The following is a 72,089-nucleotide window of genomic DNA, read 5'->3' on the forward strand; positions in this document are numbered from 1 at the left end:
TTTAGGTGTGGAGGGACTAGATGGCTGCGACGGCCTCATGGACCACTCACGTCCCGTTGCATCCCGAAACGGCCGCCTTGTTCTGGAGCTCCGGAGCGACCTGCGCCAGGATCGCGCGGCTGACGGCCTCCGGCTCGGCATCTGCAACCCTATGACGCGTGACAGCATCGTTGTTGTCCCTCGTTTGGTCTTAGGAGGCAATAACAAAACGAAGATACTGGACTACAGCTGCGCGTTGCTCACCGGCGATGACCTCAGCCCGCCGCACTGCCACGCCTTCTTTCGTGTTCTGCTCGTCTACAACCACAACCGTGGTGGCGGGCAGTCCACGGTGCTCCGGTGCTACTCCTCGGACACGGGGCACCGGGGACCGGAGACTGAATCCAATGTCAAGATCCCCAGCTCCAAGATGCGCAACATCGGTCCGGCGGTGGTACGCCACGGGGTGGCATTCTGGGCTCTCGAACAGAGTGTGTTCGGGGTGCGCCTCTATCGGAACGACCACACCATGGACATGCACCTGATGCCCTTCGATACCTCAAAATTGGGCCCAAACAACCGCCTCATGGGCATCTCGCCGGACAACCGACTCTTCTTAATATATTGCGGCTACATGAGAGTATCAGACGTGTTGGGAAGGCTTGTGTTGAAGCTGACCTGTCTTGAGTTTCCCAATGAAGATGACATCCATACAGGTAAGATATGTACGGGTCGTGAAACCGTGCTGGTGGAGCAAATGCTGAATGTTCCACGAGCTTTTCCCCAAAACCCTAAAACCCTCTGGCGGCAATTAGGGCTCGGTGGCTTTGACGGCGCACGCCGATCCAATCGGCGAGGCACACCGGCGATCCACGGGGCGATGTCTTCTGCCCCCGGTGGTAAGGGACGGAACGACGACGGCGCCCTCTCCCCTCGCTCGGCTCGGGCTCGGATGGAAGAGGCGCGTGGAAAACTGGAATTCTCTGAGGAGGAAGCGACACCTCTGGTGATCGATGACTCCGATGATGGATCTCCGCCGAAGTGGCTCCTCGCAGGCAAGGTGTTGTTCAAGAATCTTTTCCACATACAAACAATCATGAACGCACTACGCCCTGCTTGGGGAAACCCTAGAGGCTTGTCCTTCTGACCTCTTGGAGAGAACATGTTTGCCGCGGAATTTGCATCAAAACATGATAGGGATCGTGTCTGGGACGGATCCCCTTGGCACATCAGCAAACATGCTGTGATCTTGGAGGAATTTGAGGACCATATGCAACCTTTAGAACTCAAGTTTGATAAGCTTTCAGTTTGGATTCGGGTAGTTAATCTGCCCTACAATCTGAGGAATGAAATGCGTGGTTTGGCGATTGCGCAGCAGGTTGATAAATCTGCTTCTGTTGTCCAAATTGATCCAGTAGGGGGGGTTCTTGCGAGCCAGGGTCACTATTGATGTGCAGAAACCCCTGCGGAGATGGATTCTGATCAATTCGGCTAAGAGAAAGAGCATCGGTCGATATGATATCGAGTATGAACAAATACCCCACTTCTGCTTCTCTTGTGGTCGGCTTGGTCACTCCGACCTATACTGTCCCACGCCCAGGACTAGAGATGAAAACGGTGATCTCCTGTTCAAGGCCTCGTTGAGAGCGTCGGAGGATCGCAGGAAAGCTAATTCGGGAGAGAGCTCAGCACGGGATAAGCATGAGAAACAGCAAAGTACAAGAGAATCCCGATCATCAAACTCTCAGCCGAAGGGAGGGCCGGAAGTGAGATCACCTGTCAAAAATCTGGTGATGCAAAAGCATAAGGGGGCCCCGCAAGCGACTCAGGTCTATCGTCAGGTGGTGAAGCAAGCACTGGCGATCACAGAACATGGCGAGGCTGCTGTTGGCAATATAGATGGAGAAGGCACTTCTGAACAAACTGCTCTAGATGCTGGAAACCTGAACGAGTCTCCCCTTGAGAGGGAATCAAAGAAGAAGAAGCCTACTCCACCATCATTTGAATCCTCGGCAGCGGCTGCTAGTCAGCCTTGCCCGAGCCAATGAATGCAATGAGTTGGAACTGTCAAGGGCTTGGGAACCCTGCGACAGTTCATGAGCTTCCCAAGCTTGTGAAGCAAGAAGGCCCCACCCTGTTATTCGTCATGGAAACAAATATCAGGGGGCAACGAGTGGAAGATCTGAAAACTACGTTAGGATTTCATGGTTGTTTTGCCGTCAATAGTGATGCGCTTAGTGGAGGCATCGGTCTCTTTTGGTCAAAAGATGTTGATGTTAGTTTGGAAAACTTTAGTAAATCTCATATTGATGTGAAGGTCACCCAGAATAATAAAAGTTGGCGTTTCACTGGCTTCTACGGTGAGCCCCGTGTGGAGAATCGTCACCACAGCTGGCGGTTCCTCCGTACTCTTTTTGCTATCCAGCATGAGGCGTGGCTGTGCATGGGGGATTTTAACGAAACCCTGCATGTGGATGAGCACTTTGGCGTGAATGCAAGACCGGAAAGAAAAATGCGTGCTTTCCGTGAAGCAATTTCAGATTGCGCGCTCTAGGACCTGGGGTGGCGCGGAGTACCCTTCACATGGGATAACACTCAGCAAGGCAGTTCTAATGTTAAAGCGCGAATTGATAGAGCTTTCGCTAACGCTGATTTCCTCCAGCTATTTGAACTCACTAGTGTTAAACATGTGAGTAGCGTGGAGTCGGATCACTGCTTTGTGCTGGCTGAATGTCGTCCTCAAACGACGATGGGACGGACTCAAGCACCACGCACGTTCCGTTATGAAAATGTCTGGCAAACTCATGCAGATTATGACGAGAAGGTCCGGAACATGTGGCAAGTGGGCGCGGGTCAGCAAGGATTACAAGGTATCGTTGACGCCCTTTCCAATGTTCAGCAGCAGCTGGGCTCGTGGGAGCGGCAAGAGTTTGGAAATCTGGAACGGAAAGTCCGAAAGCTTCAGCAGCGGCTTGACCGCCTGCGATCTGCGTCGGTCCGACGCGGCCCAAATGACGAAGAGAAAGCGGTTGCAAAGCAGCTCCGCGAAGCTTTGTGGCAGGAGGAAATTTGGCTAAAACAAAGATCTCGTGTGTTGTGGCTCCGTGCAGGGGACAGAAACACATGCTACTTTCAAGCACAAGCACGGCAATGCACAAGGACCAATAGAATTATCTCATTGGAGAGCACAAACGGCCACGTCATCAGTGACCCAATGGAGGTAAAGGAGGAGATCACTTCTTTCTATCAAGCTCTATACCAGTCTCAAGGTTACAGACCTATGGAAGAACTTTTGCATTGTGTAGAGCCGCGAGTGTCCGCTGATATGAATCATTTTCTCGAGAAGGAGTACACCGCAACAGAGGTAAAAACCGCACTGTTTGATATGGCGCCGTCTAAAGCGCCAGGTGTGGATGGCTTCACAGAAGGTTTCTACCAATGACACTGGGATGTCGTTGGGAATGATATTACATTGGCTATATTGAGTTATTTGAATGGGGGATAGCTCCCTGCGGGGCTCAACGATACGGCTATCACCTTAATCCCAAAGGTCAGGTACCCTCAGAAAATTTCTCAATACCGTCCTATTGCCTTATGCCCAGTTTTGTACTCCCTCCGTTCGGAAATACTTGTCCTAGAAATGGTTGTATCTAGACTTGTTTTAGTTCTAGATACAACCATTTCTAAGACAAGTATTTCCGAACGGAGGGAGTATAAGATTGCAGTCAAGACTGTGGCAAACAGGCTTCGCCTCATCTTGGATGATGTTATAGGTGATGAGCAGAGCGCGTTTGTGCCGGGACACTTGATCATGGACAATGTCTTAGTGGCCTATGAGTGTATTCATGCTATCAGAAGAAGGAAGAAAGGCAAGAATTATACATGTGCTGTTAAATTGGATATGCTCAAGGCATATGACCGCGTGGAGTGGCATTACCTAGAAGCCATGTTGGTGCAGCTAGGCTTCGGGGATCGATTCATCAGGCTTATTATGAAATGTGTCACATCCGTCAGATTCTCATTTAAGGTTAACGGTGAGCTGCTGCCTTATTTCAACCCCTCTAGGGGTCTTCGCCAAGGTTGTCCAGTCTCACCTTATCTGTTCCTAGTCTGCGCTCAAGGACTAACATCGTTACTCAACAATTATGGTGGTGTGCACATTGACAGAGGCATCCGTGTGAGTATCTATGCACCACGGGTTAGTCATCTTTTGTTCGCTGACGATAGTCTCATTTTCCTTGCTGCCAAGACCCAAAGTGCAGAACGGCTCGTGGAAATATTACAAATCTATGCGGACTACTCGGGCCAGGTGGTCAACAAAGAGAAAAGCTCTATTTTCTTCAGTGGCAACTCGGGGCAGCCCCTCCGGACACAAATCAAACATATACTCGGGGTTGCAGTAGAAGCGTTTTCTAAGCGCTATCTAGGCTTACCCACTGCCATTGGAAAATCACTAGTGGTACTTTCCGTCATATTAGTGAACGTATCCGCAGCAGAATTAGTGGATGGTCTGAGAGGAATTTAGCCTGTGCAGGGAGGGAGGTCCTTTTGAAATCTATTGCACAAGCTATCCCAACATACACCATGAGTTGTTTCCTACTGACCATAAAAGTTTGCAAGGAAATCACCTCGCCCATGGCCAAATATTGGTGGGGGAGTTCCATTGACAAAAGATCCCTGCATTGGCTGGCATGGGATAAATTGACAGACCAAACATCAAAGGAGGTCTAGGCTTTCGGGATCCCCAAATGTTCAATCTAGCAATGCTTGGAAAGCAAGGCTGGCGCATTCTGACCAAACCAGATTCTTTGTGCTCTAGAGTGTTGAAGGGAAAGTACTTCCCACACTCAAATTTTCTCCAAGCCTCGGTACCTAAGGGAGCATCCTCTACCTGGAAGGCTATCATCGCAGGCAGAAAGGCGCCGGAGAGGGGACTGATCCACCGAATAGGAGATGGATCATCTATATCCATTTGGAATGATCCTTGGATCCCAAACATAGTCACTATGAAACCGACTGGCAGGTTAGGGGCGGCGCCCCTACACACTGTCTCAGAGCTGATAGATGACTACACTGGGAGTTGGAATGTCAGTTTAGTCTGCCAAAATTTTCTTCACCCCGATGCTGAGGCCATTCTTAATATACCCTTGAACAGATCAGGTGGGGAAGATAGTTTGGCATGGTCGTTGGAAAAGTCAGGTAACTACACTGTAAAATTGAAGGAAATATGCCCTAGAGGCAATAATAATGTTATTATTTTATTTCCTTATATCATGATAAATGTTTATTATTCATGCTAGAATTGTATTATCCGGAAACATAATACTTGTGTGAATACATAGACAAACTAAACGTCACTAGTATGCCTCTACTTGACTAGCTCATTAATCAAAGATGGTTATGTTTCCTAACCATAGACATGTGTTGTCATTTGATTAACGAGATCACATTATTAGGAGAATGATGTGATTGACATGACCCATTCCATTAGCTTAGCACCCGATCGTTTAGTATGTTGCTATTGCTTTCTTCATGACTTATACATGTTCCTATGACTATGAGATTATGCAACTCCCGTTTGCCAGAGGAACACTTTGTGTGCTACCAAACGTCACAACGTAACTGGGTGATTATAAAGGAGCTCTACAGGTGTCTCCAAAGGTAAATGTTGGGTTGGCGTATTTCGAGATTAGGATTTGTCACTCCGATTGTCGGAGAGGTACCTCTGGGCCCTCTCGGTAATGCACATCGCATAAGCCTTGCAAGCATTGCAACTAATGAGTTAGTTGCGAGATGATGTATTACGAAACGAGTAAAGAGACTTGCCGATAACGAGATTGAACTAGGTATTGAGATACCGATGATCGAATCTCGGGCAAGTAACATACCGATGACAAAGGGAACAACGTATGTTGTTATGCGACCTGACCGATAAAGATCTTCGTAGAATATGTAGGAGCCAATATGAGCATCCAGGTTCCGCTATTGGTTATTGACCGGAGATATGTCTCGGTCATGTCTACATTGTTCTCGAACCCGTAGGGTCCGCACGCTTAAGGTTTCGATGACAGATATATTATGAGTTTTGATGTACCGAAGTTAGTTCGGAGTCCCGGATGTGATCATGGACATAACGAGGAGTCTCGAAATGGTCGAGACATAAAGATTGATATATTGGACGCCTATATTCAGACACCGGAAGTGTTCCGGGTGATTTTGGAGAAAACCGGAGTACCGGGGGGTTACCGGAACCCCCCCCCCCCGGAGAAGTAATGGGCCATATGGGCCTTAGTGGAGAAAGAGAAGGGTAGCCAGGGTGGGCCGCGCGCCTCCTCCCCCCTGGTCCGAATTGGACTAGGAGAGGGGGGCGGGGCCCCCCTTTCCTTCTCCTTCCCCACTTCCTTCCCCTCCTAGTAGGAGCTTCTCCTACTAGGAGGAGGACTCCTCCTTGGCGCGCCTATAGGGCCGGCCGGCCTCCTCCCCTTGCTCCTTTATATACGGGGGCAGGGGGCACCCCTAGACACAAGTTGATCCACGTGATCGTTTTCTTAGCCGTGTGCGGTGCCCCCTTCCACCATAATCCTCGATAATATTGTAGCGGTGCTTAGGCGAAGCCCTGTGACGGTAGAACATCAAGATCGTCACCACGCCGTCGTGCTGACGGAACTCTTCCCCGACACTTTGCTGGATCGGAGTCCGGGGATCGTCATCGAGCTGAACGTGTGCTAAAACTCGGAGGTGCCGTAGTTTCGGTGCTTGATCGGTCAGGCCGTGAAGACGTACGACTACATCAATCGCGTTGTGCTAACGCTTCCGCTGTCGGTCTACAAGGGTACGTAGATCACACTCTCCCCTCTCGTTGCTATGCATCACCATGATCTTGCGTGTGCGTAGGAATTTTTTTTGAAATTACTACGTTCCCCAACAAAAATTAGCGTATCGCTCGGTCATGACTCGGAACGAGCTTAGTTCTCTAGAGGAAGGGACGATGACATACACTTCGTCAGCAAGTAAACAGCTGTGGACCGCGCTTTGGAAATTGCGGGTGGTGCCGAAGGTTAGGGTTTTCTGGTGGAGGGTTTTACGTGGCATCCTGCCAGACTACATGACTTTACAGCACCATCACATCAAGCCACTTGGCCGCTGCGATCTATGCAAGGCCATGAATGAAGACTTAATGCATGCACTTATCTCATGCTCACATGCCAAGCAGTTCTGGGTTGCGACGAAGGATCGGTTCGATCTCCATTTACCGAGGCTGCATCCGCTAACATGGACACGGGATATTGTGCTCGACGACATGTTTACTGACGAAGCTTGTTGTCAGATTATCATGATCATGCATGCAATATGGACTTCCAGGAACAAATGGACCCACGATCAGGAGGGCTTCTCCCCGGTGCAAGCACTCAAGTGGATCCATGAAACCCTGGCCATACTCGATCTACCTAACCGCCGCCCAGGGGTGCAGACAGGTCGGAGTTGGAACACCCCCCCCCTGATGTGGGGTGGATTACCATCAACACTGATGGCTCAGTACTCCCAGATGCGTTGTCAGGAGGAGCAGGCGGCGTTGCCCGGTCTCACATTTCTTTTGTGGGGGCTTGGTGCAAGCCGCTAGAGGGGGTCTCCGATCCTTTCATTGCTGAGCTCCTAGCATTTCGGGAGGGTGTGATCTTTGCTCATCTACGTGGAATGTCACATGTGATAATGCAGGTCGACTGCATGGAGCTGGTCACCCAATGGAGTTCGCGCGGCAACTCACAATCTATTGCAGCGCCTATCTTTAGTGAACTTGAAGCTTTAGTCCTTAATTTTGTTTCTTTCTCGGTTCAGCATATCAATAGGGAACTTAATTTCCCGGACCACTTATGTGCACAGCGTGCTTGTGCAATAGAGGGTACGGACTGCTGGCTCGATGCGAGTCCAGATTTCCTTTTCAATAGCCTACGGGCAGACTGTAACCGCATGATCATTCGTTAAATAAAGTCAGAGTTCGATGCAAAAAAAAAGAGCAAATGCTGAATCGGATGATGGTGGTGGCTTTCTACATCCCTGTGATCAAGTTGCGGTGGTTTGGGGAGAAGAGCGGCACCTTGTTGTTCACCATGGGAGAGCAGACCGGGAACCCTGGCACCTACATGTTAAACCTTCGGAACAAAGTGGTTGTCAAGGTTGCGGATGATGTGCACTCAAGAAAGCACTCAAGGAAGAAGTACGTACTTGCTCAAAGTGGTTGACAAGGTGACGGACAATGGACACTCATGGAAGAACTTGCTAGGGTATGAGATGGACATGGCGGCATACCTTGCCTCGGTCTCCCAGACATCCTTCTCTAGTTAAATGCAACTGAATATGTTTAAGATACAAGTATTAACGAGGGTACACTCCAAACTGGTGCTTGGAGAATTCAGAAGGATGGCCTATAAAAACCAACCTTGTCACGTGATGGTTGATGGCTATTCAATTGGCCAACGACTAGATCTATTGCCCCATCCCAATTAGCCTGATTATATCTCCCACATGGCATCGCTTCCCTACAAGCTTTGGCTCTCGCAGAGAAGAGTTGAAGAAGGGAAAGGATCCCAAAGTTTCGGTAAGAAAATTTTGACCTTGAAGTTCGTCAGTGTAAGATGGAGTTATTTGAAGCAAGCGACCAAAGTAACCAAGAAGAAGTCCGGCGAATCAAAGGCATGTTAGATTTTTTATGGCAATAGTAGCTCAGACGACATTTTCTCCAGTTGGTGAGACGCCGATGGTAGACATGTGTATAGTATGCCAATGTTTAAGGCGATTACAATCAGAGGCGGAGCCAGAATTTCTTGAAGCCTAGGGCTAAAACTAACTGACTATAAATAAAATACCAAGGACACAAGTGTGTGTTAGAAGTACTAGATGACCTGGTTGCACCAATGGCGCAAGAAGCGAGCTAGAAGCGATGTTCGTAGTGAATAAGTAGGAAACATAACTGGAAAGATGACGCAATGTGGAATGTGGATTGTATTACAGATAGTAGAATGGCTTAAACCAGTTAACGTAAGATGCTAATTAAAACTAAGAATTATTGTATCGATAACCATTTTATATGCACAAAGATCATTTCATTATTGGACAAAGAGAAAACAAATATGTTCATGCCATATTGTTCGAAGCCACTCTCAATAAAATAGCGTCCATTATGACATGAACCATTTTTAATAATCTGGAATCATAGATATCTAAACAAGCAACATCCATCTTCAGGACCTGCTGCATAAGAAATGGCCTCTCAGGAACCATATCCATTCAAGTAGGCTATAAAGGGAAAGAAAGATAAAGATAAACTATTAACAATATTGATAGCATGAAGCAAGACATATGGAAACTGAAGCAAATGTGTCACAGATTGCAGAAAAGTATTTCAACCATGAAGATGGGTACAAAAGCTAATATCGCGCTTATTGTTATACAACCGATTAAGTATAAATAAGTGAAGCATTCATTGGTGTACAATATTAGCATGTAGGCCTAGGATATGTTTCCTTCCTTAGTCCATCTGGAGCAGCTCGTATAGTTATTGTCTCTGGCATATCTTGGTTTTCAGACCATCTGCAGATGCCCATATAGTTCAAAGGCCAAATGGCACAAAATACAAATTCAGTTGAGGAGATATTAGCAAATAAATGCTTAGCATTACAGATAGTACAATGACAATTAATTTTTTGCTACTGAAGTGCATGTCCTTTTCTCTTCTCAGACCAAGACGACACAATGAGGTATCATTTGTTTCCTAATTACACTGTAACCTGAAATCTGTGTGCATATGTGCATGGGCACATCCATTTATTCCTAATAGGAAAATATGCCAAAACATCGGTCACTTTCTCTTTTGAGCTGGAAATACCAATCACTTGGCTAATAGGCATGCAGACACCTCTAATCTAAATAATAGAGGAATTGAAAAATCAGTCACTATGATTTTATTAACTATATACATATACATTCCAGTCAAGCGCCTTTCTAGAAAGTGAAATGCTATACATCGGTTTAGAAGTGAATTTCACGGATAATTGTTCATGTCGCTTGAATCATAATTGAATCGATAATATGATTTTACGTGTCACATTATTAGGCTAACTGGGATTGTAGTAGAAAAGGCAGGATAACAGTACTATACTCCACTCTTTTTCCTGTTGGGAAGAACCACCTCTCCTATCCTATTCTCTGAATTCTCATACAGATAACCATCAATTTTCTCTTTGTTCTTTCCATTTTATTTCAGTAGCTACTTCAATTCATATGATTGGCTTTGTTTCATTGATGGACCCTAAGGTTAATGCATGAACTTGCTAAAATGTTCAGATTGACACGGTTACTACGTTTATTTCAATAGTGGTGCTTCTGCATTAACATACGTACCTAAGGTATGGATGACTGTTTACAAACCTGAGTCATAATACATGGGTGCTCCTATTGTCAGAAAACATGGACCGCTATAACTCTAAGTTGAACTCACCATATTTTCCAAGAACTTAAATGCAGAGAAAACACATAATTAAACTTTTAAGCAAAAAAAAAAAGAATTTCTCATATATATCTGAAACTCCTTGACCGTCAAGAAAGCGTGTGTATATTTTTCTCAAAAACCAACTAACCATATGAATTAATGATCACAACCTGAATCATATATTAGCTTATAATACATGGGCGCTCCTATTGTCAGCAAACATGGACTGCTACAACTCTAAGTTGAACTCACCATTTTTTCAGGAACTTAGCTGCAGGAAAAGACACATAATTAAACTTTTAAGCAAAAAAAGAATTTCTCAGATCTATTGATAATCAATAAACACCGCAAGAGCATCATGCATGAACATAAACGTGTCCAACTAAGAAGCCACATGTTAGAGGGCATCTTCACCCGAAGCAGATCAAACTAATTACCTCTAGATAGTTGGGTGAGGCAGAGGCGTTGGAGGAGAGGACTCCCAGGGTGTGCTGATTGGCATGACGCAATTTAATGCGTATATGGCACAAAAACAATTATTAAGCAACATCAGTAAGAAAAGTGAGCATCTAAACAAATCTCACTATTGCAAAATTATTGTAAGCAGATCCACATCATGTGCATGTCTATAGTCTCATACACAGCCAACCCGCAGTCTATTGTTTGGGTCATCCTAGAGAAATCTAGGATTGTAGGAAACACAAAATAATGTACCTGTAGTTTGAAATCTTTGTCGAGTTTTGCAGATTTGGCCTGCCCGAGCCTTATAACTGAAGCAACACATAAATGATGTTTATAATGAAACAATATTAGTTATAGGACTATAGGCAACACAAAGTAATCTACCTGTACTTTGAAATCTTCACTGAACTTTGCAGGTTTGATCTGCCCAAGCCTAATAACTGAATGAAGACATAGAGGTCATTGCTCCAGGGTCTTCTCAGATTCAATTCGAATAGAGAAGAAGCTTAACTGATGAATTCATAGTAATAATCTTATTTTCAGAGGTAAAGCACAAAGAAATCTGGACGTTGCCGACCAACACCATCTTCAATGAAGACATAGAGGTCAGATGAAATCATGCAAAGGGATCCAATCAAACGATCATTAAAGGATCAACCAAATGTGAGCACCTCTCCGTCAGGTAAACAGGGCCAAAAGAAATCTGGACGTTGCCGATCAACACCATCTTCAATCGCATGAGTTAAAACTGCAGTTGTAGTTATAGCCACTGAAAACAGTAGGGGCAGGCGAAGTCGGGCCTGGCCGCGCTCTCGTCGCCGTCCATGTCCAACTTGTCCATCCCCGCCCAATCTACGCACGCAAGAACCGGCAAATTAATCAATCAGCCACGAAAACCGACGCAGAGCGATTCTATCCAATCGATGGATCCCGGGAGGGAGGGAGGGTACCGGCGTGGCCGAGCTCCGAGTCCATTTAGATATATAGGTAGGGCAGCCTCTCGCGTGCGCCGCTCGTCCCTCCTCAGCCTCTGGCCCTCTCCTTCGCTTCTCGGCTTGTCCCGGTGGATGAGAGGAGACAGGGAGGGTGAGGAGGGGAGGCCGGAGCTTCTCTCGGTGGCGGCCGCTTCCATCCCACGCCGGTGCCGGCTCTTGCGGTCGAGAGGGCACGCCGGTGCCTGTGCTTGCAGTTTAAGAGGGGCGAACAGATGGGAGGAGGGGGATGAGAAGAGACGAGGGATTCGAGCTACGGTTTGCAGGCCGCCAGTCTAATATGGTGGCACACCGTCTAGCTAGGCATTCGTTACAACTTTCTGTTTCTATGATTATGTATGATACAATCCCTGGGTGGCTGACTGATTGTTTGCAGTCAGACATGCTGGCGCCTAATGAATAAAGAGCTGGAGGGCGTTTAGCTTCAAAAAAGAGAGAGAGATGGGCTGGCGAGAGAGATATTTGTGTGCTCGCTCGCTTCACGCGCGGGACGCAAAGGGCCACACGACCGGGCCCAGGCGTCATCGACATAAACTAGGGAGGGAGTGACGTGAAAATGAACAAGATTTGCAAAGGGTGGACGCGTGGATGGCCTGAGAATGCCTACCACCCTTTCATCATCTATATGTTCAATGCCACAAATTCACATTGAAGACGAAATATAAATTCATTATTACCAAGAGAGGAAATTTGATAAAACACACAGTTTAACAATGTGCATCATTGCAAACATTGTTTGGTAGGAAATTAATGAAGACTTGCTTAATCGGAGGCCATCGTTTCTGCAATAGAAGAAGGACCTGGAGATGCAAACATAAAATCGAGTATTTAAAATTAAGACACCGGACATATACTAAATCAATTGTTTCGTATGAAATTTTACAAAATACATAATATACAATTATCACAAAGTGCACGAGGTAGTAGCCCCTTGTGTTTCCTCAATTTTTTATAGCACTGTATAATCTTAATATTACCAATGCTTGCAAATACATCATGCACAATATAGCACACCAAATGATGATTCGTCCATTCATCATTCACTCATTTTGCAGCTCAGTTTTGACAGTGCTCATAGCTGAGAAAGCCCTGGGAGACAGGTACTCCAACATTCTTTACATGACTAATGGCGGATCTTCCATAGGGACGAGCAGAAGTAGTTGTCACAGGTCCACCAACGGCAAAGCAGGGTACTCCTATTCCCCGCACATGAACATGTAGTGTCATGAGCTCTAGGTCACCACGATCGTTGAATTTTTGCCCATAGATGTTGGACGAAGGGATACAAGAGGCAACAAGAAAGAACGAGAATTAGAAGGGCTAGGCTGGATTGGTTCATGTTTGAACTAATTTTCCCACCGAGAGGAGGCTACATATGTAATCGTTGCACGTTGCCATACACAAGTCTCTACTAAAAAAGCCACATGCAAGTTAGAATCCTCATTGTCCTACGCGGAAGAGGATTTGTAGCACGCAACGGCCCGCTCATGCATTTTGTCGGCCATGATTGCGACGTAAGTTGGAAATTTGCTGGGCCGCAACATGCGTGTCTTTGGTTACTGTAGGATGGTCCCATGCATGCTTTGGTCAGATGCTGCGGAGTCATGAGACACATGCAACTGTTGTCCAAGTGCATACTAGGGCCAATGTGCTGTTTTGAATTTCTCCAGTTAATCCTTAGCAAGCTCCCGAGAAGAAGAAAAAAGTCTTAACAATACTTTTGTTAGTTTATTTTTTCAAATAAAACTCTTTGTTAGTAGCTGATTTTCATGAATTTTAGTTTTTTTTTGTGAATTTCATGAATTTTAGTTGAGTATACTTGCATCTCAATCCTAAAATTTCTAGACATTAAACGCTCATCCTAGTAAACTTCAACTTCTGAATCTGACAGTTGTTGCCTATGCCAAAAGGCTTAGGGCATTTCAAATCGGTCCTCTAATTTTTTTTCCGCGGATACACGAAGGTTGTGTATCATTGCATTGATAGAAGGAGTAGAAAAAGTACATATAGGGATACAATACACATGACACGAACGCACGCAGGCGTGAACATGATGCCCGGAGAAGAGAGACAAGGGATGCTCGGCCGGAACAGAGGATACAACATAGCTAAACCTACCAAATCCGAACCAAGAGCGGCAAATCCGAACCAACAAGAACACCAACATCGACAGAGCCAAAACCGGGGATACCACGAGCGAGAAAGATAGCGTCTTCAAGAAGGAAGGCGACACCGAGACGCCGTTGCCATCAGGTCCAGAGGAACCAGACCTAGGATTTCCCTTAAGCTCGAAGAGGGGCACAACCAAGGGCCTTGATAGCGCCTCCAAGAAGGAACTGACATCCACAGACGCCGCCACTGTCAGCACCGGCAACCCGAGTAGGGATTTCTCCCTGGCCTGAGGCTGAGCAATCCCATAGTTGCCATAATTAGAAATGAAGGTGAGGAGCCAAATGCTGGTGAGAGCCACCATGTTGGAAGGGGGTTGGTAGGGCTGCACCTACCATCGAAGGGTGGCACCACCTCTGAACACAGGAGCATAAGATCTGGCAAAAAGAGACGACTTTAGATGTCCAATATAGGACAGGTAGTGAAGCAAACCACGATGGGGTGGGAGACGGCGAACGACAATGCCGACATGCTAGGACGGGAGCAATGTAGACCCTAGATGTCGTGGCCATAGCCGTCAGGACGTCAGGGAGCCAGGCAAGCTTGAAGGGGCGCATCTGCTGGTCCCCGAGGTCGGAGCTGCCCCGACAGAGGATGCCGACAGCCATGGACACTGGAGAGACGCGGGTCCAAGGTCGTCGGGGTCAGACTGTTGGAAATATGCCCTAGAGGCAATAATAAAATGATTATTATATTTCCTTGTTCATGATAATTGTCTATTATTCATGCTATAATTGTATTATCCGGAAATTGTAATACATGTGTGAATACATAGACCACAATGTGTCCCTAGTGAGCCTCTAGTTGACTAGCTCGTTGATCAACAGATAGTCATGGTTTCCTAGCTATGGACATGGGGATGTCATTGATAACGGGATCACATCATTAGGAGAATGATGTGATGGACAAGACCCAATCCTAAGCTTAGCTCAAAGATTGTGTAGTTCGTTTGCTGTAGCTTTTGTGAATGTCAAGTATCATTTCCTTAGACCATGAGATTGTGAAACTCCCGGATACCGTAGGAGTGCTTTGGGTGTGCCAAACGTCACAACGTAACTGGGTGACTATAAAGGTACATTACAGGTGTCTCCGAAAGTGTCTGTTGGGTTGGCACGAATCGAGACTAGGATTGGTCACTCCGTATGACGGAGAGGTATCTTTGGGCCCACTCAGTAATGCATCATCATAATGAGCTCAAAGTGATTAGGTGGTTGATCACGGGATCATGCACTACGGTACGAGTAAAGTGACTTGCCGGTAACGAGACTGAACAAGGTATTGGGATACCGACGATCGAGTCTCGGGCAAGTAACGTACCGATTGACAAAGGGAATTGTATACGGGGTTGCTTGAATCCTCGACATCATGGTTCATCCGATGAGATCATCGAGGAGCATGTGGGAGCCAACATGGGTATCCAGATCCCGTTGTTGGCTATTGGCCAGAGAGCCGTCTCGGTCATGTCTACGTGTCTCCCGAACCCGTAGGATCTACACACTTAAGGTTCGGTGACGCTAGGGTTGTAGAGATATGAGTATGCAGTAATCCGAAAGTTGTTCGGAGTCCCGGATGAGATCCTGGACGTCACGAGGAGTTCCGGAATGGTCCGGAGGTGAAGAATTATATATAGGAAGTGTAGTTTCGGCCATCGAGAAAGATTCGGGGTCACCGGTATTGTACCGGGACCACCGGATGGGTCCCAGGGGTCTACTGGGTGGGGCCACCCATCCCGGAGGGCCCATGGGCTGAAGTGGGGAGGGGAACCAGCCCATAGTGGGCTGGTGCGCCCCCCCTTGGCCCCCCTGCGCCTAGGGTTGGAAACCCTAGGGTGGGGGCGCCTCCACTTGCCTTGGGGGGCACTCCACCCCCCTTGGCCACCGCCCCCCCTTTGGGAGATCCCATCTCCAGGGCCGGCGCCCCCCAGGGGGCCTATATAAAGGGGGGAGGGAGGGGCAGCCGCACCTCAAGTCTTGGCGCCTCCCTCTCCCCTGCTACACCTCTCCCACTCGCAGAAGCTCGGTGAAGCCCTGCTGCGATCATTGCTGCATCCACCACCATACCGTCGTGCTGCTGGATCTTCATCAACCTCTCCTTCCCCCTTGCTGGATCAAGAAGGAGGAGACGTCATCCGCTCCGTACGTGTGTTGAACGCGGAGGTGCCGTCCGTTCAGCACTTGGTCATCAGTGATTTGGATCACGGCGAGTACGACTCCATCATCCCCGTTCTCTTGAACGCTTCCGCTCGCGATCTACAAGGGTATGTAGATGCACTCTCCTCTTGTTGCTAGTTGACTCCATAGATCGATCTTGGTGAAACGTAGGAAATTTTTTTGTTTTCTGCAACGTTCCCAACAGTGGCATCATGAGCTAGGTCTATGCGTAGTTCTCTTTGCACGAGTAGAACACAATTTGTTGTGGGCGTAGATGTTGTCAACTTTCTTGCCGCTACTAGTCTTATTTTGCTTCAGAGGTATCGTGGGATGAAGCGGCCCGGACCGACCTTACACGTACGTTTACGTGAGACAGGTTCCACCGACTGACATGCACTAGTTGCATAAGGTGGCTAGCGGGTGTCTGTCTCTCCCACTTTAGTTGGAGCGGATTCGACGAAAAGGGTCCTTATGAAGGGTAAATAGAAGTTGACAAATCACGTTGTGGCTTTTACGTAGGTAAGAAAACGTTCTTGCTAGAACCCTATTGCAGCCACGTAAAACTTGCAACAACAATTAGAGGACGTCTAACTTGTTTTTGTAGCAAGTGTCATGTGATGTGATATGGCCAAAGTTGTGATGAATGATGAATGATATATGTGTGACGTATGAGATCATGTTCTTGTAATAGGAATCATGACTTGCATGTCGATGAGTATGACAACCGGCAGGAGCCATAGGAGTTGTCTTTATTTTTTGTATGACCTGCGTGTCATTGAGAAACGCCATGTAAATTACTTTACTTTATTGCTAAACGTGTTAGCCATAGTAGTAGAAGTAATAGTTGGCGAGCAACTTCATGGAGACACGATGATGGAGATCATGATGATGGAGATCATGGTGTCATGCTGGTGACAAGATGATCATGGAGCCCCAAGATGGAGATCAAAGGAGCTATATGATATTGGCCATATCATGTCACTATTATTTGATTGCATGTGATGTTTATCATGTTTTTGCATCTTGTTTACTTAGAACGACGGTAGTAAATAAGATGATCCCTCATAATAATTTCAAGAAAGTGTTCCCCCTAACTGTGCGCCGTTGCGACAGTTCGTTGTTTCGAAGCACCACGTGATGATCGGGTGTGATAGATTCCAACGTTCACATACAACGGGTGTAAGACAGATTTACACATGCAAACACTTAGGTTGACTTGACGAGCCTAGCATGTACAGACATGGCCTCGGAACACAGAAGACCGAAAGGTCAAACATGAGTCATATAGAAGATACGATCAACATGAAGATGTTCACCGATGTTGACTAGTCCGTCTCACGTGATGATCGAACACGGCCTAGTTAACTCGGATCATGTTATACTTAGATGACTGGAGGGATGTCTATCTGAGTGGGAGTTCATTGAATAATTTGATTAGATGAACTTAATTATCATGAACTTAGTCTAAAATCTTTACAATATGTCTTGTAGATCAAATGGCCAACGTTGTCCTCAACTTCAACGCGTTCCTAGAGAAAACCAAGCTGAAAGACAATGACAGCAACTATACGGACTGGGTCCGGAACCTGAGGATCATCCTCATAGCTGCCAAGAAAGATTATGTCCTAGAAGCACCGCTAGGTGACGCACCCGTCCCACAGAACCAAGACGTTATGAACGCTTGGCAGACACGTGCTAATGATTACTCCCTCGTTCAGTGTGGCATGCTTTACAGGTTAGAACTGGGGCTCCAAAAGCGTTTTGAGCGACACGAAGCATATGAGATGTTCGAAGAGCTGAAAATGGTTTTCCAAGCTCATGCCCGGGTCGAGAGATATGAAGTCTCCGACAAGTTCTTCAGCTGTAAGATGGAGGAAAATAGTTCTGTTAGTGAGCACATACTCACAATGTCTGGGTTGCATAACCGCTTGACTCAGCTGGGAGTTACTCTCCCGGATGACGCGGTCATTGACAGAATCCTTCAGTCGCTTCCACTAAGCTACAAGAGCTTTGTGATGAACTTCAATATGCAGGGGATGGAAAAAACCATTCCTGAGGTATATTCAATGCTGAAATCTGCAGAGGTAGAAGTCAAAAAGGAACATCAAGTGTTGATGGTGAATAAAACCACTAAGTTCAAGAAAGGCAAGGGTAAGAAGGACGGCAAGGGAGTTGCCGCGCCCGATAAGCAAGCTGCCGGGAAGAAGCCAAAGAATGGACCCAAGCCCGAGACTGAGTGCTTTTATTGCAAGGGAAGTGGTCACTGGAAGCGGAACTGCCCCAAATACTTAGCGGACAAGAAGGCTGGCATCACGAAAGGTATATGTGATATACATGTAATTGATGTGTACCTTACCAGTACTCGTAGTAGCTCCTGGGTATTTGATACCGGTGCGGTTGCTCACATTTGTAACTCAAAACAGGAGCTGCGGAATAAGCGGAGCCTGGCGAAGGACGAGGTGACGATGCGCGTCGGGAATGGTTCCAAGGTCGATGTGATCGCCGTCGGCACGCTACCTCTACATTTACCTACGGGATTAGTTTTAAACCTCAATAATTGTTATTTAGTGCCAGCTTTGAGCATGAACATTGTATCAGGATCTCGTTTAATACGAGATGACTACTCATTTAAATCCGAGAATAATGGTTGTTCTATTTATATGAGAGATATGTTTTATGGTCATGCTCCAATGGTGAATGGTTTATTCTTAATGAATCTCGAGCGTAATGCTACACATATTCATAGTGTGAATACCAAAAGATGTAAGGTTGATAATGATAGTCCCACATACTTGTGGCACTGCCGCCTTGGTCACATAGGTGTCAAACGCATAAAGAAGCTCCATGCAGATGGACTTTTAGAGTCTCTTGATTACGAATCATTTGACACGTGCGAACCATGCCTCATGGGTAAAATGACCAAGACTCCGTTCTCAGGAACAATGGAGCGAGCAACCAACTTATTGGAAATCATACATACTGATGTGTGCGGTCCAATGAGTGTTGAGGCTCGCGGTGGCTATCGTTATGTTCTCACCCTCACTGATGACTTGAGTAGATATGGGTATGTCTACTTAATGAAACACAAGTCTGAGACCTTTCTTTGAAAAGTTCAAGGAATTTCAGAGTGAGGTTGAAATCAACGTGACAGGAAAATCAAGTTCTGCGATCAGATCGTGGGAGAATACTTGAGTCACGAATTTGGCACACACTTAAGAAAATGTGGAATAGTTTCACAACTCACGCCGCCTGGAACACCTCAGCGTAATGGTGTGTCCGACGTCGTAATCGCACTCTATTGGATATGGTGCGATCTATGATGTCTCTTACCGATTTACCGCTATCATATCATTTTGGGGCTATGCTTTAGAGACTGCCGCATTCACTTTAAATAGGGCTCCGTCGAAATCCGTTGAGACGACACCGTATGAATTATGGTTTGGGAAGAAACCTAAGCTGTCGTTTCTAAAAGTTTGGGGATGCGATGCTTATGTCAAGAAACTTCAACCTGAAAAGCTCGAACCCAAATCGGAAAAATGCGTCTTCATAGGATACCCTAAAGAAACTATTGGGTATACCTTCTACCTCAGATCCGAGGGCAAGATCTTTGTTGCCAAACATGGGTCCTTTCTAGAGAAAGAGTTTCTCTCGAAAGAAATAAGTGGGAGGAAGGTAGAACTTGATGAAGTATTACCTCTTGAACCGGTAAGTGGCGCAGCTCAAGAAAATGTTCCTGAGGTGCCTGCACCGACTAGAGAGGAAGTTGATGATGATGATCATGAAACTTCAGATCAAGTTGCTACTGAACTTCGTAGGTCCACAAGGACACGTTCCGCACCAGAGTGGTACGGTAACCCTGTCTTGGAAATCATGTTGTTAGACAACGGTGAACCTTCGAACTATGAAGAAGCGATGGCGGGCCCAGATTCCGACAAATGGATGGAAGCCATGAAATCCGAGATAGGATCCATGTATGAAAACGAAGTATGGACTTTGACTGACTTGCCCGTTGATCGGCGAGCCATAGAAAATAAATGGATCTTTAAGAAGAAGACAGACGCGCATGGTAATGTGACCATCTATAAAGCTCGGCTTGTCGCTAAGGGTTATCGACAAGTTCAAGGGGTTGACTACGATGAGACTTTCTCACCCGTAGCGAAGCTGAAGTCCGTCCGAATCATGTTAGCAATTGCCGCATTCTATGATTATGAGATATGTCAAATGGACGTCAAAACGGCATTCCTTAATGGTTTCCTTAAGGAAGAATTGTATATGATGCAGCCGAAAGGTTTTGTCGATCCTAAGAATGCTGACAAGGTGTGCAAGCTCCAACGCTCGATTTATGGGCTGGTGCAAGCATCTCGGAGTTGGAACATTCGCTTTGATGAGATGATCAAACCGTTTGGGTTTATGCAGACTTATGGAGAAGCCTGCGTTTACAAGAAAGTGAGTGGGAGCTCTGTAGCATTTCTCATATTATATGTAGATGACATACTTATGATGGGAAATGATATAGAACTTTTGGACAGCATTAAGGCCTACTTGAATAAGAGTTTTTCAATGAAGGACCTTGGAGAAGCTGCTTATATATTAGGCATCAAGATCTATAGAGATAGATCAAGACGCCTCATAGGTCTTTCACAAAGCACATACCTTGATAAGATATTGAAGAAGTTCAATATGGATCAGTCTAAGAAGGGGTTCTTGCCTGTGTTGCAAGGTGTGAAATTGAGCTCAGCTCAATGTCCGACCACGACAGAAGATATAGAAGAGATGAGTGTCATCCCCTATGCCTCAGCCATAGGGTGTATTATGTATGCCATGCTGTGTACCAGACCTGATGTAAACCTTGCCGTAAGTTTGGTAGGAAGGTACCAAAGCAATCCCGGCAAGGAACACTAGACAGCGGTCAAGAATATCCTGAAGTACCTGAAAAAGACTAAGGACATGTTTCTCGTTTATGGAGGTGACGAAGAGCTCGTCGTAAAGGGTTACGTCGATGCTAGCTTCGACACAGATCTGGATGACTCTAAGTCACAAACCGGATACGTGTATATGTTGAATGGTGGAGCAGTAAGCTGGTGCAGCTGCAAGCAGAGCGTCGTGGCAGGATCTACATGTGAAGCGGAGTACATGGCAGCCTCGGAGGCAGCGCATGAAGCAATTTGGGTGAAGGAGTTCATCACCGACCTAGGAGTCATACCCAATGCGTCGGGGCCGATCAAACTCTTCTGTGACAACACTGGAGCTATTGCACTTGCCAAGGAGCCCAGGTTTCACAAGAAGACCAGGCACATCAAGCGTCGCTTCAACTCCATTCGTGAAAATGTTCAAAATGGAGACATAGATATTTGTAAAGTACATACGGATCTGAATGTCGCAGATCCGTTGACTAAACCTCTCCCTAGAGCAAAACATGATCAACACCAGAATTCCATGGGTGTTCGATTCATCACAATGTAACTAGATGATTGACTCTAGTGCAAGTGGGAGACTGTTGGAAATATGCCCTAGAGGCAATAATAAAATGATTATTATATTTCCTTGTTCATGATAATTGTCTATTATTCATGCTATAATTGTATTATCTGGAAACCGTAATACATGTGTGAATACATAGACCACAATGTGTCCCTAGTGAGCCTCTAGTTGACTAGCTCGTTGATCAACAGATAGTCATGGTTTCCTGGCTATGGACATGGGGATGTCATTGATAACGAGATCACATCATTAGGAGAATGATGTGATGGACAAGACCCAATCCTAGGCTTAGCTCAATGATCGTGTAGTTCGTTTGCTGTAGCTTTTCTGAATGTCAAGTATCATTTCCTTAGACCATGAGATTGTGCAACTCCCGGATACCGTAGGAGTGCTTTGGGTGTGCCAAACGTCACAACGTAACTGGGTGACTATAAAGGTACATTACAGGTGTCTCCGAAAGTGTCTGTTGGGTTGGCACGAATCGAGACTGGGATTTGTCACTCCGTATGACGAAGAGGTATCTCTGGGCCCACTCGGTAATGCATCATCATAATGAGCTCAAAGTGATCAAGTGGTTGATCACGGGATCATGCATTACGGTACGAGTAAAGTGACTTGCCGGTAACGAGACTGAACAAGGTATTGGGATACTGACGATCGAGTCTCGGGCAAGTAACGTACCGATTGACAAAGGGAATTGTATACGGGGTTGCTTGAATCCTCGACATCGTGGTTCATCCGATGAGATCATCGAGGAGCATGTGGGAGCCAACATGGGTATCCAGATCCCGCTGTTGGCTATTGGCCAGAGAGCCGTCACGGTCATGTCTACGTGTCTCCCGAACCCGTAGGGTCTACACACTTAAGGTTCGGTGACGCTAGGGTTGTAGAGATATGAGTATGCAGTAATCTGGAAGTTGTTCGGAGTCCCGGATGAGATCCTGGACGTCACGAGGAGTTCCAGAATGGTCCGGAGGTGAAGAATTATATATAGGAAGTGTAGTTTCGGCCATTGGGAAAGATTCGGGGTCACCGGTATTGTACCGGGACCACCGGATGGGTCCCGGGGGTCCACCGGGTGGGGCCACCCATCCCGGAGGGCCCCATGGGCTGAAGTGGGGAGGGGAACCAGCCCATAGTGGGCCGGTGCACCCCCCCCCTTGGGTCCTCCTGCGCCTAGGGTTGGAAACCCTAGGGTGGGGGCGCCTCCACTTGCCTTGGGGGGCACTCCACCCCCCTTGGCCACCGCCCCCCCTTTGGGAGATCCCATCTCCAGGGCCGGCGCCCCCCAGGGGGCCTATATAAAGGGGGGAGGGAGGGGCAGCCGCACCTCAAGTCTTGGCGCCTCCCTCTCCCCTGCTACACCTCTCCCACTTGCAGAAGCTCGGCGAAGCCCTGCTGCGATCATTGCTGCATCCACCACCACACCGTCGTGCTACTGGATCTTCATCAACCTCTTCTCCCCCCTTGCTGTATCAAGAAGGAGGAGACGTCATCCGCTCCGTACGTGTGTTGAACGCGGAGGTGCCGTCCGTTCGGCACTTGGTCATCGGTGATTTGGATCACGGCGAGTACGACTCCATCATCCCCGTTCTCTTGAACGCTTCCGCTCGCGATCTACAAGGGTATGTAGATGCACTCTCCTCTCGTTGCTAGTTGACTCCATAGATCGATCTTGGTGAAATGTAGGAATTTTTTTTGTTTTCTGGAACGTTCCCCAACACAGAGTAGCGCCAACAAGTACCCGCCTTGAGGAGCTTCGTGACTGCCACTATCCTTGTAGTCTGGCTGCCTCCGCATGAGCCATCATGATGGCTCGTCGGGAGGTAGGGCCGCCGAAGATGAGGGACGCCGCTTGCGCATGGAAGGCAGCCCGCGAACACCCCCATGATCGGCCGCAGATCCCACGCCCAGCGGCAACAGCAGGGTTGGGCCGCGCCACGTAGGGGAGGAGGCGAGTACTTCAGGGGATCAGGGCGCCTGTGGCAAGAATGCCAGGCCCGCCCCCGGACGTGCAGGAGCGAGCAATGGCTGGGAGGAGGCCACCCGCGCACAAGCAAGGGCACGCGAGGCGGGAGGGGGGTGCGTGCGGGACGGTGCCGCCCTGCCTCCACCATCCCGGGGCACGACACGGTCTTGCGCAACCCTCCGGTGGCCGCGCAGCTGGAGCGGACGGAGGGGAGGATCGACCCGGCGTCGACGGATGGTGGATCTGGGGCGCAGGGCGGGGTGGGGATGCGCATGGGAAGGATGGAACCGCCCCGCCGCCACCATCCCGGGGCACGGCACGGCTTCGCCGGCCGGCCCTCTGGTGGCGGCGCAGCTGGCAGGCGGAGGCAGGTGTGGCTACCCCCGTGTCGCCAGAGGAGGGCGACGTGGGGGAATCTCCTAAAAATAGTGGAGTATCCAGTGGAGTAAACCCTTAGTGGAGTATATTTACTCCACTAAGTTTTTTTGGTCGGACCTAGCCGCCCTAAGTACAACGAAGCAAAACTTACTTTTGGTTTATGCATTTCTCCAAACACTTGTCGTGCACATATGCACACAGAGTGATTGGCGGAAGGCATTAGTGTTTGTTACTATGGAAGTGCTCTCTTGTAGCCGTTTCGTTAGGTTGATGAACTTGTTGGGTTATGTTATATGTTGGTGAACTCTTACTATTGTGGTATTTGTGTTGTCCTAAATGATGTGATGTTCAAATTATTAGTTGTCTTTGTTCAGTATTTGTCCTAAATGATGTTGTCTTTGTTCAGTTGAATTGTTCAGTATTTGTATTTGCCAAAATGGAATCTGTTTCTGCAATTTGGCAGTTAACAGCACTGCAGCGCCTGACCGTCAGGCGCTGCACTGTACTATGCAGCGCCCAAAGCCTAGGCGCTGCACCTCACAGTGCAGCGCCCGTCCCATAGGCGCTGCTTCACTGGCCATGGCTGCCCATAGGGCCACAGAAGGCTTTGAGCACTGACGATCCACGAAAATTACCAAGTCATAATGCAGCGCCCCAGATCAAGGCGCTGCACTTTACAGTGTGACGCTCGTCCGTTCGGCGCTGCATAGAACAGTGCAGCGCCTTTGTTCTGGGCGCTGCACGGTTGTTTACTGCAAAAATAGAGTTGACAGCACATTCATTTCACCGGAACATCATAATACTTACAATGACTGCATCATCACAACAATTTGAACAAACAAAAATTTTATGCCGACGAGTTCATAACTTAAGACAATTCAAACTACGACATGGTTCACGACACATTCATTACAAATTACAAATGGCAGCTTGCCCTAGAAAATAGTTCACCAACATCTTACATGCCCTCACAAGTTCACGACGAGTGCACCGAACCGAAATCCCTACTGAGTAGAGCGAGGCCATTTCCCCTTCTTGTCACGGGCCGAGTCCTCCTCTTGCGCCTCGCGAGCCTTTGCAAGCTTTCTTGCCCTCTCCTCCTCACGAGCAAGTTTCGCTTGGCGTGCCCTCTCCTCGTCTCGTTTCTTCCGCTCCATCCTCTCCTTCTGACGACGCTCTTCCTCCAAGCCTCTTCGAAACGATTCTTCGAACCGCCGTTGTCGCCTAAGACAATCTTGGTATTGGTCCTTTTTGACATCTTCTGGCACTTCAAGATCTATCCACATGAAGTACTTGCATAGAGGAGGCGGTGACTGCATACAAAAATTTTGTTAGTGTTGACACACATTTGATAGTAACATTTTCTTCTCGAGCTTACCGGTGGTCAGTCATAGGCGTTAGTTGGAAGTGCATGATCATAAGCATAGTTCGGGCATACAAAATATCTCTGCCCTTCCGTCCATGATTTCTTTCGGTCGGTGGATACCTTCACCTTGCAAACATCTCCACACCAACATGGCGGGATGTTGGCATCTTTCTCCTTCACCTTGTCCAAAGATGCGTCCTCCCACTTGTTCGGCATGTCTTCTTGGTTAGCACACGGTGGCCTCGTCATGGAACCGGATGAAGCCATGCCTACAAAACCGATAATTCTTGGTTAACCCTAACCCCCACTTAACAATAACCACAACCCTAATCATAGCATAACCCTAACACCAACATCAAACACACATACCCCTAACCCTAGCATACATATGAAAGCCTAACCAACCCAAATTAGCAAAGAAACCTTAACATGATTCAACAAATTTGCAAATCCAAGCCAAAACTAGGGTTTCCCCAAAGTAGCAAGATTTGAGCAAATGTGACAATTCCTATGGATGAAAACGAGGGGATCGAAGGAGATTACCTTAAGGAAGGGGTTGGCTTCGAAATCCACGGTCAAATACTTCGGATTTGCAAGATTTGAGAAGGATTTGAGAGGGGAGAGGGGAAGAGAGGAGGGGCGCAAGGCTAAGGGTTGGGGGGGGGGGGGGGGGGGGGGGGGGGGGGGGGAGGGGAGAGAGGGTGGGGCCAGCCTAAGTGGAACACAGACTGTGCAGCGCCCAAGAGCTAGGTGCTGCACATTACAAGTGTGGCGCCTAAGCCTGAGGCGCTGCAGTGCTGTCTGTGGGGCCGCAACTGGACCAGGGCTGCCACGCTGGCACGAGGTGCGACGCCCAAGAGAGAGGCTCTGCATAGTAGTGTGTGGCGCCCAGCTGTCGGGCGCCACACGAAAGGGTCAGCAGAGTGAAATTTTTTCGGAACGAGGTCAGTTTGTGATTTGATTTGGACCTCAGGTCAAATATGTGATTTCTGCCTTGACTAGTGCATGCTCCGGTACTTAGCACCCAGACAGAGCAGTCCTCGGAAAGCATGAGCATGAGCTCAGCCCCTAGTGATGTCGTCCATGTACACGCAGATGATCGGCGCGACCAACGAGAGCTACGGGCTATCCTACTACGGCCCGATGCTTGTGCACCTGGCCGAGTGCGCGTTTGTGCGCCACATGTTCCAGGCCGTTGTCAAGGACCACTGTCCTGGGCCATGGAGGTAAAATGAGGAGGTGTACCGGGGCTTCCTGGCAGTCGCGGACGTCGAGCAGCTCTCGGTGCTGCTGTGGGTCGTGCACTCGAGGGAGAGATGAAAGAGGAAGCGACGCCAAGGACATGGAGCTCATGGCGTTGCCGCCGCCGTTCAGGTACCAGCGGAGCGCCCACTCCTGGTGGCCGGAGAGCTCGAGCGGCTTGAGTTGGGATGGCAGGTCACTGGCGGCGGGCGGGGGTTCGGGGAGGGGCCCCGCGACGTGAGGAAGAGGGGCAGATGCAGGTGTGGGTGACGGAGCAGCAGGAAATGGTTGGGGCAGAGTATAATTTTTAGTCCCTTGCGGCGGATTGGGGATGGGTTAGGTCTGCGTTAAAGGAGTAAAACTGACTTTTTACACCTCTAACACCCAGTTAGAAATGCCCTTAATTGGGTTGGTCATGTCCCGGCGATCAACTCCTTAGCTCCTTCCGCATTCACTCTTCATGTTTGTTTGTCGCCCTTGCCTCTCATTTCCATGAAAAAAAACACTTGCTCTGTTTCAAAACATCTGAAGTTCTAAGTTTGTTGAACTTTCTAAAATCTGACCAAGTTTATAGAAAAAAGAGAAAAGTATACTTTTCGTCCCTCAACTATCGGTGAAGTTTAGATTTGGTCCCTCAATTTCGAAACCGGACAACTTGCACCTCCAACTAATGAAACCGGACAAGGTTCGTCCCTGGCCCCGGTTTTGACCGGTGCTGACTCAAATTCGTGTAATCTTTACAAATCTTTGAAGTTTTTGAAATTCACATACTCTTCTCAAATCCATATAGGTTTTTCAAGATCGCGCAAGTTTTTCAAAAATAAACATACCTTTTTCAAATCTGTGAACTATTTCGAAATTTGTGTACTTTTTTCAAATCCGTGATTTTTTAATTTGCATACTTTTTTCAAATTAGTGTATTTTTTTCAAGTTCGTGTAATGTTATCAAATCCAAGTATTTTTTTTCAAATCCATGGTGTTTTTGAAAATCACGTACTTGTTTCAAATCTGCATACTTTTTAAAGTTTATGTATTTTTTTTCAAATCCGTGTTCCTTTTCCAATCCGTGAACTTTGTTTGAAATTCACATACTTGTGTCAAGTTGACATTATTTTTCAAATCCACACATTTATTCTAATTTACGTAAAAGAAATTCAAATCCGTGTACTTTTTCAAGTTCGCGTAAACTTTTCATATTCATTAACTCTTTCCAAAAAAATGTACGCGAATATGAATAAGTACGTCAATTTAAAAAATTACATGCATTAATTAGAAAAAAGCGCATGAACTTTAAATAAGTACGCGGATTTGAAAAAAGTACGTGAACTTGGAAAAAGTACCCGGATTTGGAAAGAGTACACAAATTTTTAAAAAGTTCATGTATTTGAAAACATTAAGCGGACTTGGAAATGGTATGCGGATTTGAGTCGGCACGGTCAAAACTGGGGTGGGACAACGCCAAAACCGGTCAAAACCGCGACCACGGACGAATTTTGTCCGGTTTCAGTAGTTAAGAGTGCAAGTTGTCCGGTTTTGAAGTTGAGGGATGAAATCTAGATTTCGCCAAGAATTGAGGAATGAAAAGTATACTTTTCTCTAGAAAAAATGACTAATATCCACTGCATCAATATATATATATATACCCAAAATATATATAGCTATAATGATGAATCTAATGACACTAATTTGACGTTGTGAATGATGGTGCAGACATCTTTCTATAGACTTTTTCAAACATAAATAATTTTCATTTAGAATAAACCCAAAACTTGAAATATTTTGAAACCGAGGAAGCAGCAAGGAGGGCATTCGCGTGCTAAAACATGTGTCCGTGTACATACTTATGTACCCGTCTACTCCACACCAGATGCACGGGCACACCAGTAGATATAATACAATGACTTCGTAAATCTCAAGATGATATGCCGGCTCAGTCTCTCGGAGGTACTCATAAGGATAGGATGTGCGTATGTGCGTTCATAAGGATGAGTGTATGCGCGTGTATATGAGCGCTTGTGTCTGTACTGATGCTAAAAAAAAAATATGGTGGGCAGGCAGAGGCAGGTGTCCTCCACTCCACCCGCAGAGTATCCGGACGGACGAACCCAACGACCCTTGCGCGCAGCCCAATGAGAACTCGGCGGTATGACTCACTGACGTGCGGACCCACACCTACCCGTCCCCACCGACCAGTGGCACGCGACAGGGTCCACGCACACCAACTGCGCCTCCACCTCCGGCTGCAGCAGCACGCGCGCGAGCGAGCGACGACTCTGTTTTTCCGTTCTCCTCTCTTCTCTGACTCTGTCATCCTTGCCTTCAACGCCATTTCAAACCACACCCGCGATCGCCGCCGCCGCCACCACCACCGCCGGATGCCGATGGCCGCGCCGCAGACTCGCCGCCACCTGCAGGCCGCCTTCCTCCGCAGCAAGCCCCCCGCCCCCGCCCCCGTCAACGGGAAGGCCGGCGCGACCAATGGGAAACCCGCCGCCGCCTCCTCCAAGCCCAACTCGCCCGCCTCGCCCGCCCAGGCACCACCAACGTACGCTCTCCGCCGATCGTCGGTTCGTTCCCTTCCGCTTGATTTTGATTCGAACGATTTATACATGCGGTGTTTATGAATGTGGCGTAGGTCGTCGCTGGAGGATAGGACGGTGAAGCAGCTCAGGCTGGCCAAGGCCCTGACTCTCCCGGAGGCCACCGCGGTGTCCGAGGCGTGCAGGAGGATGGCCGCCAGGCGCGCCGACGCCAAAGGGGTGCTCTCAGGCATCGTCACGGCCGAGGTCAGAAACTCATCACAAGGAGTCTTGAGTCTTTGCAACGTGAAAACAGGGAATATCAACTTTAAACTGCAGGGGAATGATAATGCGATTCTTGGGGCTGGCGCTGGATGACCCAAAAATTTCGAGTGTCTCTTGAGATGAGCTGCAATTCTGCACGGTCATGTGGATAACATAGCTTCTTGATTTCTTCGGATGCCAAGTATGTAAAATCATATCATATTTTCAGGGAAAATGAGACTGACATGCGCTTTGCTATTTAGGACAAACTGGAAAGGGGGATTGGGTTTAATGAATAGATATAACAAACATTAAACTGTTGGGTTTTCGGGGGGTTTTCTTAAGGAATTGGATGTGGTTAATGACGAGCATCAGGTTTTCTATGAATCAATAGTGATGGATACACAGAACTATTTATTGCCACCGAGGCACTGCAGAAGATGGTCCAAGGTCTGCTTGTTGTTTTTCTTCAGTACCACAATTAGCAGTATTTGTTGCCAGTTTCGCCTTCAGTCATAATCATAGCGATGTATTTTGTCAGTAACTGAAGTCGTGGCCGAATATAAAACCTACTTAGGCCTACTTTCTAAAAATATATGTGAGAAAACAAATAATCTGCAACTGAGAGTCATCTTGAATTGAGGAATAGTGTAACTCGGAGCAATTTTATTACATCCTAGCTAATAGCCAGAGGCAAGAACTGCAAGAGGAATAGTGTGCCTGAAAGTACAAGAATGTTCTCTTAAGAAATTTCTGTCGTGTTTTATGCTGGGATTTTGTTGTCATTCTTATTGACCTCTTCTATCTTATCTTCATGGTTTCTTTCATGTCATATGAATTCATATACAGGCAAATTTCGGCATCTTCCTGTAGTGGAGCATGGTGAGGTCATTGCCATGTTGGATATTACCAAGTTCCTCTATGATGCGATTTCTAGAATGGAAAAGGCAGCAGAACAAGGTAGTGCTATTGCCGCTGCTATGGAAAGGGTCAAACGGCAGTGGGGAAATGAATTTGCAGGTTGCTTTTTCAGTTTCTTTTAATATGATTAAATTGACTACTTTTTTTACAAGCATACTTATTTCAATTTTCATGATCACCAATGATGCATTTCATTCAGGTCTGTTTGATTAACTAGCTGATGTCATATTTTGGGTCCTTACTTCAGGTCCGCACACGTTAATAGAAAATCTTCGAGAACACATGTTCAAGCCTTCCTTATCAACTATCATAACTGAAAATAGCAGGTCAAATTTCTACTGCCAGAAAAATGTATGATGTGATTTTGTTTCTTATGACTGAACATTGCTGTCGCTTATCCTTTGTAGTGTTCCATCAGTATCTCCATCAGATCTGGTAACTGTAGCTGCCAAAAAGATGAGAGAGTACCAAGTTAACTCAGTGGTTGTCATGACAGGGAACATGCTGCAAGGCATTCTCACATATGTTCTTATCAAAATCCGCGTAGTTTTAAAGTTTTCCCATCTCATTTATTTGTTAAGTACTATCACCAAGATGCTGAGCACACTGTAGTTCCAAGGATTTGGTTTTGCGAGTAGTGGCACAAAATCTGTCCCCAGAGGTGACTCTGGTAGAAAAGGTGTGGCAAAAGAACTGAAGCATCCATATTTTAAGCAATCAAGATTTTTGCCCTATTTTTCTCCTAAAGCGATGTTAACTTTCCGAAGGTCATGACTGCAAGTCCTGATTGTGCTACATTGGACACATCAATCCTCGAGGCTCTGCAATCAATGCAAGATAGAAAATGTCGTCATATTCTTGTTGCGGACAAAAGTAAGTACTGAATTCTAACATCAAAGAAAAGTTCCGTTCTATGTACATATCTAAGTTAAATCTTTGAACAGGAGGACAGATTGTCGCCTGTTTGGACGCTCTACAGTTAACCCACACAGCCATCTCCATGGTAAGAATGAATTATTATGTTTCCACTACCATACTGCACATTTCATTATTTCCTCATATTAAAGAGAAAGAACAGTACTTTCTTGGAAGGTGAAGCTTTCATTCTGAAGGGAAGTCCCTGGCACATGAGTTCTATTTTTGTTGCATCAAACTGATTCAGTCACGATATTTTACATTAGTTGAATTAAAGATTCTGTTAGCTATGATCGTTTTGTTGCACCATACAAATACGTTATTTTTATTTCTCATCACCATATAATCCTGACTTTTTGTGTGTTCTCATTAGGTTGAGGGAGCCTCTGGACCAAACAATGTGGCAAATACCATGGTTCAGAAGTTTTGGGATTCAGCACTTGCCTTGCATCCTGCAGAAGACTATGACTGGCATAGGTTTGTTCTTCTTCGATTTGCATTTACTCTTACATTCCTGAAGATGGTTTGATCAGTCTTCTGTTATATAGTGCAGTGACGAATCTCGTACGGCAGCCTCAGACAGTGCTGAAGGAAAGCAAACACCCCCTCATGTTGGCAATGCATTCTCTTTCAAAATTGAAGACAGAAAAGGGCGAATGCACAGATTCAGTTGCGGTTGGTGCATTTCTTATCGTCTTTCCCTATTGCGGTTTACTGACGAAGTATGATAAATTTGTTTGTCTTCCTGAAGAACTTCTGATAGGCTCCTCCTTTATGCAGTTTCAGAAAGCTTAGAAGAGCTTGTGTCTGCTATTGCATACAGATTAGGAACAGAAAACAAGAAGGCGAATGTAAACCTTATGGTAAGAGGTTGAGCTTTGCTAATGCAGTGTGCCTCCAAGTGAGCAACAAGCCGAGCAAAATCTTGTAGATGGGATTTTGTTTTTGGGTATAATTTGTGGACCTATGTACGTTTTTAATCCTTACTTAAAATCGTTTTCAACAGTACAATGACGACGAAGTTGATAGAGTACTTCTGGCTACCGACGCCGACCTGGTTGCAGCAATTGAACATGCCAGATCAGCAGGATGGAAGGTTGTTTTTCTATTCTTTTGTATACCAACATCTTGAATTCCCCGCATGTCGTCTGCATCCTCGGTAATGTAGCTGTGCCGCAACCTAAGTGCGACCGATCATTTTTAGTTTCTTAGTTCTTCTTCTTGCAACTTAGGTTCAGTAATTTACTTTGAGGTTCAGTCTTTTTTGGCATTTCGTTTTGCTGTTTCAGGTTCTGAGGCTGCACATGGACGACGGGTCAAAGATCAGCGCAGATCCCACACCGGCGTCGTCTGTGGATACCTCATCAGCAAGGAGAAGCTGGCCGTCCCTCCGGCTAGGTACAGTGGCCAGTGCAGCTGCTATTGCTGGCGTCGGGGCAATCGTCTACTTGAGATGCTCTCGGCAATGACTTCAATATACATACCTCAGACTCAAAGAGCATACTTCAACACTGCATAGATGTACTACGCAAGAGGAGGATCACACAAATCACGGCGGCAATAAGGCTCTTGCCAAGCCTCTACACTGAATTTTTCTCCAGGGTTTGCAGTCATTCTAAATGGACTTCAGAGAGCGTTTCTTCTTCTTCTTTAGTGATCAATTTCTGACAGCAGGGGTGTATGTTCAGTTGTTTTTTCTCTGACTTTGGTTCATCCTGATGAACTAACAATAACATGAATTAGTGTTTCTTTTTGCGCTGGAACTCTAATCAGCCTATATATTATGGCTAATTGACTGGTTGTCTCTTCAGCCTATATATTAACATGGATCAAACATCCTTTTTCTCTTGTGAAAACAAATTTATTACTCTCTCCGTCCCATAATGTAAGACGTTTTTTGACTCTAGTGTAGTGTCAAAAAACGTCTTACATTAGGGACGGAGAGAGTATAATTTTCTTCTTCTAATAGCAAAGTGACTGTTTGTTGCAACAGATAAAAAGCAGGCTGATACATGTACACAAACAGGAAAAAACATCCTAGTTTTGGTATATATCACCAAAAATATGTTAGGGTCACCCAATGTTTATCCCTCCTATTTGTTTTGATGATGTGGGGAGGGAGTGATCTGGTCATCAGGGCTAAGGAGTTTTATAGAAACTAGGTATGTGCCCGGAAGCTTTTTTTTTAATCTATAAAGGTTAGGGCTGTCTTAAGGTAGAAGTGGATGTAATTCCACCTTATATGGCATGGGGCACACGGGAATCACCGGACTAGAATTTTGATTTTGGCGCTATTATAATTTGGTAGTTTGGGTCATGCATGATAAGTACATTAAATGAGCGGCGTGTAGGAAGGTGTGGTCAAATATGGCGTGGAATTGAGTGACGTAATTCCACATTATTGCGAAAGGTAAGTTAATTAAGATACAGATATGGAGCAGAGTAGCAAGGTCTTTTTGCTATAGCACAATTTTCCTCGTATGCAGTAAATGCAGATTGGGTGGTTTGCAATGACGAGTGACACACACTATTATGCCCAACTGGGTCTTTTAGAAGTAAAAAAAAATAGTGAGATGCTATTTTTATAAAGACTGGACAATTGCTCGTGTGTTGCAACGGAAATATAAACATTCTAGTAGATTAGCTCGTGACTGCATGTCTATCATTATATTCATGCGCTAAAATCTTAGCAAGTTTATGTATGCAATCGCCACGATTTACCTGCCATTTTATTGTTAAGCACTTATTTGATAAGAATTTAATTACTTACCAAACAAAATGTGCTTTTTTATAAGTTAATAAAACATGAGACAATTAATTATATTTTAGGGAGAATTGATGGAGAAAAATCAGACATGAGAGAAAAAAAATCAAAGCGGAAAAGGAAAGAGTGGCACATTTTACATTCTTAAGAAGTTGATCCCCACTACTACCAATTCTCTTAACATGCACACCTTCCACATCAGCTTCATGCCACATCAGCGTTCAGTTCCCAATTTCGTGTGTCGACCTCAGCAAAGTTACCACGTCACAGCCTATTTTTTTTGTTTAAAAACAACGTTTCGGTCGCTTATTATATGAAGGAAGAAACGTTGGAGCTCCTCACAATTGCAGCCCCGTCTCCTCAATTCCCTGCATGGCCCAGCAATTAATTTCATGCCTCTTAATTGTAGGCAACAGACCCCCTTCGTCTTTATCTTATCCATCAAAAACTGATGGAAGAGTAACAGATAGACCTAATCCTCCTTTTAAGCAACCGATCTCCTAGCTGCTGCAGGCGCGAGGTCGAGGTTGTCGACTCTGGGTGCTCCTCGCTGCTGCAGAAGTCTGCCCATTTTCTTGCTAGCTCATCTGGGTAGATCAACATCGTCAGGTAACTAGCGGTTGGGGCGCCACCCGGTGGCGCCACTTGAGAGGAAGTTGAGCGGTGCTAGGTGGGGGGCCGCACTTTCATTATCTTGGGATGTACATCTGGTGAAGCAAATAGCATGCCAAGTAAAATGAAAGTGTCTGCTAAGCCTTGAACACCTATTCCTTGTTGTCTCAATGGGAATAATTAATATCGATTATTTTGTTGAAATTCCTATAATAAATGAAATAATATGTCATATAGGCAACAACTCTTTAGTTAGCATTCACACTAATGGGACATAATAATACTGTTAAGAAACATCCTTTTTTCCCAATACTACGAACATCTAGTCCAGCTTTAGGACAACAGACATGTCCACATCATCATGGTGTTTCTGATCGACTGATTTGTTTGCACCTTTACAAAAAGCTAATGGCATAATTCCTTACAGACCATCAGTTAATGATTCAGAAGAAAAAAGTTCTCACTTGAAATATCACATATGTTTGTCACTTTGTCCTAGAGCTAGCCTAATAGAAGTTATGCACTTTTTGCACCACGGGACAACATTTCCTGTAAACTCTAAATCCTATTTATGGAATAAAGATGTGTGATGACTTACATCTGAATACATCTGTCCGGCTGTGATATATTCATTTCTCTTAAAAGCCTTTGTAGCTTGTAATTTTAGTTCAGATATATGTTTTCTCTTCATACTGACGTTCATCCTTACCACAAATATTTGATTAGACCATATATGTGGAACAACCTTGCTGTCAGAGCATCCCCAATCTACATTGTCGAATTTATAATCCAGCTGCCGATTCAAGTCAATTTGCTGATTGAAGTCACTTTCATCAAATTCATAATCAGACCCTTCATCGCCATTCACATATATAGCAGCCTTCATCTTTGTCATACACATAATAATCTCCTTCCTTGATGTCACAAGTCAAAATTGTGTAACTCAGCTTCAAATGCTTCAACGGAATCATTTTCTATGCAGGATCCATCTTCATCACTGGATGAAGATCCCTGTAAAATATGTCAATGTCTAAGAAAAGCATTTTAACTGTATATACAAACTTTAGTCCGCCGAGAAGTACTTGTAACTTTGAGTTATGTATCAGGATCCATTGCTTCGGTGACAACATTAGACGTGCATATACGGTAAAAGCAATCCACATTGTTTTCCCAACAAAGCATCCACAAGAATCTAGTAATTAAGAAAGAATAATATATATATATATATATATATATGTATATATATATATATATATATGTGCAACAGGAGCATGTAATCTATTTGCTCTCACAGAAGCGTTTTCTTTCGCAGAGATTTCTTGAAGAAACCTAGCTGCAGTAAAAAAATCAACAATGTAGTAAAGTATAATACTTGCGCTCAGGTTCATCAAAACTACAGTTCAAAAACAAAGTTCATCGAAACTGAATCCCAGTTCTTTTAGTCTGAAACTCTAAAAGTGCACACTTATTATGCTGCTATTTCTTTGATCAATAAGCACTTGACTTTCCATCTTGATCATAGTAGTATGCTGCAGCAGCTCAAGATAAAAGCCCTGTTTATCCATGGCCAGATTTCAGTGAACTAACTTGGAGTATAATGGCTATACCACTCCACTTTTCACACTTATAACAGAAAAATAGATATCCTAAACCACATTCACAAGTTACAAAACAATTTGTGAAACAGGGTAGTCTTATTTTAAGAGACGAAACAGATCAGTAGGCGAACTTACCTTTGGAAGCTCCAGCACTGAATGTTTCGTTATTTTGTCAGAGTGAGGATCACCATCAGCTTGTCATACTCCAAGAAACGAACCTAATCTAGACCAGCCTCCTAAACGTTGCAGATCCAAAATCCAAATAGATGTCAGATCGATGCACGCGGAGTGGAACCGTCGAATCAAGCAAGCAAATCAGAGCCGATCGGACCCAATGGCAAGCAAGCAACGAACCTGGCGTAGCAGTGAAGGTGATGGAACTCGTCGAGTCGTCGAGGCTGACGTCGCTGACGCGGCCGTCCACCATTAGCCGCCGCAGCTTCGCCTCCACCTCCACGGCGCCTGCGTCGGAGCCGTAGCCGCAGCCGCCCTTTGCCGTGTGTGCCGGCTTGGCCCATCTCGCGGACACACAGGGGAATAAGAGAGGGAAGTAGGAGATGACTATGGGGTTCGATGCCACCGGAGGAACAGGGGAGCTGCAGAGGAGATAGGAAAGGAGAGGTTGCGTGCTGAGAGGCGGCGGCGGCGCTAAATCGCAGCTTCTCGTCGACCTGGACGCCCCCTCCTCACCGTCCGTCGCCACCATGGTCTCGTCCTCCCGACGAAGGAGCGGGCGCCGGAGGAGCTTGGATGTGCCGATGGGGCGGCGGCGGCGGCAACCCTACACGGGGAAGAGAAAATGAGGAGAGGAGAGGGGAGATTGCTTGAGACAAAAAGGAAAAGTGGTGGGGCTCGATAAGGTCGCTTCCTCGCGAAGGGAAGGCTTCTCTTTGTCGTACCCGTGAGGACGTGGCTAGCGCGGGGATGCGCCTTTAATGCACAGCTGAATGTGTTTGATGTGTATACATTGAGATGATCCGATCTTGATGGATCAATCAACTATATGAATCCGGTAATTATCTTCATCCTCCTCCTCTTGGTATTTTGATTAATTTGTTGATCGTAGTTAACACAACCGTGTAACATAGAATGCGTGTTCATGACAATCCAAACCGATCAATTGACGATAATACAACTGGTGCATGCAAATCCACATGCAGGCGGTGAATTTCAAGGATGGAGTTCCTCTGCTGCAAGCCGCCGCCCCCATGGATCCAGACGCACTGGTGTGATCCGCCCTCAAGATGAGAAGCACATGCCTCGGGACATCGCAGCTACCCTGCAGCCTCGATGCGCCTAAGCCCGAGCACCACCATCACGACCGTGCTGCCCAGAAGCAACGACGCCGCAGACTGGGCGACTATCCCCGCCTCACTAAATTCCATCTCTAAACAGTGGAGGCGCATCGTGTCGTCTCCAGCATTAGCTTGGTATCTCTGGCAATCTCTTTTTCATTATTGACATCAAAAGGCATCCTCGCCATCACCTCCCAGCAACGAAACTACATCTGCATCTCCTCCTCTGCCCAACTGACTCCACCAAAGAGCAATTTGTGTTGACTGATTTCAGACAGTTTTTTACCATGTCTGGCTATCCAAGCCCACAGTACTACGAAATCAGTCTAGAACAATTAGCAGTATACCGGCACTCAGGTAAAATATTCTACTTCCCTATAACCTTTATCTGCTGATGGATTGATTAGCAGCGTACTTTGTATTTAGATGCATGAGTCTGAATGATAAGTGCAAGTTCCCAGAACTATTTATATAAAGAAGGTTAGACGAAAGAGAGGTAAAATGAAAACCTTATGTTCTTTTTAAGCAGTAGAGATAATAGTGAGATGCTAGTGACCGTGCCTAAAGACCTCAACGGAGGATCGTGCCCAATTGGCCAGGGTGGGCCAACATTGAAATTGTTCATTAAAATTTAATTATTTTTAGACATTTTTACCGGAGCTCCTATTTGCGGATTGCTGGGCAGACAGTGACCCGACCCACAGGCCGGCCCATCTAGCGATATGTCCCTAGCATCTTACTGTAGCAGCATGTTACTCTACCCGCTCGGAACTGCAATGGTTCTTTTCTTTATTGCTTTTTTCTTTCTTTTTCGAAAAATAGTTTCTAAAAGTGACATATTAAAATGCCAGATTTTTATGAAAATGTGAACTTTTTTAAAAAGCAAACAATATTTGGAACTTGGATCCATTTTTCAAAAAGAAAACAACTTTCATAATTTCAAACATTTTCTATTTTTGAGCTTTTGATAAATGCGAACAATTTCTAGAAATCAGATTATTTTTTGAAAACACAAATAATTTTTTAACACATTTTCAATTTGTGTTTTTTTAAAACACGTATAGTTTTGGAAATTCATATTTTTTGGAAAAATGAACAATTTTCCAAAGCACTTAAAATTTTCTGATATTTTTTATTTTTACAATGAATAAACAGAAAAAGGAAAAAAAAGATCCAAGAAAAAAAATCCAAAAAACATGTAAATAAACAACCAAAATAGAAATATTGTTCACAAATATTCTAGAAGGTTTCCAAAACCAGGTCAAGAACCTCCTAGAAGGTTCTCACAAATGGATCAGTTGAACGCCTTAACAGGGCGGCCAAGCTAGATCACTCATTCGCTGCGGGCGTCGACATTGCGACGAAATGAACAGCGAATACGATTCGTTTTCTCTATTGCCGCTCGTTGCGGCAAATTGTCGCCACAACGCACATGCAACGCTCGAGATCGAGCGAAGTGGGCCGGTCCAGTACACAAGGCTTTCTGTTTCCGGTTTTGGCTGTTGGGAAACGCAGTAGAAAACAAAAAATTTCGCGCCTACGATTACCCAAGATATGAAGATGCATAACGGGTTGGGATCACAATTGTTACTGTCACCTAGTTACGGCGGAAGAACAACGTGTCGGTGTATATCATACATGGAGTCCCTCGAACCGACGATGAACGATTCATCATACCGCCCACAAACAGTCCCTCGAACCGATGACCTAAAGCACGACCTATCTACTTGGTTGCAAGCGTGCAGCCTTCATGATCCGACAACGCTTGGCCGTCCAGAGCTAATCATCACCGGAGAATTAGAGGAAGGAGGTTAGAATCACACAGGGCTTCTAATTACGAGGACAAGAAGATTAACCTAGTTCTAATTAGTCAACTGGGACCAAGTAGAACTAGAACTAGGAGAAGTAGAGGAGGTTCCAAAACTTGCATATCTCAATGGACAAAAACCCTAGTATATATATGTTAAAGGAGAGGGAGAGGGTAGCCGGCGAGGAGGGAAATTCCTCTTTGGGCACCTACGCACGGAAGGAGGATTTGGACTCCTCCCCAACCCCAATTAGGCCTCCTTCCGTAGGGAAGGAGGCGCCTCCCCACTTGGTCTTTTTTGGCCTAAATTGTCTTTCACCTCTTGTCCTTTTAAGGCCTGTTGATGTTAAATTAAATAAAAAATTGTTCTATATACTTTTAGATGATTTTATATATAATTTAACATCTTTAGAAACATTTTCCACCTATATTTATCAGTAATACCCGGTATTACCCGATATTCACCAAAACCCTTCCGGTGACCCCGAAATGCTTTCCGGATCCTCTCGGTACTATTTTGAATACAAATGAAATAATATTCGCATCTCGAATAAATTTGTTCAGAATTTCAAAAAATGTTCGTGGTTTTCAATTTTGTTCCTATTTTCTTAAAATTGTTCGCATTTTCAAAACATTATCCGTACTTTCAAAAATATTCTATTTTTCAAATCGTTCAACGCTGAAATGAATGCCTACGATGGGCATTCCCACCTGCTTGCAAAAATTGGAGTCACTTGAAGGATGTCCAAAAATAGACCATGTTGAACACAGAGGATGTTCGGGTAGGCTAGAAGGTTCCGTCTGAGAGCACGCTGTTTCTTGACATTCTTGAAATGGCTCCAATTTGTTTCCATGGCTTTGTATGACCAATTTAAGGCGCCATGCAAAGTTTCTCGGGTTTTTGACAATTTTTTCATTTTTTAGAGTTTTCCTGGTGAAAAAAGACTGATAAATGACCAGACATGTAGCAGCTTGCATACGTCATCGGAAATCGTTCAAATATGACATGGATGCATACGATGAGCATGCCTACCTTATTGCAAAAGTTGAGGTCATTTCAAGGATGTCCAAAAAGAAGTCCATGTTGAATGAAGGGTGTTTGGGTAGGCCAGAAGGCTTCGCCTGAGAGCATGTTCTTTCCCGACATTCCTTAAATGGACCGAATTGTTTTACATGGCCTTGTATGACCAATTCAGAGCACCATGACAAGTTGTTTGGGTTTTCAGAAAGTTTTGCACTTTCTAGAGTTTTTCGCGATGAAAAAAGGCTGATAAATGGCCGTACGTGTTGCAACTTTCATACAATGTTGGGAAATCGTTCAAACCTGGCAGGATGCCTCATATGTCTGGCAGGATGCCTCAAGAAGTTGGGGTCATTTATCCATCGTCCAAAAACACCATCAGTTAAGAGGAGTGTGCTAGACTAGACTAGATGGGTGCATCAGTGAGCATGTAATTTTTTTTTCTTCTAATTTGAATGCTTCAGTTACTTGCAATTTCCGTCATTGCCAATCAACATGAACATATTCTTATCCTAACTATTTCTTGAAAATTTTCAACAATTTTGGATTTTTTAAATTGTGTACGAAAATTTTATAGACTTGAACACTTTTTTCAACATTGTTAACATATTCCCAACGATTGATGTTGAACAAAAATTGCAAATCACTTACTTCTTAGAAAATTTATTTACTTCTTTTGAAATGCAAACATTTATTAATGTGTGAACAAATAATTCAAAAACTGCAACATTTGTGAAATTCTAGAACATTTTATAAAATTGTAAACAGTATTTGAAAAAGAAAATTAGTGTTCGAAACAATATTTAAATTTTTAAACAGGTTTCAAAAAGAATAATAAAGTCAAAAAGGAGACAAATGAATGAACGAAAAAACGAAAACTGTAGCTGTAGCGAGTGGAGCTATATACACAACCGACTAAGCCCACGCCAAGTAGCAACTGTGTAAACTGAATTTTTGAAAAGTTCAAGATTTGATAATAGTTCATTGATTTGAACAAAAAGTTCGCATAATTGAAAGAAGTTCATTTTTTAAAAAAAGTTCATCGATTTTGAATTAAAAATCACAAATCAAAAAAATATCAGTAATTTTAATTTTTCTTGGCAAAAATAAAAGAATTGGTTCACCGGTTTTGAAAGAAAGCTGACAGATTTGAAAAGTTCACCAGTTTTGATTGAAAACAGTTCACAAATTTGAAAGATTTTCATCGCTTTTAAGAAACAGTTCATCGCTTTTAAAAACAATTAATAGATTTTTACAAAAAACCCACGAATTCGAAAAGAGTTCAGCAAATTTGATAATAAAAAATTAACCAGATATTGACAATAGATTATGGATTTTAATAAATTTCATCGATTTTGATAAAAAGTTCATGCAGTTGGAAAACAGTTCATGATTTTTTTAAGTTCAGAATAACCGAAAAAGTTCACTAATTTGAAGAAAAGTTTGCGAATTAAGAAAATGAAATAAATAAATAAAAGATTTGAAAAGGAAAGGAAAAGTCATAGAATAAACGGCCAAAGAGGACAAAAAACCAGAAAAGAAAACAATACATGTTACATTTGCCACAAAAGATAGAAAAAGACGAAAGCACAGGACAAAGTAATCTGTCGTAGTGGGTAGTGCCTATAGGACTGAACGTGGAGGTCTGCGACCCTCGTAGTTCAAATCTCCCCCATTATGCGACCCTCGCGTATTTGTTGAAGGTCAGAAGAAAGAAAAAAAACCCTAAGCGGGCCAAGCCCAGGACAGCGAGCGGGTGTGCGCCAAGTTGCGAAAAGCGCGTAAAGCCTTGAATGTCGAGGCTCACAATTTAGCGAAGCATACTCTCTCACTTGGGGTTGGCCGCTGTGTGTGGTTAGGCAACCCGGGTGATCTTTCTTTCATCTCTGTAAACATTGTGACGAGTTAAATAAAAGCTTCGCGAGATTGTCTCAAAAAAAAAAGCCACAAATAGGGATTGGAGTCTGCGTATACGGCAGCGAAAAATTTATAAAATATAACCATCATGCCCTTTCCTATGAAATGGTACGGACTAATTTGAGCCGTCCTTGTGTGAGGCATGTACCGAAGCAGAAGTGATAATAGATTTATCCAGATGGATATAGAAGACATTGATATGCTTATCTAAATGCATATAGAAGACATGAGTAAAAAAATCTCAATTTCTTTCTATTTTAATAAACTGTAACCAGCTTTTACTATAATCAATCAAAATACCTCATTCACCCGCAAAAAAATAAATAAATCAAAATACCTCATTCAGTCATGCAACATAAAGAAAAGTCAAAGATGCCCAAAGGCTCTTGTTGCATTCAAGCGGCACCCACCTACCACTACCAGGACTCGGTAGTCGACGGACGATGGGTACCATATATAGGAAGGTAGAGCTTCCCTCTTGCTGCGGATGGTCAAGAAAGGACGGCCCAGGCTCATCCAAACACTGACTTTTGTTCTTGGAACGACTGCCGCTCACCGCTCAGCTCAAGTGTAGCTTTTTTTGACTCGTCCACGCATGCCGATCGAGCTGTATGCACACTGGTCGCACTCGGCACAGCTGCCAGCGCACGGGTATAAAATTGTAAACCATATTTGAAAACAAACCATTTTTTGATATTCCAAACAATATTCTATGTTTTTAAACGGGTTTCAAAAAGAATAATAGAGTCAAAAAGGAGGGAAATGAGTGAACGAAAAAACAAAAACTGTTCCCGTAGCTAGTGGAGCTATGGGCACAACCGGCCAAGCCCACGTCTAAGTAGCGTTTACTATAATCAACTAAATACTCACTCTGTAAATTATTTTAGTGATCTAAACGCTTTTATATTAGTTTACGAAGGGAGTACCTCGTTCAGTCATGCAACAGAAAGAAAAGTCAAAGATGCCGAGAGGCTCTTGTCGCATGGAAGCTGCACCCACCTACCAGGACTCGGTAGTCGATCGGTACCATATATAGGAAGGCAGAGCTTCCCTCTTGCCCTGGATGGTCAAGAAAACGAACGCTGACTTTTGTTCGTTTAACGACAGCCGCTCAGCTGAAACGTAGCAGACATGGACTGCAGAGTCTGCGGACAAATTCCACCGCTACATTGCTACGTACTCCCTCCGTCCGTGAATAAGTGTACTTTTAACTTTTGTCCTAAGTCAAAGTTTTAAAATTTTGACCAACTATATACAAAAGAATTGTAACATATATGACATTAAATTGATATATTATGAAAGCACAATTCAAAACGAACCTAGTGATAGTAATTTAGTGCCATAAATGTTGCTACTTTTTCCTATAAAGTTGGTCAAAGTTTTAAAACTTTGACTTAAGACAAAAGTTAGAAGTACACTTATTCGTGGACGGAGGGAGTACTGGCTTTTAAGTTTTGACTCGTCTACGCATGCTGATCGAGCTGGATGCACACAGGTAGCAGCTACCATCGCACGGGTATAAATACGGCAGCTGTGCAGGCATTTGCTTCTCCAAGCACAGACAGAAGTAACACACGCATCCTTCCTTCCTTCCTTCCTTGAGGCTTCAACTATGGCTCTCTTCAGGAACTTGGCTGCGCTCCTGTGCGTGGTGCTCGCCTCGCTCGCGTTCGTCGCGCAGGCCGTGCTCGCCGCCAGAGGCATGTATCAACTCTCGATCCCCTCTCCTTTTTGTTCGAATATAAACATTTTTTTGCATGTCTGACGTGATGTCCCGCATGTCTAATGCTGCAGGTGATTTAAGCAACGTGAAGCGAGACGGTGTGAGGGGAACCTGGGCGTCCCCTTCCTACCAGGTGCGGCCGGGGCCGCTCCCGCGCTATCCTCCAAAGTAGGCTGGAGGCGATCTATGCCAAGAATGGGAATACAAATATGCCGGTCAAGAGTAATTTAGTTATTTGTTACTGAGCAGTGAGCGTTTGCGGCCGATATAAAGATACCAAAATGCACGATTGTATTTGTATGTTAGTCCATCCGACTTATCTAAGATGTTGCTACAATCATATGCGAATAAACAACACGGAGCAACGTTTGTGCCTTGCCGTGTGTGCCATGTCCGTAGACTGTCCGACGCTGACTCTATTCGGGTCATGTTCAAGCTGTTACTTATTAGAATCATGACATGAAGCCTGTCATTGCGTTTTTTTTACCACTACTTGTACCTTGAATGAGCAGTACAAGGAGAAAAGGCTCAATGATTTTACATGGTCGGCCTGCCCGTGTGTTCAGTGCTTTCCCTCGTGAGCACAAACGCCGGTTTCATAGTGTTTTTGCGAGCCGACTCTCGTTTTCTAATTTTGGAGCTCTACATCTCATTCAAGAAGCTGAGATTTGCCAACGGGTCCCTTTGAGACTTCCATCGCAAACCGGTCCAAGGCAACCTGTGGACTTGCCCCGTTTGAATCTGTTCTTTTTGCCTGTGGATGTCCAAGCTATTTGTCGTATATGGCTATGTCCACATTTTGGGGATGACTTCATTGCTTGAGAACCAGAGAAGAATGGCCAATTCACGGTTCGAAGTGCTTACTGGCTAGCTGCAGGAGAGCTCTATGCTCCTTCTTTAGCTTCCACAAGCAGCGCCCGTGATGGACACACGGAGGTTTGAAACCTAATTTGGGCGTGCCCAGCCCTGCCTAAAGTTCTCCCTTTTGCTTGGCGTGCTGCTACAATTTCTTTGGCAACATGGAAAAAGAAATAGCAGAGGACTTTGGAGATTCGGGGTACTTCCCAGTCTGTGGGAGAGAGGATGAAGACATTTTTCATGTCTTCTGTGCTTGTGATAATGCCTGTCGGCTGTGGCAAGCTATGTCTCAGCTTTGTACGCTTCTTGATGTTACCACAATTATGCTCCAAGATGATTGGTTACTTCAGGGTTTTTGTGATGTAGATGAGGCTATGCGAATTCGCGTACTATTGGTTTTCTAGAGATTATGGCATATCAGAAATGAGTTAGTGCATGACAAGCCGGCACCACCTATTGATGTTTCGGTTAGATTTTTATCAAGTTATCTTGATTCATTTACTTCACTCAAGATGGATTCTAATGCAGATTTTATGAAAGGAAAGATGGTGGCCAAAACATGCAATAATAATGTACCTATGGCTAACACATCCTGGTTCCCTCCAATCCTTGGGAGTGTTAAACTTAACACGGATGGTTTGGTCCTGAATGGAATTGCAGGGACCGGTATGGTTCTTCGGGATCACATTGGCGCTATTATTTTAGCTCATGCATTTTTCTAGGAGAATGTGAGGATGTTTTGAAAACGGAAATTATTGCGCTTCGGGAAGGGATTTCAATGGATTTGCAGTGGAAGAATTTATCCATTGACGGTTGAATCGGACTATTTGAAAGCTGTGGCCATGGTGAAGAGTAGTGAAAGCAATTTATCAAAGTACTCTATTATTATCAGAGAGATTAAGCAAGTATGGAGGAACGCGACTCTTCTATTACTTATATACGTCGTAGCGGCAATATTGCTAGTCATTCCATGGCAAACTTTGGTAGGGCTAATGGTCGAACTATAGTTTGGCTGGGGTCCAACCCAGAGTTAGTCCTTAATATTGCTCTATGAGCTTGTACTCCCTAATTTTGAGTAATAAAGAGTTAAATTGCAAAAAAAGCGATGTTGAGCATACATAATTGATGGTCGGGCCGTGGAACTTCCTCGCGCCATTGCCAGTTGCATTCATAGGTTGTAAACAGAATCAGGTAATTCTAGAAATTTCCATCTGGTATTACTCAGCAAATGTAATTTGCGCTGGCTCTAGTGGCTGAAGTACTCATCGGGTAGTTCCTGTCGAATGTTCTCCAGTAGTTCCACAAATGACTTGTGCACTTCCACTGGTAGAAAAAGGGCCTATAGTCCCGGTTCGTAAGGGCTTTTAGTCCCGGTTCCTGAACCGGGACTAAAGTGTCGGTACTAATGCCCCGACCCTTTAGTCCCGGTTCAATCCAGAACCGGGACTGATGGGCCTCCACGTGGGCAGTGCACAGAGTCCAGGCAGGAGACCCTTTGGTCCCGGTTGGTGGCACCAACCGGGACCAATAGGCATCCACGCGTCAGCATTTCTATGGCTGGAGTTTTTTTTTTTTTAAGGGGGGGGGGGTTTGGGGGGTTTTGGGGGGTTAATTTAGGTGTTTCATATATTGTGTTAGCTAGCTATAATTAATAGAGAGAAGTGTCCTCTCTTACGTCCGTGCTTGGTCGACGCTACGTACTGTACATACGTATAGAGAGGACTAGACACGCTAGTTAGCTAGTAAGCAAACGAAGGAAACAGAAGATCGTCATGAACATATATGCATACAGAGAGAAGTGATATCGACCACCTCTCCTTCTCCGAGAGATTGGTCGAACAACAAGTTCTCGTATATCTATCCGACACTACCGGCTACATATATACAATAATTATCTCTTACAAATATAATCATACGGACTCATGATCCACATAGTATTCTCCATCTTCAGCGATCACTTGGTCAAGAAAGAATGCCACCAATTCCTCTTGAATTGCTCGCATGCGAGCTGGTGCTAGGAGTTCATCCCGCTTCCGAAACATCTAATTTGAAGAAGGGGGTCAATACATATATATATGAATGAATGAAACTAAATACAAATGATGGTAATAAAATAAAATTGTGAATGTTGTTATTTATGTACTTCATATTGTTCGTTAGAGTACCCCCCCCCCCCCCGCTCACAGGTCGTGTGGCGGATGGACTCGCAGATGTAGTATCCACAGAAATCATTCCCTTATTCCTGCCACAACCACTTTACAAGAAATAGAGGTCAATCAAATTGATAAGCAAGAATGCTAAATGGTATTGATGAAACTAGCGCTTGAATCACTAGGAGATGCGCGGAACATGCTACTATAGTACTTACTTTCGGGTGTCTAAATTCCAGCTCCTTTGGCAGTCCCGGAACTGTTTTGGTGAATTTTCTCCAAACCCTGCCGGACAAAGAAAACAATTACTTGATATCAGGAAATGAACAAAGTTGCTGATATGGTGGATAATGATCGATTTAACTTATTTCTTGAGGATTTCAGTCATGTCCGCATACTCCTGGGGATCTTTTCGTTTAGAGTTCAAGACGGTTACTACTCCCTGCTCAAGCCTAAGCTCTAGGAGAATATAGTGGAAACTGCACACGCATGCATAACTCATCAATTACATTACTATAACCTGGACTAATATATAAGGGAAACCGAATATGCACAAGACAGTAACACTCACTCGAAGTTGTAAGGAAAGAGTATTATATCTTTGTTTTCATTTTTTTGAATGATCGTAGCAAGTTGGCCTCGGTATCTGCGACATGAAATTTAACCTGAGTTGCATCTATGAGATATGTGTTAATGAACCCAATATCACGGATTTGTCTTTTCTTCAATTCGGCGATCTTCATTCTGCATAATATAGTGAGGATAATTATAAATACATGCAATAAAAGAGATGAACTATATAGAGAGACTTAATGACAGAAGTAGTAGTACTTACAGACAGTAGCAGGTGATCGTTGTTTTATCGAGGGCCAATTGATTGAAAAACTGATAGAACTCCTCAAATGGAATAGGCAACAGTTCAATTCCAACGAGGTCATGCTCCGGTTTAACTCTCGCATACAAAGTACTCCTCCCCCCAGACTCTCTGCAGATTTTCAAGTACCAATCATGTAATCTTCGCATCATCGTTGTTAAAGATTTTTCATCTTTGATGAGAGGCTTCCCGTACTCGTATCTGTGTATCTGCACCTCCATGGTATCATAATGTACATCGTCGGGCAGGTAATCATCAACATTGCCATAACCGGGCACCATCCTCGGATCGACGATGTCGGTAGGCACCTTGAGGGGGGGGCACGATTGCTTCGCTTGTTCGCCGAGCTGGGCAATTTGTTTCCCAGCTGCTCGTCGTTCTTTCAGCCTTTGATCACCGACTGTACTTCCCAACCGCTCCGCTTCGGCCCATGTCTTTGCAATAATGCGCTCATAGTTGCCTTTCGGCGGAGACTTGGGTGGTTTTGCCAGGGCAGCCAGAGTGCGCTTCACTTTCACCGGATCTACCTTCTCCTCCGGAGGTGGATGTCTCTTTGCTTTCAACCCTTGAAACCAGTCATCCACTTCAGTTCGCGCGATCTTCGCGTTCTCCTCCGGGGTCCTCTCGTATGGTAACTTCTCTGGAGTCTTCAGAGAAGGACCGAATCTGTATGTCCTCCCGCCTCTGGTTGTACTGCTAGACGCCGACCGAGCAGACGGAGCGGTTGTCTTCTTTACTTGCTTAAGAGGCGGAGGAGAAGGACTACGACGCGCCGGAGCAGCTGGAGCGGCGGCAGGTCTCTTCCGCCCTTGCTGACGAGGCGGAGAAGTAGGAGGCTGGCTGCTCGGGCGCGTCGGCGCAGGCGGAGAAGGAGGCGGAGTGCCGCCACGCGCCGGAGAAGGAGCCGGCCGAGGGCCCTGATCGTCACTCGCCGGGGGAGGAGGCGGTGGAGGAGGCGGAGTGCCCTGACTTGCCGGAGGAGGAGGAGGAGGCGGAGGCGTCCAGTTCGGAAGGTTGATGAGCTCCTTCCGCCATAGGCATGGAGTCTTCAGAGCAGACCCCAGCCGAGTCTCCCCTTCACCGGTAGGGTGGTCAAGCTGGAGGTCGTCAAATCCCTCCGTTATTTCATCCACCATCACCTAGCATGTCCTTCTGGAATCGGCCGGCAGTGAAAAGTTGCGCCGGGTTCAGTAGGATAAACAGAGCCAACAGCTGCCTTGACCTTCAAATTCATCCATTGCGTCATAAGGTGGCAATTTTGAGATTCCGTTATAGCATCCACGGGATAGCTGGCAGGAGCCGTCAAGGCATGCTCCGGCTGAAGCAGCTCGGTGGAAGCCACGCTGCTTCTGCGCTGAGATGGCGGGGTAGCTTCGGGGGAAGCTTCGGCAGTACGTTTGCTGCGATTTGCTTCTCGTCCCTCTATCGCGTCTACCCTTGCTTGCAGCGCCTGCATTTGGGTCTGCTGCACTTTTTTCCTCCTCTCATGGGATTTGTAACCGCCTGCGTCCGGAAACCCAACCTTCCATGGAATGGAGCCTGGCATGCCTCGTATCCGTCCAGGGTGCTCAGGATTCCCGAGGGCCATTGTGAGCTCGTCATTCTCTCTGTCTGGAAAGAACTTCCCTTGCTGCGCTGCTTCGATATACTGCTTAAGCTTCCTGACTGGTATGTCCATTTGATCGTTCGTCCAAATGCACTTCCCTGTTACAGGGTCCAAGGTTCCGCCAGCCCCGAAGAACCAAGTCCGGCAACGGTCTGGCCAGCTAATTGTCTCTGGTTCGATCCCTTTAGCAACCAGATCATTCTCAGTCTTGGCCCACTTAGGCCGGGCTACGAGGTAGCCACCTGACCCCGTGCGATGGTGAAGCATCTTCTTCGCAGCATTTTGCTTGTTTGTCGCCGACATCTTCTTACTCTTTTCCGATGTCTTGTGGGCCACAAATGCGGGCCAGTGATCTCTGATCTTCTGATATCTGCCCTTGAATTCTGGTGTCTCTTTTTTATTGACAAACCTATTCAGCTCTTTCTTCCACCTCCTAAATAGATCTGCCATCCTCTTAAGAGCAAAAGACTTGATTAATTGCTCTTTAACTGGCTTCTCCGGATCATCCTCTGGGGGTAGGGTGAAATTTGACTTCAGCTCAGTCCAAAGATCATTTTTCTGCATATCATTGACATAAGACACCTCAGGGTCTTCTGTAGCCGGCTTAAACCATTGCTGGATGCTTATCGGGATCTTGTCCCTAACCAGAACCCCGCACTGAGCAACAAATGCACTCTTTATCCGGAGGGGTTCAATCGTTTGGCCGTCGGGCGCGATTGCTATGATCTCTAACTTTTCATCCGAGCTCAACTTTTTCTTCGGGCCTCGTCTCTTTACCGAAGTTGTGCTCGATCCGGAGGGCTAGAAAAAAGAACAAAGACTTAATTAATATGTGTACATACCAAAACAATGAATGCATCAATCAGCTAGTCAGCACAGGCTTAACTAATATATATACCTGGCCGGACTCGGTTCGGTCACCGGAGCCGTCATCACGGTCTCCTTCTTGCACCGGCATTGGGTCACCGGAGCCGTCCTCATGTTCTTCTTCTTGCACCGGCATTAGGTCACCGTAGCCAGCTTGTTCACCCTCTCCTTCCAGACCATCGGTGTCGTTGAGAAACAACGAGACGGCATCACTTCCTTCTGCGATTATGTCCCTCAACAACGCTTCTTTTGCTTCGTCTCGGGCAGTGTCCATAGTTTCTACAAATATTTACAACATGGCAATTATTATTCAAACATGACAGATGGATATATTAGTGCCAAACGTAGAACTAGCTACCTAATCATAGCAAGCTATCGGGAGGGGGTATATATCGACAACGACGACACTACATCTATGTCCCTCGACGACCCTCGTTCCCGATAAAAAAAAGAGGAAGAAGAAGAAAAAAAAGAGGAGAAGAAAGAATAGAGGAGAAGAACTCCTCTATTCTTGCTTCTCCTCTATTCTTTCTTCTCCTCTTTTTTTTTCTTCTTCCTCTTCTTTTTTTATCCTCTTCTTCCTCTCATGTTCGAGAGGATCGCCGAGGGGTCGGGAGGTTGCGTAGTGTCAAAGGATTCAACAAAACCATGTCTTCATCATTAGGCAAAAGTAACATGTGCATGATGGTACGAAGCTCTTCAAAGTTGTTCTGGAACGGAGTCCCAGATAGGATAATTCGCTTTTTGGTACAAAGTTCAGCAAGAGCCTTCCGAATATCCTATTTGGAAGGCCTTTGCTGAATTCGTACCAAAAGGCGGATTATTCTATCCGGGACTCCATTCCAGAACAACTTTGCAGAACTTCGTACCAACATGCCTTGGTTACTTCCGGCTAATGATGAAGGCATGGATTTCTTCAATACTTTGACACTAGGAAACCTCTCTCGACCCCTCGGCGATCCTCGACCCCTCGAACCCTCGAACCCCCGATAAAAATTAAGAAGAAGAAGAAGAAGAAGAAGAAGAAGAAGAAAGAGGAGAAGAAGAAAGGAATAGCTAGAGGAGAAGAAGAACTGACAAAGTCTTCTCCTCTATTCCTTCTTCTTCTCCTCTTTTTTTTTTCTTCTTCTTCCTCTTTTTTTCCTTTTCTTTTTTTCTCCTCTTCTTCCTCTTCTCTTCTTCTCCTTCTTCGGGTAAGCCTTAGTTTCCCGACCCTCGACCGCTCGACGACACTCTCGACATGCCCTCGTTCCCGATAAAAAGAAGAAGAAGAAGAAAAAAGAAGAGAAGAAAGAATAGAGGAGAAGAACTTCTTCTCCTCTATTCTTTCTTCTCCTCTTTTTATTCTTCTTCTTCCTCTTCTTTTTTTCCTCTTCTTCCTCTCCTCTTCTTCTCCCTCTTCCCCACCTCTCTCATGAATGTTCGCCGCCCCCCCTCGACCCCTCGACGACCCTCGTTCCCGATAAAAAAATAAGAGGAAGAAGAATAAAAAATAAGAGAAGAAAGAATAGAGGGGATCTTTTTTATCCTCTTCTTCCTCTCCTCTTCTTCTCCCTCTTCTTCCCCTTCTTCCCCGCCTCTCTCATGAATAGAGGTTAACATCATTTGATCATCTATCATCTATGAACAAAAAATTCATCATTTGATCATCTATCATCTATGAACAAAAATATTCCTAGATACATAAAAAATTTCTACAAATGAAAATAACCTAAAAAAATCATATGATCATCTATGAACAAAAAAAACATCATTTGATCATCTATCATCTATGAACAAAAAAATCATCATTTGATCATCTATCATCTATGAACAAAAATATTCATCATTTGATCATCTATCATCTATGAACAAAAATATTCCTAGATACATAAAAAATTTCTACAAATGAAAATAACCTAAAAAAAATCATATGATCATCTATGAACAAAAAAAAACATCATTTGATCATCTATCATCTATGAACAAAAAAATCATCATTTGATCATCTATCATCTATGAACAAAAATATTCCTAGATACATAAAAAATTTCTACAAATGAAAATAACCTAAAAAAAATCATATGATCATCTATGAACAAAAAAAAACATCATTTGATCATCTATCATCTATGAACAAAAAAATCATCATTTGATCATCTATCATCTATGAACAAAAATATTCCTAGATACATAAAAAATTTCTACAAATGAAAATAACCTAAAAAAAATTTGCAAAGGGAGGGCGCCGACGGCCGGACCAAGCTAAGGAGAGGTCGGCGGCGAGGATGGCGTCGGGGCAGGGGCGCGGGCGACGGCGAGAGCGGGCCGGGGCGGCGCGCGGGCGACGGCGACGGGGGCGGGCCGGGGCGGCGCGCATCGGGGCAGGGGCGGACCGGGGCAGGGGCCCGGGCGACGGCGGGCGACGGCGAGGGCGCGGGCGACGGCGGGCAACGGCGAGGGCGTGGGCGACGGCGGGCGACGACGAGGGCGCGGGCGACGGCGACGGCGGGGCAGCCTGGCGGCGTCGGCCTCGGGGCGGCAACTGCGAGAGACGAGAGTGAAAATTTCCAAAGTGTGAACTTATATAGCAAAGCCTTTAGTCCCGGTTCGTGGCACAACCCGGGACTAAAGGTGGGCATTAGTCCCGGTTGGTGCCACCAACCGGGACCAAAGGCAATTTTCAGCAGCCCAAAGGGCGGGAAGCGGCGGCCTTTGGTCCCGGTTGGTGGCACCAACCGGGGATAAAGGGGGGCATTGGTCCCGGTTGGTGCCACGGACCGTGACCAATGCCCCCTTTAGTCCCGGTTGGTGCCACCAACCGGGACCAATGGCCTTGTGCTGCCCGCGCCCAAAAGTTTAGTCCCACATCACTAGCTGAAGGGCGCCGACACTTGTTTATAAGCGCTGGTGTGCCTCCCCATTCGAGCTCCTCTCTAATGCAGGCTTTCGGGTCTAAACTTGCTACTGCCTGTGGGCTTATTGGGCCTTCTGCGGGCCTGAATCCTGGCCCATGTAGGGTTTCTACTCGTATTCAGGCCGTGGAGGCCCAGCAGGTGGCATTTTTTTTGGTTTTTTCTTTTTTATTTCTACATTTTTTTTGGTTTTTTATTTTTTTATTTCTACTTAAAACTAAATACTTACAGTTTTTTAGTGATTTTTTTTGCTTTTAGGTCACAAAAATTATAAACTTTCTGTTAGTGCCATTAGTTTTAAATTTTGAATAGTTTAAATTTGAATTTTTAAAAATTTGTGTGAATCACTAGTTTATGAATAACTTTACTATAAAAATAGAATTTTTTCTATTTATTTTTTATTTATACTTACAACTAAATACTTATAGTTTTTTAGTGATTTCTTTTTGATTTTAGGTCACAAAAATTATAAACTTTCTGTTAGTGCCATTAGTTTTAAAATTTTGAATAGTTTAAATTTGTATTTTTTAAAATTTATGTGAATCACTAGTTTATGAATAACTTTACTATAAAAATAGAATTTTTTTCTTTTTGGCTATTTATTTTTATTTACACTTACAATTAAATACTTATAGTTTGATTTTAGGTCACAAAAATTATATTCTTTTTGCTATTGAAGAATATTATAGTTTTATTTTAGTTGATCATAACATAATATTTTAATTGATTGTTTTTATTTTCATAAAAGTTTTGTAGTTCATTCTGTTTGCTATTAATTCATTCTTTGAGCTAAATGACTCTGAAATTGGAAAGCATTTAAAAATGAACTCTGAAAAGGATGAAAGTTGGCATGGTATCATCATTTCACCCACATAGCATGTTCCAAAAAGTAGAGAGGGTTACGACAAAAACTTGATGCACTTCGTGTACAAAATGGACAATTACTTTCGAAGTATCAAAGTTTCGGACAATAACTGTGCCACATCATTGGCTAGGACGAATGGTTCGTCTGTGTACCCAAGATTGTTTAGATCCACTATTGTCATACCGTACTGTGGGTCTACCTGTACCCCGCCTCCTGACATATTGATCCATTTGCCTCAACACATCATAAGACATGAAAGCATTTCAAATGAACTCTGAAAAAGTTGAAAGTTGGGATGGTATCATAATTTCACCCACATAGCATGTGCATATACAAAATGGACAATGGTAGCATGTTCGTCTGTTACAAATTTGGCATGGTATCATCATAATAGTTGCGGGAGAAAGTCTTCACTTTTTCTTCGCTTGTGTCATTTGCTTATTGCGCCGTAACCATGGATAATCTTCATTGTTTATCATATGCTTGGGTCAGCCTTGACATTGAAGGGAGGAATTTCATGAAACTTTTCATAATCTTCAGACATGTCTGTCTTGCCGTCCACTCCCAGGATGTCCCTTTTTCCTGAAAGAACTATGTGGCGCTTTGGCTCATCGTATGATGTATTCGCTTCCTTATATTTTCTTTTTCTCGGTTTGGTAGACATGTCCTTCACATAGATAACCTGTGCCAGATCATTGGCTAGGACGAACGGTGCGTCAGTGTACCCAAGATTTTTCAGATCCACTGTTGTCATTCCGTACTGTGGGTCTACCTGTACCCCGCCGCCTAACAGATTGACCCATTTGCACTTAAACAAAGGGACCTTAAAATCAGGTCCGTAGTCAAGTTCCCATATATCCACTATGTAACCATAATATGTATCCTTTCCGCTCTCGGTTGCTGCATCAAAGCAGACGCCACTATGTTGGTTGGTGCTCTTTTGATCTTGGGCGATCGTGTAAAATGTATTCCCATTTATCTCGTATCCTTTGTAAGTCAATACAGTCAAAGATGGTCCCCTGGACAACAAGTACAACTCATCACAAATAGTGTTGTCACCTCTGAGACGTGTTTCCAACCAACTGCTGAAAGTCCTGATGTGTTCACATGTAATCCAGTCATCGCACTGCTCCGGGTGTTTGGAGCGCAGACTGTTCTTGTGTTCATCGACATACGGGGTCACCAAGGTAGAGTTCTGTAGAACTGTGTAGTGTGCTCGAGACCAAGAATATCCGTCCCTGCATATTATTGAGTCTCTTCCAAGAGTGCCTTTTCCAGCCAGTCTCCCCTCATACCGCGATTTAGGGAGACCTATCTTGTTAAGGCCAGGAATGAAGTCAACACAAAACCCGATAACATCCTCTGTTTGATGGCCCATGGAGATGCTTCCTTCTGGCCTAGCGCGGTTACAGACATATTTCTTTAGGACTCCCATGAACCTCTCAAAGGGGAACATATTGTGTAGAAATACGGGCCCCAGGATGACAATCTCGTCGACTAGATGAACTAGGACGTGCGTCATGATATTGAAGAAGGATGGTGGGAACATCAGCTCGAAACTGACAAGACATTGCGCCACATCACTCCTTAGCCTTGGTACGATTTCTGGATTGATCACCTTCTGAGAGATTGCATTGAGGAATGCACATAGCTTCACAATGGCTAATCGGACGTTTTCCGGTAGAAGCCCCCTCAATGCAACCGGAAGCAGTTGCGTCATAATCACGTGACAGTCATGAGACTTTAGGTTCTGAAACTTTTTCTCTGGCATATTTATTATTCCCTTTATATTCGACGAGAAGCCAGTTGTGACCTTCATACTGAGCAGGCATTCAAAGAAGATTTCTTTCTCTTCTTTCGTAAGAGCGTAGCTGGCAGGACCTTTATACTGCTTCGAAGGCATGCCGTCTTTTTCGTGCAAACATTGCAGGTTCTCCCGTGCCTCAGGTGTATCTTTTGTCTTCCCATACACGCCCAAGAAGCCTAGCAGGTTCACGCAAAGGTTCTTCGTCACGTGCATCACGTCGATTGAGAAGCGGACCTCTAGGTCTTTCCAGTAGGGTAGGTCCCAAAATATAGATTTCTTCTTCCACATGGGTGCGTGTCCCTCAGCGTCATTCGGAACAGCTAGTCCACCGGGACCCTTTCCAAAGATTACGTAGTGTAAATCATTGACCATAGCAAGCACGTGATCACCGGTGCGCATGGCGGGCTTCTTCCGGTGATCTGCCTCGCCTTTGAAATGCTTGCCTTTCTTTCGACATTGATGGTTGGTCGGAAGAAATCGACGATGGCCCAGGTACACATTCTTCCTGCATTTGTCCAAGTATATACTTTCGGTGTCATCTAAACAGTGCGTGCATGCGTGGTATCCTTTGTTTGTCTGTCCTGAAAGGTTACTGAGAGCGGGCCAATCATTGATGGTCACGAACAGCAACGCCTTAAGGTTAAATTCCTCCTGTCTGTGCTCATCCCACGTACGTACACCGTTTCCATTCCAAAGCTGTAAAAGTTCTTCAACTAATGGCCTTAGGTACACATCAATGTCGTTGCCGGGTTGCTTAGGGCCTTGGATGAGAACTGACATCATAATGAACTTCCGCTTCATGCACATCCAAGGAGGAAGGTTATACATACATAGAGTCACGGGCCAGGTGCTGTGATTGCTGCTCTGCTCCCCGAAAGGATTAATGCCATCTGCGCTTAAAGCAAACCATACATTCCTTGGGTCCTTTGCAAACTCATCGCAGTACTTTCTCTCGATTTTTCTCCACTGCGACCCGTCAGCGGGTGCTCTCAACTCCCCATCTTTTTTTCGGTTCTCACTATGCCATCGCATCAACTTGGCATGCTCTTCGTTTTTGAACAGACGTTTCAACCGTGGTATTATAGGAGCATACCACATCACCTTCGCAGGAACCCTTTTCCTGAGGGGCTCGCCGTCAACATCACCAGGGTCATCTCGTCTGATCTTATACCGCAATGCACCGCATACCGGGCATGCGTTCAGATCCTTGTATGCACCGCGGTAGAGGATGCAGTCATTAGGGCATGCATGTATCTTCTCCACCTCCAATCCTAGAGGGCATACGACCTTCTTTGCTGCGTATGTACTGTTGGGCAATTCGTTATCCTTTGGAAGCTTCTTCTTCAATATTTTCAGTAGCTTCTCAAATCCTTTGTCAGCCACAGCATTCTCTGCCTTCCACTGCAGCAATTCCAGTACGGTACCGAGCTTTGTGTTGCCATCTTCGCAATTGGGGTATAACCCTTTTTTGTGATCCTCTAACATGCGATCGAACTTCAGCTTCTCCTTTTGACTAATGCATTGCGTCCTTGCATCGACAATGACCCCCGGAGATCATCATCATTGGGCACATCGTCTGGTTCCTCTTGATCTTCAGCAGCTTCACCCGTGGCAGCATCATTGGGCACATTGTCTGGTTCCTCTTGATCTTCACCAGCTCCCCCCGTTGCAGCATCACCGTATTCAGGGGGCACATAGTTGTCATCGTACTCTTCTTCTTCGCCGTCTTCCATCATAACCCCTATTTCTCTGTGCCTCGTCCAAACATTATAGTGTGGCATGAAACCCTTGTAAAGCAGGTGGGAGTGAAGGATTTTCCGGTTAGAGTAAGACCTCGTATTCCCACATTCAGTGCATGGACAACACATAAAACCATTCTGCTTGTTTGCCTCAAGCCGCATCGAGAAACTCACGCACGCCCTTAATGTACTCGCGGGTGTGTCTGTCACCGTACATCCATTGCCGGTTCATCTGCGTGCATTATATATAATTAAGTGTCCAAATTAATAGAAGTTCATCATCACATTAAAACCAAAGTGCATACATAGTTCTCATCTAACAACATATAGCTCTCCAGAGCATCTAATTAATTAAACCATACATTGAAACTATGTAAAGCATTTCAATGCGAAAACAAATGCGATCATAATCGCAACCAAGGTAACAATTGATCCAACGGCATAATGATACCAAGCCTCGGTATGAATGGCATATTTTCTAATCTTTCTAATCTTCAAGCGCATTGCATCCATCTTGATCTTGTGATCATCGACGACATCCGCAACATGCAACTCCAATATCATCTTCTCCTCCTCAATTTTTTTAATTTTTTCCTTCAACAAATTGTTTTCTTCTTCAACTAAATTTAACCTCTCAACAATAGGGTCGGTTGGCATTTCCGATTCACATACATCCTAGATAAATAAAATCTATGTCACGTTGGTCGGCATATTTTTCATAAACAATAAATGAACCAATAGTTATAAAGATAATATACATACCACATCCAAATCATAGACAGGACGAGGGCCGACGGGGGCATATACCAAAACCATCGCACTATATAAGATGCAATAATAAATGTAAGAAAATGATACAAGTATCTATCTAAACATACAAGTAAGAATATTTTTCCTTTTAGAAAGAAGATAAGAACAAGAGGCTCACCACGGTGGTGTCGGTGATGAGATCGGCGCGGGTGATTGATGGCGGTGAAGACGGGGACGGGGCGTGACGGACCGCTAAATCTTGACAAATCTCGAGGAAAATGGAGCTTGGAGGTCGAGCTTCGAGAGGAGAAAGCTTAAGTAGTGTGGCTCGGGCATTCCATCGGACACCTCATGTGCATAGGAGGTGAGCTAGAGCACCACAAAGCCCTCTCCCCCTCGGCCAGAAAAAATAGAGCACTGTGCTCTGCTCTTGCGCGAGGGGGTATATATAGGCACTTCATTGGTCCCGGTTCATCCCACCAACCGGGACCAAAAGGTCCAGATGAACCGGGACCAATGGCCCACGTGGCCCGGCCGACCCCCTGGGCTCACGAACTGGGACCAATGGCCACATTGGTCCCGGTTCTAGACTGAACCGGGACTGATGGGCTGACCCGGCCTGGACCATAGCCCTGTTTTCTACTAGTGTTCGGAAGCTAGCCATGAGAGGCCTCGGTGGTACCAATTGATTTTGAGGTCGTAGTATTGGGTCTATATGAAAAAACTAAAACTGAACGAAATTTAGAACAATTTTGAGACTTAAGTGAAGACTTTAAACGAAAGTAGGAACATAGAAGGAGGTCCCGGGAATCAGTCCGATGATTGCCTAATGTTGGAGTGAGGAAGTGAATCAAGTCACCAGTATTTAACAAATCAAGCAATCCAAAAACTTGACATGTATTTAGCCAATCCAAAATTAATAAATTAATTTTTATTATCAGAAAAGCTATATGATGAAGTTCACCAGGGGCCAACCCTGGCTAACGCTCGCTCTAGTGTTACACGGACATTGGCACATGTACAAGGCAAATTTTATTTTAGGTTACATGGAAGTATTTTTATTAAGAGACTGGCATTTTAATAAGTAAAGAAATGGCAACCTGGTGCATGTAGCTCCCGCTTGCGCAGGGTCCAGGGAAGGGTCCGACCACTTTGGGTCTATAGTATGCAGCCTTTCCCTACATTTCTGTAAGAGGCTGTTTCCAGGACTTGAACCCATGACCTCATGGTCACAAGGCAGCAGCTTTACCACTGCGTCAAGGCTCCCCTTCTGGCATTTTAATAAGTAATACATGAATTTTTCTATCATTATGAGCATGGAAGTGTTTTATTAATAGATTGGCATTATTAAGAGCATGACATTTTATTATTAATAACATGGAATCTTTATTATTAGAAAGATGGCAGATTTATTATTAACGGGTTGGTTGTTTTATTATTGGGCCATGGCATTTACATTATTTGTTGACATGACATTTTTATTATTAGGATGATGGCAATTTTATTATATAGAGCATGAAATTTTCATTATTATTGACATTACATTTTTATTATTAGGAGGATGTCTATATAATTATAAATAGGATGGCAATTTTATTATATGGAGTGTGGCAGTTTCATTATTGTTGACATGCCATCTTTATTATTAGGAGGATCGTAGTTTTTTATATGAGTTTTTGCATAGTGGACCAACTCAAGCAAAAAAAAATACATCATGGCATTTTGTATTTTGGTCCATGGCACATTTTACATAGCAACATTGCATTTTCATGTTTTTACAAGAAATTCATTTTTTGTTCATGACATTTTTGTTAAGAATTGCTGGGCCTCTGGGCCATTGGGGGTTTACCCTGGCGAACGAAATGATTCTGATGGGCCATCCCTTGGCGAATATTAAGTAAGGGGCGAGAGTTTCATTGGTTCGCTTCCCGGACGGCCCGTGGGGCCCTTTATAATTGCAAGGGCATATAAATTGTTTCTAAACCAAGCTTTCTTTGCCTTACTACCTATCGATAATCAGTATCTATAATAACAAGTAAATATCCATGTATCCATCATAAAGTGTCTATTATGAAATGTGAACTACAATATGTTTATTTGCCTTAGGGCCTGTTTGTTTCATAAGTCCCAGGACTTTTTTAAGTCCCAACTTATAAGTCATAAGTCCCTGCCTGTTTGTTTACATCGACTTATAAGTCTCGAGTCCCTGCCTGTTTGTTTACAGGGACTTATAAGTTCATAACCATTTTTCATACAAACGAATTACAGAATAGTGACAACCGAAATAACACTTGTTCATACAAACGATTAACACTTGTTGATAAGAACCAAAATAAGAGAGAGTACATAACAACTGAGATAAAAGAAATTACAAGCGAACAACACTTGTTCATATCATTGTTGTTTCAACGACCACAACCCATCAGCGACTCAAACTCTGAATTGATTCATAGCAGCACTGTCCATCTCATTTGTTGAATCATTTGTTGTGGTCGTTGGCATAGCCAATGGTACATAATTTTCATCTTCATCACACTTGTCGAATTCTATATCGGGCAGTTGACTTTGTCTAATAAAATTGTGCAGTGCAATGCAAGCCACAATGATTTTGCTTTGTTTCGGCTGTGGATAACTAGGCAAATGAAACAAAATCCTCCACTTGTTCTTCAAGACTCCAAAACACCTCTCGATGACATTTCTAAGTGAAGAATGGGTGAAATTGTAGTGTTCCTTTTTTCCTCTAGGCATTGTGCCATCACGGTACTCCTGGAAATGATAGGTTAAACCCTTGTATGGTGCAAGATAACCCGGTCTATTTGGGTACCCTGAGTCCACAAGATAAAACTTATTAGGTGGAGGTTTTGGAAACTTGTCACCAAATCTGGATCGGGCATCATTGAAGACCCTCATGTCATGCACTGATCCTGGCCAACCAGCTAGGACAAATGTGAATCTCATATCAAAGTCACACACACACATCACATTCTGACTCTTCTCCTTATGTCTATTCCTATGCTGGGTAGCAGTGGCAACTGGTACCACAACTTGTATGTGTGTCCCATCTATTGCACCAATGCAATTATCCATAAATGGTGCACACTTTCTAGATCTTAATTTGGAATGCACAGTTCTGAATTGACGATCTACTGGCTTGATGATGTCTTTTGCAAGCTTGATCAGACATTCCAAAACCTTATCAAACTTCCTTACAATTGTCTCCAATGACCTAACAAATCTGTTTTCTGCTTGTCTTACAGATTGTGGGGAACCTACTATCCAAAGAAACAGGCCTAGAGACTCAACTGATGACATTTTTTTAGTGGACTTCAAACCATAGGAATCAACTAGCACACTATGCAATTTTTCAAACACTGGTCTGTGCATTCTAAACATGTTGTAACAAGTAGTTTCGTTGCCTAGTGTTGTCATAACCCAATCATGCCCAGACTGTATTGGTACTCTTCTAGGTCCTTTGTTACCGTAAGAGTCCAAGTAGTACATACCAATCATGCAGGCCATCTGCATCATTCTTCTCTTCCTTTTTTGGTGCATGAACAACATCAGTGCTTCATCATCACTGCTGCTCCCATCATCATTGCTGATTCCATCAACACTGCTGTCATCATCCTGAAACATGCAAACATTAGTACAACTTCTTCATTATGCACCACCTCGTCAACTTGAAAACATTAGTACATGCAAATGAAACACACTAACACACATTCATCATTTAACAAGGTCACACACCACAGGTCCATTACATAGGTATATTATTAAAAGGACAATCAAGATAACTACTACATTAGTAGAACTTCTTCATCTGGCACCACCTCTTCAACCAAGTCAGTCTAGCGTCATCACTTGAAATGTTCTCAAATATGACTCTGTTTGCCTCATCTGCAAACAGTTAAGTTGCCATGAAGTACTCAACACTTGTTTCTTCTGCACCACATTTAAAGCCAACATTTGACAATGAGTAATGGATTCCTTAGTGCTGTTTGATTTCTTCTCCTTTGCCTTGTCCTTTGCTTCCTGCCTTTTGTTTGCATATTCAGTGATCATGTCAGAAGTGTTCTCACTATTCATAGTATTGATGAGCCCTGTCATTAGTTTCACCATTGGGCTCTTGTGTTTATTTCCTGGGCTTGTAGCTGTCTGTTCACCGCCGCTGCATCCCCTCTTCTTGCTGGTGGTGCTCATTGGACTCTGCTCATTTCCGTCAACGGCAACATCATATTCTTCTTCTTCATCTTCATCTAAGGGCGCATAAGCTGATGATCCATCAACTGCCACACCTTGAAATAACTCTATTAGCATATCCAAATACTCAGGATTGCCACCCTTGAATTTTCTGACATCTGGTGTCTCCTGCAACATTAGTTAGGTAATTAGGACAAGGCTAAATAATGTAACCAAGTGTGAGCAATTCAGATGTAATTTGCAGAATAATGTATGTACCTTAATTACTTTTTTCCACCACGCAGGTGATGCGGTTATAGCTCCATCTCCAGTTCGGCCACAACCAGTTTGCTGCCCCAACCACAACCAAGCAGTGTAGTAGCTCTTGAGTCTAGTTATGCAATTTTTGAATTTCTTGGTACTATGGAGGAGGCCAGCACGCTCATAAATTTTCTTCTTCATGTTATTGTAGGCTCTACTTGTCCAAGTACCATTCACACAGTGCCCATCCCTAGCTTCCTCACAGGTGATGTTACAAAATACAGTAATATGCGCGTCTATCCAATCAGCCTTGGCAATGTTTTTCTAAACAAAAAATAACAAGAACACAATTCAAACAAAAGTAGAATCAAGCTGTTTCTAATTCTACACCAACGTATACCATTATACACACCAGTAGCTAGCACAAAAAGAAGATGAACTTGCACCCTGAGACAAAAAAAAGAACTATGTACTAGTGCAATATACCATTGTGCAGCGCAATATAGCAATAAAAAATATACTAGTGCAATCAAAAATATAGCAACAACAGCATTGTATATACCATTGTACAATGCAATATACCAAGCAAAAATATACCTCTCCAAAAGCATTGTTGTCATCATCATCTTCAAAGCCTTCATTCTCGTCGACATCTTCTGAAGACGCAGCAGTTGACGACACACGTTGCTTCCCCGCAGTTTTTCCTCTACTGCCGGCCGCTGAGGACCCATTGCCTCGACCTATGCCGCGTCCGGTGACCTGGGACGAGGTCCTCCCACGCCCTATGATGCCTCCCTCAACGGCAGCTGCGGCCGGGGCGACGAACGGACGCGGGTTAGAGCCGCCTCGGCCTTCGATGTTCAGAGACCGGCTGTGGCCTCCTCCACCCTGGGGCATGGGCCTCCCACGACCACGTGCAACCGGAGGAAGGCCATGACCGGCCGACTGGTCAAAGAGAAGTTGCTGGTACGAGCCCAACTCCGGGAAGACGTTGATGTTGTTGTTGAGATCCAAGAAACCCATTCCTCTCCCGAGATTTCCACCGGCAGATGAGCCTTCTGGTGCCTCCTGAGACGAGGGGGATTGAGAGCAGAAGGGGATCTCGTCTTCCTCATCGGCCATGGCGGCGGCTGTTGAAGCTACCAGCGGTGGCAGCGATTGGTGCGACACAGGAAAGAGCGAGGCGACCAGGGGAACAAGGGGGCGATGCGGTACGCGATGTGAGGAGGGGAACGAGCGGCGTGCGGGGCGATGCGGTACGCGAGGCGAGGAGGGGATCGAGCGGTGCGGGTCCAGATCGATAAGTCCCAATAAGCTCCTCCCTGAGAGTCTTATTTGATAAGTCCCTAATCACCCCAATAAGTCCCTTGTGTTTGGTTTAGGTGGGACTTATAGGGACTTTTTTAAGTCCCTAAACCCATAAGTCCCTGGAAACAAACACCCTCTTAGTACCTATCCATATTATTATTTTTTAAACCCAGTCAAGATTTCAATGATTGACCTAGGACAGAACTTATTATATGGTTGCAAATCCAAAGTCACTTAAGTTTTTTTTGTTTCGGCATTATTAATTTAATACTCCCTCCCAAAATAAGTGTCTCAATTTTAGTAGGATGGAAGGAATATCTAGATATATAATTTCAGATTAATATCTTTAGGGATCATTTCCTCTTTTTTTTTGAGGGATAGGGATCATTTCCTTTGGTAGGCAATACCGAATTGGATGGATATATCAGCTTAAAATTGGAAACACGTCCCTAAATATAATGGGAAATGTTCCCACCCGGTGCGCCGGCCGAACTTTCGGCCGGCTCATGCGCCACGTTGGATCCTATGAGCCAGCCACGTCCACTCCCCACGCGTCATTTATGGACCCAGCAAACCGTATCCATCTTCCTCCTCCCTTATCCCTTTCATTCAGTTTTCCTCGAAATCAAACAGGACCTGCTCTGCTCCGACGACGTCCGCCTCCATCTGCCCCACGCATTTCCGGCGAGCGGCCGCATCCACCTCGCGCTGCGCTGCTCCGGCGACCTCCTCGCCTCCACCTACCCATGTGCTGCTCTGACGAGGGGCTGCACCTACCTACCTCCACATTTCTCCAGCCTTTTAACCTGCCCCCACGCTGCTCCGGCGAGCGCCTCGCCCTCGACCTGTCGCCATGCCGCTCCGGCGAGCGTCGTCGTGCTCCACCCGTGCGGGAACGGCGACTACGTTGTGCACGAGCGGACGAGATGCTGGAATCGGTGTCGGCGGGAGCTTCAATCGGTGGTATTTTTTGCTACATCTGGCTTCTTATTTTGCTGGAATCAGCAGTATTTTTTGCTAGGATCCACCTTATTTGAGTGCCTTTTGCTGCAACCAGTCCAAAACTTTGCAACCATCCTTTTGTTTTGTGCTACTACCGTTGCAGACCGTCTTTTGATATTTTTTGCTTAATTAGATCCATCTTTTTGCTGGAACCACTCTAGCCTTTTTGTTACCATGGTCTTTGAAATTTGCTTCTGCCGTCTTAGTTTTTGCTACCACCCTGTCTTTGACTTTTTGTTGGATCCATCTTATTTTTTGCTGGAACCACTTTAAGTTTTTCTACCATGGTCTTTGTATTTTGCTACCATCGTCTTTTGTTTTTGCTACTACCCCATCAAAAGTGATGGAATTTGGGACCGGCCATGACGCAAGCGCAAAAGCTGGAATCGTGCATGAAAAAAGCTTCAACCGTTGTGTGAAAAAGTTTCAACCATGGAAAAGCTTCAACCATGGCATGGTGGCTCCCGGCGACACCAGGAGCTGCAGTCGACACATTTTTTGCTGGAACCAGCCTTTATTTTTGCTGGAACCGTCTCTTTTTTTGCTACTATGGGTTTTTGTTGCTTTTTAGATTAGTTTTTGCTGGACATGGCAGCGGTGATGCAAGTCAATGACGGCGGCAAGCCGGAGACGGGGACGGCCGAGATGTTGCAACCATGGCGAACATATGCTGGAACCGTCTGTGTTCGAGCTACAACCATCTCGAGGGGAGGCAGCCGAGACGAGCGCAATGGCACGAACGCCGGTGAGCACGGGTGGGCGAACGTGATGGCACGGGTGACCGGCAAGCACGAGATGCCGAGGAAAAGTGCGGCGGCCGGCGAGCGCGCCTGAACTAGGTCGCTACCTTTTTTCTAGCATGGTTGACTTTTTGGAGACGAAGGAAAAGTTGTATCATATGGTTGGAAAAGTCCGTATCGTACGCTCGGCAGCCGACCGGCCGAAAATTGGGCCGGTGCGCCGGCGCCTATTACTGCCCAAATATAATACTAGGACACCATAAAAAGGGATATATAGATGGAAGATGTACACGCGTGAGGTATTATATAGGGATACGAACGAATCTAAGTTGCTTAGGTATGCGAATGGAGACCCGTAGCAGAAGAAAGCACGCCGCCGCCGCCAGGGACCGGCTGAGCAACCTGCAGGGCTGCCTCCTCCACGCCATCCTCTCGCAGCTCCGGTCCCGACAGGTGGTGCACACGAGCGCCCTGTCGCGGCAGTGGCGCCACCTCTGGCGCTCCGTCCCATGCATCCACATCGACAGCGCCGACTTCCCCATCTAGATCGACGAGGATTCCGGACCAAGATGATGATCGGAACTCAGAGATTGATTCGTGTGACCGAGATCGTCGCTTGGTTGAGGCAGAGAGGGATGCGATAGCCAAGCTGGAGGATTTCGCCGACAATCTCTTGTTCCACCATGGTCTCCCCGGCGAGGCGCTGGACACCCTGCGGCTGCGCATCTATCGTCGAGACGGACGTCCATACGGTAGCACGGATATGATCAGCAGGTGGATTCGCCACGGCCTGAGGCTGTCACCGGCGGGAATCGACATCGTCGTTGACGGTATCCCGATGGAGCAGCCCTCCTATTTGTCCAACACCGGCGCCAACCTTGGGCGCCTCACCAAGATCCGCCTCGACGGCGTTCTACTCAGCGGGGCCATCAGGGATCTCTTCGGCACCGACAGCCTCCTCCCCGTCCTGCAAGACCTGGAGGTCAGGAACAGTGCCCTCAGGTACATTGTGTCCGACACGGTGACGAACCTCACAGTCGTCTATGACTCCCCGGCGAGTACACAAACATACGAGATGTTTGGCCACATCGCCGCTCCTCGCTTGGCGTCGCTGCGGTTCGAGTTTCGCTCGCCCGTCTCGCCAACTTGGACTTCACCGTAGAGGAGCTACCTTGCCTTGCACAAGCATCCATCCGCCTACTCCACGAGAATCCTCAGCAGTGGAGCTGGGTCGATGACGATGATGACGAAGACGGCGACGAACCAGACACTACACGTCCGGTGATAAGCAATCTTTTTTTTGAACCGGGCTTTTGACCCCTTTCCATTGCATAGAACGGAAATACATCAGTCCTAGAAACATGTTCAGAAAGGAGGGAAAGGGGAAAAGTGAGTTCAAGCACTACCAGGAAACCCACCACACTCGCCCGACATCGTGACGAGTGCCATAAGGCGAAAACCTGAGCAACACCAATATTTAATAAAGTCTGACTAGCTATTACAGAACCGACCTGCCAGGGGACCAAAATGACACTACCAGACCAAAACATCATACTAATCGAAGCAATGAAGAGCAGCGGGCTTCAACTTCAGTGTGTAGCTCCCAAAAAGATCACTCTCCGGTGATCGGCTGTCTGGCCGCCTCGCACAGCTTCATCATCTGCATGGTCCCCGCCCTGATCCGCTCCGCGCCTGTGCGTAACTTCTTAGCATCATCTCCTTGCTGCAGACCTGTCCAATAAAGCAAGAAAGAGCACATGGAAAAAACTATCTCAAAAGGAGTTTTGATCATTTTCTTCTCAAAGGTGGCACGATTTCGGGCCAACCAGATAGCCCAGCAGGCAGCTGCCAGGCCCACCGTATAAAATTTCTCTCCCCCAGGAAGAAAAACATGGCACCACGCATAGTACTGCCAGTAGTTACTGGGACACCTATCGGTACCCAGCACGACCCCAACGGATCTCCACAGGCATTTCGCCACAGGACAGGTAAAAAAAAATGCCACGAACTCTCAACCTCGTTACAGAAGGAACAATAAGGGTTACCAGGCCATTTCCTACCACGCATGACCTGTCTAGTCAGCACAGCATCTTGCGACATCTGCCAGAGGAAGATTTTTATTTTAAGAGGAAGTTTGGCTCTCCAGATCCATCTAAAGTGGCATCCGCTGATCGATCTCTCCAGCCACTTGTAGACCGACTTAGTCGAGAACTTACCGTTTTGGTTAAGCCCCCAAGATACCCAATCGCTAGCATCGGTTAGAGTTAGGCCACCCACCGTAGCTTGGATCGTCTTCCATTGCTCAGACAGTTCAGCACTAAGCCCCCGTCTGAAGAAAGTGTTAGTATCCACTAGCCGCACCCCACTCACCGTGCATTCAGGAGCAGTGCAAATAGCAAAGAGTTGTGGGAATTGCTCCCGAAAGGGGGGCAGCCCTTTGATGGGATCCATCCACACCCGGGCAATATTACCAGATTCAATGTTAATTTTCCTCCCCACCAGGTAAACTTCTTTCACCTTCAGAAGAGCTTTCCAGCATGGTGAATCAGAAAACCTCGTACCCACCTCAGTAACAGTTTTGTTTCTAAGGTATCTAGCACGCACAATATCCTGCCACAAGCCGTTTTGGGTCTCCAGCTTCCACCACCATTTGACCATTAAACTAATATTTTGTTTTCTAAGGTCTTTAACCCCCAGTCCTCCTTTGTCTCTGGATCTGCAGATCCTATTCCACCTGACAAGATGATATCTACGCTTATTATTACATCCTTGCCAGAAAAATCTACGTCTATGCTTATCCAGCTTTTCAATGAAAGTTTTGTTCATAAGCCACATAGACATATGAAAGATGGACAATTGAGTAAGCACCGAGTCAAGCAGAGTAAGTCTGCCACCCATGGATGCAGCATTGCCGATCCAGGCTTCAAATCTTTTAAGATATTTGACTACAATAAATTCCCTGTCAGAATTTCGAAGATTGGTGTAGCTCACAGGCATCCCCAAGTACTTAATAGGGAAACTCCCTATGTCACAGTTAAATAATTCAGCATATTCCCTGACCACATTGTCATCTCCACCCACTGTGAGGATTTCACTTTTTTGAAAGTTCACCTTGAGTCCGGACATCATTTCAAAGGTATAAAGCAGCAACTTCAGGTTAACTGCTTTTTCAATATCATGCTCTAAACAGATGATAGTATCATCTGCATACTGCAACACTGCGACCCCATCCTGAATCAGATCAGAGGCTAATCCCGTGATTAGCTTATTTTTCTGGGCATTTTTTATCATTTTGGTCAGGCACTCCACTGCAAGATTAAACAAGAATGGAGAGTGTGGATCACCCTGCCTCACACCCTTTGCACTCTGGAAGTAGGGGCCCACACTATTATTGAGCTTAATGCTAACTATGCCCTTATGGAGAATTTGTTTCACCCAACCGCACCAGGTTTCATTGAAACCACGCAACTTATGACATTCCAGGAGGAAATCCCAGTTAACTTTGTCATATGCCTAAAATCAAGCTTAAGTATTATGCCAACTTTTTTTTAACATGAGTGTAATTCAAAATTTCATGTAAAGAGAGTACCCCATCCATGATGTTTCTTCCTTTAACAAACGCATTCTGGGTGGGACTAATCAACTTATCATCATATACCTCCACCCTACGGTCCATTACTTTAGTAATGAGCTTATATGGGCACCTCAGGAGACAAATTGGCCTAAACTGCTGAATTTTGTCAGCTCCCGACACTTTGGGCAGTAAAGTGATCACTCCATAATTAAGACGTTGAACATCAAGCGTCCCATTATGAAAGTGTCTAAAAAGGGACATGATATCATCCTTAACTATATCCCAACATATTTGATAAAATTCGACAGGAATGTTATCCGGTCCAGGTGCCCTATTGGTGGCCATAGAGAAGAGAGCATCTCTAACTTCAGTTTCTATGAATTCGCGACAAAGATCTCTATTGTCATCCTCACTCAGCTTTTCGCTCTCGGACCAAGTATTAGGATCCAAGTGAAAATGGTTGCCCTGAGCTGGGCCGAAAAGTTCCTTATAAAAATCTGTAGCATGGGCAATCAGATTATCTGTACCCTCTATTTCCACCTCGTCAACTTTAAAAGAGTGGATAGTATTTTTACGCTTGCGTCCGTTGGCAATTTTATGGAAATAGTCAGTGTTCAGGTCTCCTTTAAGCAGCCAACGCTCGTGTGATTGCTGGAGCCAGTATATTTCCTCATTAACCAAAATCTCATGGAGTTCAAAAAACACATCGATTTTCCTACTATACAACTCTGGGTAAGGGGTCCATCCTCCTCTAGTTCTTCTAGCATGGCTAACTCGAGCCTAAGCTCCTCCTTCAACCTTTTATTGTGACCAAATTTGTCTGAGCCCCACCCCTTAAAGAAAGTTTTGAATCTCTTCAACTTAATATTCAGGATATCGATGGGGTCTTTAGAGAAGACCCCTCAAGCCCAGATTTTACTGACCAAAGGAAGAAAGCGTTCGTCCTTGACCCAAGAAAGGTCAAAACGAAATTCGCGAGGTTTGGGAGCCTCTCGTCCCTCTTCCCCAGAGTTAATCAGCAAAGGGTTATGGTCCGAAATCTCACGAACCAATTTCCTAACAGAATCCAGGGGAAATAATTCCTCCCACTCCTCAGACATCAAGACACGATCAAGTTTCTCCAGAGTAGGGTGAGCTTGGTTGTTCGTCTAAGTATATTTACCCCCACTAATATGAATCTCTCTAAGGGCCAGGGTGTTAATAATAGAATTGAACAGGTCAGTGGATTTATGGTTTGCCATTTTTTTTGTTTTTCTCCCCAGGGTGCCTGAGAATATTAAAGTCCCCACCCACTATATAAGGGACTTGCATATTATGACACATGGTAGCAAGCTCAAGCAAGAATTCCTCCTTATGTTCTTCCTGAGCAGAGCTATATACTATCAACAGCCCCTAGTTGGTTTTTTTCTTTTTATCCCCGACCACTAACTGCAAGATATACTTGCCTTTGTCACATGAAACCACCTCCAGGGTGTCTTGTCTAATTCCACATAGGATACCTCCAGATTTGCCCACAAAAGGGATCCAGTCCCAATTGAACAAGTTAAAGGGGTCAATTCTCCTCAAACATTTTGGAGAAATTTTTTCTTTCACGGTCTCTTGTAGACCCAGGAAATCTAGGGAATGGTCACTAATAAGGTCAGAGAGGCAGGTGGCCATCCCTTTCTTGCCCACCCCTCTGCAGTTCCAGATGAGCCCTCTCATTTGGAACGTTTTTTATGGAATTTGGACTTAGTAGCCCCACCAGGAGGCATGGCAGGGCTACACTTTCCACTCCCCTCTGAAACCTTTCTCTGGCTTCTAGTCACAGGTCTAGAAAGCTTGAGAACAGGCTTCTTAGGTGTCTTCTTCTTAAGTTTACCAGGGGCCACCTTATCATGGATGAGCTCATCCTGGTCCAGCCAGGTGAGGTTCACTGGGGCTTTTTTACCCAGCCCATTAGTAACGAAAATGTCCTCCTCACCACTTTGATCTAGCTTGCCTACGTTCTCTTTCTCCTCTAATTTTTTTCTGACATGTTCAAGCTCTCTCAGCACGTCAATACAAGGAAAGTCATTATCAGGAATAGCAACCCCCATATTGGACACTCTACTAATTAATTCAGCATCAGACAGAATGGCAAAAGAATTTTTACGAGCATTATGAGAGTTACCTTCCAGAATTTTTTTGCTTGCCATCTTTTCAGCTTTGGCCATCACATGATCCTGCATCCCCTGAACATTACGTTTGCTGAGTCTGGGTAGATCTTCAGGGACTAGTGGAGGAGTGAGAATCATTTCGTCGTCGCAATCAGAAGTAGGGAGCTGTACCACATAATCCTTCGAAATCTTCATCCCAGGATCCACCTCCCCTTCCAGCTCCATGACCTGAGAGGAGTTCATTACCACCTCTGCATAAGATAAAATGGATTGCCTTAACAGGAAACTTAGTCACCTGCACGCTCTGTCCTGGGGTGCCATGTGCAACAGGAGTATGTCCCATAGTAGTATCTACAGGGACCAGCCAGCCTGACGTATTTTGTTTCTCCTTCTGAGCACCTTCTTCATGATCCCTGGCCATGGATTCAATCAGCAGGGAGTTGTCAT

General features: G+C 45.1%; 1 protein-coding gene and 1 long non-coding RNA gene across 2 annotated transcripts; one reads left to right on the forward strand and one right to left on the reverse strand.

Moving 5' to 3' along the window:
• The first annotated feature begins 29,055 nt into the window (after window positions 1-29,055).
• Window positions 29,056-33,127, forward strand: LOC125547302 (CBS domain-containing protein CBSCBSPB3-like). Its single transcript, XM_048711234.1, has 15 exons — window positions 29,056-29,219; window positions 29,310-29,460; window positions 29,721-29,743; window positions 29,852-29,907; window positions 30,307-30,477; window positions 30,626-30,704; window positions 30,786-30,899; window positions 30,991-31,057; window positions 31,146-31,251; window positions 31,323-31,381; window positions 31,667-31,770; window positions 31,847-31,968; window positions 32,074-32,156; window positions 32,300-32,389; window positions 32,583-33,127. The coding sequence occupies exons 1-15, from the start codon at window positions 29,056-29,058 to the stop codon at window positions 32,760-32,762; spliced, it is 1,569 nt and encodes a 522-aa protein (XP_048567191.1). The 3' UTR covers window positions 32,763-33,127.
• A 1,643-nt stretch (window positions 33,128-34,770) lies between these two features.
• On the reverse strand, window positions 34,771-37,139 carry LOC125549410. The gene is made up of 3 exons (XR_007301335.1): window positions 36,622-37,139; window positions 36,403-36,503; window positions 34,771-35,680 (listed from the first exon to the last, which is right to left on the reverse strand). It is a non-coding gene; the product is annotated as an uncharacterized LOC125549410 (long non-coding RNA).
• Window positions 37,140-72,089: the final 34,950 nt, after the last annotated feature.

The sequence above is a fragment of the Triticum urartu genome, chromosome 3 (genome assembly GCF_003073215.2).
Source record: "Triticum urartu cultivar G1812 chromosome 3, Tu2.1, whole genome shotgun sequence".
In the NCBI taxonomy this organism is placed as follows: Eukaryota; Viridiplantae; Streptophyta; class Magnoliopsida; order Poales; family Poaceae; genus Triticum; species Triticum urartu.

Excerpts from the sequence above, each read along its gene's own strand:
- LOC125547302 (XM_048711234.1), top strand. The coding sequence starts at position 29,056 with ATGGCCGCGCCGCAGACTCGCCGCCACCTGCAGGCCGCCTTCCTCCGC. Across the intron at positions 29,744-29,851 it reads AAACTGGAAAGGGGGATTGG|TGATGGATACACAGAACTAT; the intron begins GTTTAATGAATA and ends ATGAATCAATAG. Across the intron at positions 31,969-32,073 it reads AATGCACAGATTCAGTTGCG|TTTCAGAAAGCTTAGAAGAG; the intron begins GTTGGTGCATTT and ends TCCTTTATGCAG.